Source organism: Artibeus jamaicensis, unplaced genomic scaffold (assembly GCF_021234435.1).
Source record: "Artibeus jamaicensis isolate MK-2021 breed Jamaican fruit bat unplaced genomic scaffold, CSHL_Jam_final scaffold_847, whole genome shotgun sequence".
In the NCBI taxonomy this organism is placed as follows: domain Eukaryota; kingdom Metazoa; phylum Chordata; class Mammalia; order Chiroptera; family Phyllostomidae; genus Artibeus; species Artibeus jamaicensis.
Genome location: NW_026522057.1, coordinates 11,852,641 through 11,904,242, shown reverse-complemented (window position 1 = coordinate 11,904,242; position 51,602 = coordinate 11,852,641). Strand labels below are relative to the sequence as shown.

General features: G+C 52.2%; 2 protein-coding genes and 1 non-coding gene across 4 annotated transcripts; 2 read left to right on the top strand and 1 right to left on the bottom strand.

Annotated features, from left to right (window-relative positions):
- Positions 1-16,153: 16,153 nt before the first annotated feature.
- Positions 16,154-16,284, top strand: LOC119052554 (small nucleolar RNA SNORA16B/SNORA16A family). Its single transcript, XR_005083150.2, has one exon. It is a non-coding gene; the product is annotated as a small nucleolar RNA SNORA16B/SNORA16A family (small nucleolar RNA).
- Positions 16,285-21,902: 5,618 nt separating this feature from the next.
- HCRTR1 (hypocretin receptor 1) lies at positions 21,903-31,137 on the top strand. Its single transcript, XM_053660529.1, has 8 exons — positions 21,903-22,028; positions 23,126-23,473; positions 23,664-23,842; positions 25,027-25,270; positions 25,600-25,715; positions 27,198-27,424; positions 28,543-28,664; positions 30,296-31,137. Exons 2-8 carry the CDS (start codon positions 23,269-23,271, stop codon positions 30,484-30,486), a joined length of 1,284 nt encoding a protein of 427 aa, XP_053516504.1. The 5' UTR covers positions 21,903-22,028; positions 23,126-23,268; the 3' UTR covers positions 30,487-31,137.
- Positions 31,138-33,124: 1,987 nt separating this feature from the next.
- On the bottom strand, positions 33,125-49,154 carry PEF1 (penta-EF-hand domain containing 1). Of its 2 annotated transcripts, XM_037149646.2 has the most exons (5): positions 49,054-49,153; positions 40,496-40,772; positions 36,285-36,440; positions 35,643-35,786; positions 33,125-34,137 (listed from the first exon to the last, which is right to left on the bottom strand). In XM_037149646.2, the coding sequence occupies exons 1-5, from the start codon at positions 49,075-49,077 to the stop codon at positions 33,908-33,910; spliced, it is 831 nt and encodes a 276-aa protein (XP_037005541.1). In that variant the 5' UTR covers positions 49,078-49,153; the 3' UTR covers positions 33,125-33,907. The 2 variants fall into 2 exon arrangements, with proteins under 2 accessions (XP_037005541.1, XP_053516641.1); XM_053660666.1 differs by lacking the exon at positions 35,643-35,786 and having other exon boundaries at positions 49,054-49,154.
- Positions 49,155-51,602: the final 2,448 nt, after the last annotated feature.

Below are 51,602 nucleotides of genomic sequence, written 5' to 3'. Positions count from 1 at the left end.
TTCCAGGATCACGGAGCCCCGGGCGCGCCCAGCCCTGCAGTGGAGGGGGCTCGGGTGGGACTGCGGAGGGTTTAGCGGTGCCTAGGAAGCCTCCACCAGCCACCCTTGGTTCTCTGATGTCAGTAAGGAGGTGCTGTTATAAAGAGCCACGCAAACATCAAGCCCATCCCCCCTCCCCCAAATTGCTACCCTTGAATCGGTCCAGGAGAAATCCTGGTACCCCAGCCGCTTGCAGTAGTGCGCCCTGAGGCTAGTTCCTTCCTCCCTCTGGGCCAGGGCATGGGTCATTAGACAAACCTGGGTTTGAACCCTGCACTGTCTGTCCCGCACTGGCTGTGTAAGCCCGCCCCTCAGAGCCTGTCTTCCTGTCTTCAGGGGGGTAACTGTGCGGTCCTGGACTCTCTGGGAGGGAGCTGTGTTCTGAGAAATCCATTAGGTGATTCGGTCATTGTGTGAACCTCCTGTACTTACACAAACCTACATGGTATAGCCCGCTAGGCACCTAGGCTAGCTGGGATAGCCTATTGCCCGTAGGCCACAAACCTGTACAATGTGTTGCACAAAACAACAAGAGATTAAATTGAGCAGAAGAGAAGATGGTGTGATCAGGGGACCTGGTAAAGGAGATGGAGCTGCTGCCTGCGAAACACAAACATCACACACTGACAGCAAACTTTTTTTTTCAAGATTTCATTCATTTGTTTTTAGAAAGAGAGGAAGGCAGGGAGAAAGAGAGAAATATCTATGTACAAGAGAAACATCGATTGGTTGCCTCTCGTACACCCCAACCAGGGACCTGGCCGGCAACCCAGGCATGTGCTCTGACCAGGAATTGGACCAGCGACCTTTCAGTTCGCAGGCCGGAACTCAATCCACTGAGCCACACCAACCAGGCGGCAGCAAACTTTTTTGTAAGTAGAAAGAGTACACTTTAAAATAAAGATTAAAAGTATAGTAAACACATAAAGCAGCAAATAGTTGTTTATTATCATCTTCAAGTATCATGCCGCCGTTTTTGAGCCGCTGTTGTCGACGGAAACGCCCTTAGGTAGCGCACGATCTATCGTATCCACCTCCTGGAGTTCGGAGGGTTACGTGAGGCGGTGCATGCTGAGCCTTTAGCGCCCTGCTTGGGACTTAGGGGCTCAGTAAATGGTAACAGCTGTAACATTTTAAGGGAATTAGACTGACGTAATAAGTAAAGGCTTTTCCTAATAAGCTAAACATTTATTGAGTATTTAACCACAATGCCAGCACATTGCTCTGACTGCTTTGCCTATATCGTCTCCCTTAATACTAAAAACTTAGTTTGCATATAAGGAACAGAAGCATGGAAGAGTCTAAGGTTTGTTTGAGGTAGGATTCAAACCCAGACCATCTCAATCCTTATACTAATCAGCTCTGTACAAACAGTGGTTGATTGGTAGTGATAGTTCAATGTCCCTTTCCGAGTCTTGTCCCCGTTTAGCAAACTCTCATTTATCCTTCAAAACCCAGCTCGAATGTCCCTTCTCTGGAAACCCTTTCCTGGCGTCCACCTTCTGGACCTTCAGGGATATATCCCCGGCACAGAGGGAGTATCCGTCCACAACTCCTCCTTCCATAAAGGGGCAGGCAGGAGTTTTTTTAGTCCCTTTTCCATCCACCGAATGCTCTGCTTGGGCATTCATTCTGGTCTCCCATGTGGCTCTGCAGGGCCCCAGGGCCCCTGACTCGAGTCTCCCAGGAGCTGCTACGTTGCATCACTCCGCAAGTGCTGATGCCTCAGATCTTCCTGGTATCTCGCCAACCCCCTATCCTTGCCTGGGGCCCACCAAGGGAAAGGAATTCACGCCTACCAAGCCTGCAGTGGGCCAGGTGCTGGCCTGAGCTCGTCATGCACGGGAGCTCATTTGATTCTACACACACCCCTGGGAGAAAGTGTATCGTTAGAAACCAGTGGCGCCCATCGAGGTGGCTCTCGGAATCTGAGAGAGGGTGGATTTCCAGATGGTGAGCAGGGCTAGCGGACCCAGACACAGCTGGAATCAGAGACACAAACTACGATTCTCTCTTCTGCCTTTCTTTGTACAGACTAACTCTGCCACGAGGAAGGACATGTGGCCAGTGACACGTGGTCTCCTGAGCTTCTCAGCCCACAACCATCTCTCAGTTCTGATTCAGAACAAAACCGAACGGAACTGGGAAGACTTCTGATGGGCCTGGCTCTAAGCAGGTGTCCGCCTGTGAGCCAAGGAAGCCATGACGGCTGTCGATGAATTGGTGTTTGGAGAAGAAAGAGATCTTCGCAGAAGGAGAGGGCTGCTATTCCAGGGGGAGGAGGAACACTGAGCAGATGGCAAGGACAGGCCACTGTGGCTCGACGTGGCTCCCTTTGACAGCGAGGGAGATCATGGCTTAGAGAACCTGCGGCCGGGCAGGTGGCACAGCTAGTAAGTGGTGGAGTAAAACACAGCCCACATGCCTTCCACTGAAGTTTTGCACCAAGCCAGAGAGATACCCTATGTAGGTCAAAGAGTGACGGAGTCCTGCTCTGGCTGGCGTGGCTCAGTGGTTTGAGCACTGGTCTGCAAGCTGAAAGGTTGCTGGTTTGATTCCCCATCAAGGCACACGCCTGGGTTGCGAGCCAGGTCCCCCACTGGGGGTCTGTGAGAGGCAACTGCTTGATGTTGTTATGTTTCTCTCCCCCTCTTTCTCCTTCCCTTCCCCCCTGTAAAAATAAAGAAATAAAATCTTTTAAAAATAGTGAGGATTCTTCCTCCACTCCCCCCTGATAATTCCCTTCTGAGCCCCAGGAGACAACTTTTCTAGGATGCCGGCCACTTTGTGAAAATTCTGCGGTCCATCTGCCCGAAGCACAGCAACGCTGAGTCTGAGCAAACTGCCAGGGCAGTCTCCTGCTCCCTGTCCCTGCACACAGCACGGTCCCTGCCAGAGGACACGTGAGGCGGTTAGCGGGATATGTTGTCTGTAGACCAGAGAGATGGGTGCCAAGGGAGCCATCCTGAAGACACGCACTCTAGCTAAGGGCTATCATTACCCTCGCCTCACCGGGAGGAAACTGCAGCTGGGGGTGGGGGTGAGGGAAGGCGAAGTGACTTGTTCCAGGGAAGGCAAAGTGACATTGCTAGATGGTGGTAGGGACCCTCAGCTGTCAGGCTCCGAAGCCTGGCTTTCCCTAAACCGTGTGCAGGTGCACACATATTCTCTCTTCATCTGGTACCCAGGCAGGCTCTCTGGCATCCAACTCTGTGCATGGAAGGCTGGGACTTGAAATGTGGGGCTCACAGAAGCTGGTGGTCTCGGAGGGAGGGAGAGTTATGAACACTCAGGTGGGCTTGGGCTTCAGAGAGATGTCAGAGTCTACAGAGTGAGAGCCCAAACTGCTCATCCTACACAGTCAGGTTCAAAGGCCTCCTCCTGGAGAAGCCTTCCCGACCTCTCTGTACAGCCACTGTCTCTTCTCGGAGCCCAGCCCCGCCCACTGGCTCCACCGCCCCCTTGCTGACCACAGGCTTTTTGAGAGGAGGGCTCTGTTCTCAGTATTGCCCAGGATCCTACTGGCCTGGGAGAGACACAGGAGCTGTTCCTGGGGAGGATGAAGGAACGAGTGAATGAATGGGCGCGCACATGCTGTCAATCTTGGCGGCAGGGCCCCCTGGTGGCTAAATCCTCACCTGCCCGAGCGGAGAGAAACTGGGAAGAGAAGGGACCTGGGCAGAGTCCCAGCCTGCAGTGGGTGCTGTGGACTGCAAGGTTTTTAAAACGGTGTTATTTATTTATTTATTTATTTATCTATTTATTTATTTATAGGGGAAGAGAGGAAGAAAGAAAGAGAAACATTGATCAGTTGACTCTTGCACGCCCCCTACTGGAGGCTTGGCTTGCAACCCAGGCATGTGCCCTAAGAGGGAATTGAACCGGCAACCTTTCAGTTTGCAGGCTGGCACTCAGTCCACTGAGCCACAGCAGCCAGGGTGGACCGTGTGTTCTACATACATTCCTGGCGAGTTTTCATAACTTCTCCATGAGGCCTGGACACTGGCCCAAGGGGACTCAGCAGGAAGGAGCAGACCTGGGAGTAGATCTCAGTCTGTTGAACTGAGAGCCCAGCTGGTTGCTGTGGCCCCTGACTCTGCACTTTTCTCCTAGGTGTTGTGGCCCAGCCTGGCCAGGAGAGGGTCCCAGTTTGGTCCCCCTCACGTGTGGCACAGTCCTTCACTCGTGCCTCCCTCAGGCTCTGCTCTCTGCATACAGTGTGTACGCAGCCCTGTCGGCAATCCTCCAGTGCAGAGCCAGGCAGGGCCAGGCTCACGCTCCAGCGCCACTGAACTTCCTGAGGCTCACTGGCCCCTCTGGACCTCAGTGTCCCAGTCTGTATGATGAGAACAACAATCTCTGTTACCTCTGCATGCCCCAGACTGAATGAGGACTTTCCTAAGAATGAGGAAATGAGGGAAATGAGCCAGGCCCACAGAGTTAGATGGATGAAATTGGTACCTAATGAATCAGAGCAGAGATATGCAAAGTCACCTTAAAGGCTCAGGCCAACTCTGGGTCTTGCAGAAGGTGATGGCCCCAGGTGGGAGCATTAACCCCTCTGAAGTAGTAAAGCATCTTCAGACAAAGGTGAGTCTCCGTGATCCTAAGCTGCTCAGTGTGTCCAGAGAGAGGCAGCTCTGGCCATGGGACCAGGGGCCAAGCTGAGCCTGTGTGGAGATGGACAAGGGGTGTGTCACTGGTTGGACAGAGTAGTTCCTTTCATCCTGGCAGGTTGGGGACCTGGGTGCATTGGCTGTCTTGGCCCGGGGCCATTTACCCAGGGTCTCTGCCATCTCCGCTTCAGCTGTCTTTGAGACAAAGCAGATCCAAGAGTGAGCCAGGAGTGTCAGAAGAGGAGGTGGCGGGGCCTGAGTCCAGCCTGCATGGGAGAGTGCACATGTGCCCGGAGGCGTTCAGAATCAGTGACTTTCGAAAACACAATGCCAGCCTGTATCAAACAGGATCCCAACAGGAAACAGATGCGTGCTCTACTGAGAGTTTGGGCAGAGTTTATTTTCAAAAGGACTAATACCAAGATGGGGGCAGGGGGAGGCGCAGGAGGGTCACGAGAGAGAGTGCAGCACGCTGGGGCTAGGAGCAGGGCAGCCCTCACGCCCTTGGGCCTTCCAGGCCGAGGGTGAAGGCGGGAGAGGGGACCAAAACTCTGATGGGGAGGGCCCTGCGGAGCAGAAGTGACCTCACGGTGAGGGATCTGGGGAGTAAATACTCCAACCTCCTCACGCTCATCTCCTGGTGGGCTCCCCACTTACCAGACCCACGGGAACTGTGGCCGGAGACTTTTACGTGAACAAGAAATAAGCTTCTGTCTTACTTGAACCTCTGTTTCTGAGGGTCCCGTGTAACCACAGACTAACTAACCCTTCCTGATGCACTCGCAACGGAACATCTACCCGGAAGATAGGATAATCGTGAACTCAAGTGTATCATGAAGTTGTATTTGTTTTGTGGGACGTATAAAGCAAATCTGGCAGAACTGCAGAGAGAAAGTCAGGAATCTATAAACAAAGCGGGAAGTTTTAATTAAACTTTCTTAAAACCAAGTCGCAAATCCATTACCCGAGTTACCCATTGTTTTCAAGTTCATGTAGAACATTTTTTAAAAGCACCACATATGTGGCCATTAAGGAAGATTGAAAATTTTTCACACATCAATATCATTCAGTCACATTCTCTAATCTCAAAATAATAAAATTAGAAACAGTAAAAAGTTGGCCAAAGATATTCAATATGTTTATTAACTTAGAAGCACTTTTCTAAATAATTCATGGGCTGAGGAGAACATTATCATGGAAATTATAAGGTATTTAAAACTGAATAACAATAAGCTAAAGTGGAACCTGGAGGGAAAATGATAGCTTTAAATGCACTTATTAGAAATAGAAAGAATTGGCAACAACTGAATTAAGCATCCAACTGAAGACTTGAGGAAGAGACCATCAGAAAAACCGAAGAGAGTAGAAGAATAATCAGGATAAAGCAGAAAGTAATGGTACAACAAGCAACAGAAAGTTGAATTCATTCTTCCTAAAGCCTTAATAAAATAAACAAATCACTAGCAAAAATACACACTGTTGGGAACGAAAAGAAAAATATGACTGGAGATGCAACAAATATATATTTTTAAATCACTAAATTAACACCATAGGGGTCTTTGGTTCTGGCAACATCTCAGATTAAGATACTGTGAAAAACTCAAGAAATCAATCCAGAAGAAAGAAGTAACTTTCGAAAGGAAGGGGAGAGAAAAAAAATTAGCGAAGGAAATTCAGAGAAGCCTGGACATTATTTTAAAAAATGCAAGGACAGATTTAGGTGGATAAAATAAACAAGGAAGACTAAACACTGGGAAACAATCACATTGTAGGCAGGAGGCTAGCATCCAAGTTCAGAAGCATCCCAGGCTCCTTGGTTGCTCTAGCGAAGGCTGTGGTTGAACCTGAGACTTTGTTAAATGAAGGATGTTAAAAATTTAAGGATGACTGATGACAGAACAGAAGCAGAATGTGATCTAAACCAGTAGAGAGGAAGCAAAAGGAGTAAAGACAGTGGTCAGTCTACCTGCAGGCAGAAAACGGGAAGAGAAGTGAAGGAGATCTGGGTGCTGCGGCCAGTGTCCAAGGCGGCCCCGGGGCTCTCTGCCTCTCTGCCTCTCTGCCGCCGGGGACCCACGCCACCCAGTAGCCCCTTCCCACAACGGGACTTACTTCCGTCCAACAGAATATGGTAAACTCGGTACAAGGGAGGGTGTGCCTTTTCTGTGCAGGGTCGGCTGTCTGGGAAGGCAGCCCACACTCTCCTGCACAAGGCCACCCTCAAAATGGCTCCATGTTTGTTTAATGCTCTGCTCTCAATGACTTGAAATTCTTAATAATTTTTTTTTTAGTAAGAAGCCCCGTAAACTAGGGAGCCAGCTTTGCTTCCAAGGTTAGGTTTTAAAATGAGGTTGCCAGATAAAATACTGGGAACCCAGAGAAATTTGAATTTTGAATAAGTGATGAATAATTTTTTAGTGTAAGTAGGTTCCATGCAAATATTAAATGACCTAAAATTTAGATTCGACTGGGCATCCTGTATTTTTATCAACTAAATCTGGCAAGTCAATTAGAGAAGGCCTGTGAGTTTCCTTCCTCTTTCTCTCTCAGGTCACTCGGAGGAAAACCTGTCACGAGTGGCCCAATGGAGAAGCCCATGTGTCAAGGAACTGAAACCATCTCCTCCCTCTAGCCGTGCAAGTGAACTTGGAAGCAGACCTTCAGCAGACCCTCAGATGGCTGCAGCCCTGGCCAAAGCTTGACCTCAGTCTCCCAGACAGTCTGAGCCAGAATCATCTAGTTTCGTGGCTCCCAGACTCCTGACCTGAAGAAATTGTGTGAAATAATGAATGTTGTTTTGAGCTGCTGAGTTTGGGGGTGATTTGTTACATAGCCATCTGTAATTATTGATAACACACGGGTAAGTAAAAAGCATAAAACAAGATTTATAAATGAAATTTTAAATGCTGGTAATCACCCAAGAAATGGAAATGGCTGATTTCTCCAGTTAATAGGTCATTAGCCTGCATGAAAACAAGCAATGCAGCTGTATGCTGTTCACGAGCAACACACCTAACTTCCTAAAACATGGACGTCCCGAACGTATGAAGAGATACCCTAGGTATAGCAGACACTTTCCATCGTCTGACTGGCAGCAGACCCCAAGCCTTTTGCACTTTGCTACAGAATCCTGATTGTCTTCTTTTTTTCAGGCAGTAGGCAGAACTCTGTTGGCCCCAGGAGGAGTGGCTATACCCCTGACCCAGTTTATTTCTTGTAATGTGAAAGTGCCAGCCCCAAAAGATGACTCAGGATTTGGCTCAAGCCCATCGTGGAATCTTGTTTCTCTTGGTCAGTAATTAGGGAAAAGGAGCTCATGTACCCCAGTTCTGGAGACTGAGCTGTAGCGGGAAATCAGAGATGCATTCCTTTCCTTTCTTCTGCACAGTCCCGGGACACAGTACCTGAAGCTTCTTCAGCAGCCTTTTATCATCTATTTTTTAAAGATTTTATTTATTTATTTTTAGATAGAGGGAAATGGAGGGAGAAAGTGAGGGAGAGAAATATTGATTGGTTGCATCAGTTGCCTTGTGCACATGCCTGGACCGAGGATTGAACCTGTAACCCAGGCGTGTGCCCTAACTGGGAGTTGAACGGTGACCTTGCACTTTGTGGGACAACACCCAACAAACTGAGCCACACCAGTGAGGGCAGCCTTTTGTAATCTTGACATGACATGTGAGGTGAATTCCCACAAGCTAATACTGAGAAAACAGAGCAAACCTGAGCACCCGATGGCATCACAGAGCAGCTAAAACAATACCAACAATGGCCTAACTTCAGTTACTTAAAGAAAACATACCCCAATTTGTCTCAGCCACTGCAGTTGTGTTTTCTTACTTGCAGCTAAATACATTCCTAATAGGCATATCCAGATGGACAAAACAGCCTTTAAGTCAAAAGGCATCACTACAGATAAGAGGATCATTACATAGTGATTAACAAGGAACATGTTACCAGGGGGAGATGATGCTAAACTTTGAACCTAACAGCGTGCAGCAAAGCCTCCAGATTACATAAGGCAGAATCAGTACTCATTTCCCATGAAAGGACAGGTTGCACATATGTTAGACTTTGCAAGCCATGTGGTCTCTATTGCAGCTGCTCAACTTTGCTGTTGTAGTGAGAAGGCAGCCATAGCTGATACATTAACAAGAGAACATGGCTGTGTTCCAATAGAACTGCAGTTACAAAACCAGTGGGCCATAGTTCGATGACCCCCAATAAAAGCAAAACTCGAGACAATTTCAAAGAAAGATGAGTAAATCCATAGTTTTCCTGAGGATTTTATTCTTCCTCTCTTCATAGTTACTAAGTCAAGCAGTCATAAAATTAGTAACTATGTAGAATATTTGATAACACAATTAAGAAACTTGATCAATCAGAAAACTGACATCTTTTCATGCAATAGGGAACATTTATAGAATTTGATCACATACTAAGTCATGAAGTAAGTCTGCCCACAGGATAAAGAATTTACATTATATAGGCCACCTTCAGTGACCATGATACAACAAATTGAGAAAACTATAACAAAAAGACAACCTTATGTCTGAGAACCAAAATCATACCTCTGAATATTTAATAAGACAAAGAAAAATTAGTAAATATTAGGAACTGGTTGATAATGAAAGTAATAATTAATCAATTGAGCACCCAATTTAGAAAATGAGAAAAAGACAACATAATAATACCCTCCCCCAAATAGCAGGAAATAATAAAGATAAAAGTCAATAAAACAGAAAACAGAGAAACAGTATAGATGATCAGTAGAACAAATGACTAAAAAAATACATACCTTTCAAGCAAGACAGAGACAGAAGACAGGAGGCCCCCTGCCAAGATAATTGAGAGTTAACTATAGAAAGATTTCTTTTTAACTGTAACAAATAACTTTATGGGAACCAATTTGAAAATAAAGATGTAATGGTAATTATTTATGAAATGTAACTTATACAAACTGACTTAATAAATGGAAACGAGAAATAAATTATAACATAAAGAAATAGTTTTTCAGATTGTTCTGTTTTTGTCTTTTAAATCTCCCCTGGATCTGCAGTTATCGTATTCTTTTCATTGTTTTTTTTTTTTTTTGAATCCTCATCTGAGGATACAGTGAACAGGACAATATTCCAACTGACTGAACCACCTGGACAGGGCTCTTTTTCATTCTGAATATTTATTTACCTGTGCCTTTTCTATTTTTATATAAATCAACCTGAGGGTTGTGGCTGGTTTTATTAACCTTTTCTGAGAACTAACTTTTTGCTTCATTAATTCTCTCAACTGTATCTTTGTTTTCTTTTGAAGAGCTTTTTGTTCTTATCGTCATCATTTCTTTGTCCTACATTCATTGGGTTTATTTCATTGTTCTCTCTTATTTCCTAAGTTAGCGTGAGATACTGAAGTTTTCAGTATCCCAATTAATAACCACCTCAGAGCTGACCACCATTCTGACTCTTACCACCACAGACCGATTCTGCCTGCTTTTGAATTTCATGCAAGTGAAATTAGAGTATTTACTCTTTCCTACTTCTCTCTTTCAACATTCTGTGTGTGAGTTTCTCCCATCTTGTTGCCTGTTACAATAGTTGTTTATGTGTGATTTATTTTGGTGTGTCATATCCCATTGTATGAATACATAGCTTATTTATCCACTCAACTATTGATGAATATTTGGGTTGTTTCTGGAAGTGTGTCATTAAACTTCCACACATGCACAAATTGTTTGCCATCACCAGTTCTGAATTGCTTTTTGCTCAGAGAGTCTGACGTACACGATGACTCTCGACAGTAAGACTTGCCTTATGGCCCAATACGTGGTCGGGTCAGTGTTTGTCCATGTGCCATGTATGTTTGGGAAGAGTGTGTTGGGTGTTGGCTTCTCCTTGTGTTAATGAATGAAGCTTGTTAATTGTGTTGCTCAAATGTTCCATATCTTTCTTATTTTTTAATCAGAAACATCAACTGATAATAAAGAGGTGTTTTGGACTATCTCGCTTGGAACCGTGTGGTACTGTCAATTTATTGTTATTAGTAATGAGTTGGTTTTTTGTACCATTTTACCTTCTGCTATTTATTTGTCCCACTTTTGCTCTGCTTTTTGTTGTCTTTTCTTACAAGTGGACTGACTTTCTGTACACCGATTTAGAAGTCATTGACTCCACCCCACTGGCTGTCTTCTCAGAGTGCCTGCCCCGAAGGTTTCACATTGCAGTCTCTGCAGGGCCAGACCTCAGTCTCCCAACCCCCCCTCCAAACATACAGGAACCTTGGAGCATCTAACTCCAGGGGCTGCTCCCTGTCACCATGCATTCATTTCAGTCTGTCCTTGTAGCCTGCGAATTTGCCGTTGTGATTGCTGTATTCTACCCTGTTTATTTACCTACAAGTTTATCATTTTCCTTTCTCAACAATCCTCACATCTCAGACTTGTCTTCTTCAATCATTTTTCTTTTTTCAGAAGTACAGAAGTTGTTTCATTTTAGGTCTGTTGGTGATGATTTCAATTTTTTTAAAAAAATTCAGTGATCATTGTACCTGGTAGCTGGGGAGAGCCACTGACCTGGAGCCACTGTAATAGACTTCCAGTCCCTGTTCAGTGTCAGGATCTCAGACACAGGTCCCCCAACTTGCTGCAGGCCCACCGGTGCCCCTGATCGCTGTGCCGAGTGTCTACCGCTGGATAAGCCCCCTCTCAGAATGTGCACTCCTCCTAGATCTGGGATCAGCTCACAATTTTGTTTTATTTCGATTCCTTGGAGATTTCACTTCCTGGAAAACCAGCAATAAAAATTTTAAGTTATGGCTTTTTGTTTGTTCTTGTTTTCTGCAGCATCTGGTTCCTTTGGAGTGGCAGGCCTTTCTGAGTACCTGTGCACCGTACTCCCAGAAGTGGATGTCCTTGCTATGCAGGTTTGTATAATGTTGCTCCTCTTGTGTGTATCCTTGAACAGTTAATAGTATTGCTTTGCCTGTTTTAAAACTTCATTTCATGTTATTATATGGTGCATTTCCTTCTGTCTTTTATGTTCCATATAATGTGTGAGCTTTGTGCATGTTGACACATAGTACCTCACTTGGACCTGGCCCTCTTCCATGGGTTAAGAAGTCAGTGCCCACCCTGAACCCTTCCCTCCCTTTTCTAAAGCATGGTCTGGGTCCTAGAATCCTGAATTCCCTTCACCCAAGGGCACAGAGCCTGTTTCTAAGGCCAGAGCCTCTTGGGTTCCTCTCTGGGGGACCACGAAGCCACACACACTTAATCCTAAGGTGGGGACGGGGATGCCTACTTGTGGCGGATGGGTAAGTAGACGGGATTAGGACAAATGGGCGGAAGTGCCCACAAGCCTGCCCCTAATATTTATGAGGCCCAGGGCCCCAGTAATCTGGAGCCCCAGGGCCCATCTCCTCCCATCTGGCTGCATCCCCTGAGGCGAGGGACCTCCGTGCGTGCCTGACCTTTGCTGCAGAGGGACACGCCACCTTCATCATGCTGGACAGGAAGCACATCTGCCTTCTGCTCCAGAAGAAGACACTCTATATTCTGAAGATAGTTGACATACAAACATCCTTGAAAAGACCGTAAAAAAAAAGTTCAATATAAAATGGCAGTTAGAGTCTAGGCAAGGCATACAGAAATGCAGCAGCCCCATGAAAATGTGTCTCTTAATACGAATCTTCTCAATACTTTTACTAGTTTTTCTGTAGAATCTCTTAATTTTCTAGGTAGACAATCACATGATCTACAAATATAGGGTGTTTGTTTTGTTTTTTTCCTTTTCAATGGTTTATACCATTTTTTTCCTTATTGCACAGGCTAGGGAATTTAATACATCTTTAAACAGAACCAGAGACAGTGAGCAACTTTTTAGGTTTCTTACATTAAACGAAATGCTTTTAGCTTTTACCATTAAGCGGTATGTTTACGGTAGGTTTTAGAAAGATACCCTTTATCACATATCACATTGAGAAAGTTCCCTCCTATTCCTAGTTTGCCAAGAACTTCTGTAAACTGCTTGATTTTATCAAGTGCTTTTTCTCCGTCTGTTCTTTTAAAAGATTTATTTATTTATTTTTAGAGAGAGAGAGAAACATCAGTGTGCTGATGTTTCGCACACCCCACACTGGGGACCTAGCCTGCAACCCAGGCATGTGCCCTGACTGGGACTCAAACTGGCGACCCCTTGGTTCGCAGGCTAGCTCTCAGTCCAGTGAGCCACACTGGCCAGAGTTCTCCATCTGCTTTATATGACCGTTGGATTTTTGTGTCTTTTAATCTGTTAATGTTGAGCCATGATAATTTTCTGATGTGGAAATATTCTTGCATTATGAAATGCAACTTCATAAACCCAACTTGGTCATGATGCATTTAAAAAATACATTTCTGTATTTAATTTGGTATTATTGATTTTGAGTCTACATCCACAGTTGAGAATGGACCTAAGATCTTTTGGTCTTAAACTGCCCTTGGCTAGGTTGAGTATTAAGCTTCTACTAGCCACAGAAAATGCAAGGGGTGGTTGTCCCTCTTTTTCTATTATTTGGAGCAATCTGCGCAAGACATGAACTGCCTGCTTCCTGAGTGTGTACCTGAGCCTGAGGTCAGTTGTCACAGCCACATGCTGCCACAGTGGGGGGAGGGGTCGTGACTGACTGGGAGCCACTGTGTGTGAAACAAGCCAGAGCATCTTCTCCAGCGGTCAGTGATGGCCGTAACGGAGGCTCACTTAGCAGATGCTTCAGCTCTCACCCTAAGCCAAGGCCTCCCCCTTCACCCCTTCACATCATCAACAATAAAAGTGGTATTTTGTCTTCCCCAATCAGCCTTCTACTTTATTTCCAAGCATGTCAGAATCAGGCCGAGGAGGAGCAGGGCTATTCAAAGGAGACCCCCTTAGAGGCCCGGACTGGCAGGTGCACAGAAAAAGCTCAGGCAGTTAATGAGAGGTAATTAACATGGTATTTAATTAAAGACGTACTCCCCAAAGTACGGCACGTGCGCCACTGCTGTGGATGAAATGTAGTGGTAAATAAAAAACACTCTGCTATCTTAAGAGTTGTTTATTTTAATATAGATTAGGAAGTACAACTATATAGTTGGGGACAATTGGAGATATAAATAGAACACCAAACTTGCAACTTTACAAATATAGTGTAAGGCTAGGCTAGTCAGTTTATTTATTTATTTTTTTAAAGATTTTATTTATTTATCTTTAGAGGGGAAAGGAAGGAGAGAGGGAGAGAAATATCAATGTATGGTTGCTTCTCATGAGTCCCCTGCTGGGAACCGGCCCGCAACCCAGGTGTGTGTCTTGACTGGGAATTGAACCTTGAGCATCTGGTTCGCAGGCCTGCGTTCAATCCACTGAGCTACACCAGCCAGGGCCTAGGGTAGTCAATTTAAAGAAAAATATTACCATACATAAATGTTAACAGAGGTAATAAGAAGATACGGCAAAAATTAAGACAGTGGCAGGAGAATAACCAAAGTTGGGAAAACATTCAAATAAAAGCCTATTTAGTGAAGAAGAAACCAGCATCTGCCCTCAACTTTCCCCAGCAAACACACACACCAAGAAGACATAGAAAGGGGGAGAGATTAAAAATGAGAGGGAAATACTTCCCAAAGAAATTGTGTGATCTTCCTCAAAAGGACAGGATGCCCACTCGGAGTGTTGGTGTTTGGAATAAACACCTCCTTATCCTGGCCCAGGGCAGACACGGGGGGCGGGGGAGCATCTGCTATACCTACCTGCACCCCTTTCACACGCCCGGAAGCAAAGCTTGCTGGTCCAGCCCCTCACTCGATGAGCAAGTGTGAGGGCAAATTAAAGACATTTTCAGACTGAAGAGGCAAAGACTCAAAAAGCTTTCCCTCCTGCACTCCGTTTAAAAATGCTATTTGAAGATATACTCCAGCAAAACAGGCACAAACCCCAAGGAAGAGAAAGATAACAGATTCGTGAACCAGTGGAATTAACCCAGGAGTGAAATGAATAGAAATACCAGGGGCTCATAAAAACATCAGTCAAAATTAGAACAGGAAGTCAGAGGGCTTGGAGAAGAATGTTTTTTAAGAAGAAAATGGGCTTCATTCGACAAATAATGTAATTAAGAAGCTGGAGGATTTTAATGACCTGATTTAAAAGGCATGTGTTTCTTTTCTCAAAAAGAGAAAAGCAGTGAGAAATTCCAGTGAAACAAAAAGTGTTATAAGAAAGGCATGATGCAAATATGAAGCAAATTAAAATTGAACATGAGTATGAGTATTTGAGGGACAATAGGAAAGTTCATTTGAACTTGAGGCCTGAAACATTTCCCTATAAACAGCAGCATTTAAACCCATAAGATCTAGTTCCTTCTCCATGGGTCTCAGAATGCTAGTTAGCTCTGCAGAGAATAATGTTTACATAATCATAATTTTAAAACATTTTTTGAAGATTTTAGTTCTTTTAAGAGAGAGGAGAGGGAGGAAGAAAGAGAGGGAGAAAAACATGAATGTGAGAGAGAAACATTGATTGGTTGCCTCTCACACACCCCTGGGGACCTGGCCCACAACCCAGGCACATGTCCTAACCAGGAATCGACCAGCGACCTTTCACTTCCTTTTATTTTGAAGGCCAGTGTTAAATCCACAGAGCCACACTGGCCAGGACTACATAATCATAATTTTTCAAAACACTTTATTGATTTTCAAGTTTTAAAATTCAGAGATAGACGACACACAAAACCAGGGCATTTTAATTATGTATACAAATGAGATGCAAACGAAATGATTTATTGAGAAGAGTGAGGAGGAGGAAGGGCAAGAGGAGAAAAGGTGCCCTCATCTTACACAGTAGGCAGTCAAGAGATAGTGTGTTACATTAACGGCACAAGAAAGAAGAGCAGGAAAACCTGTATCTATTCAAATTCTGGAGGGAAGATACCTTTGCTAAACTTCTCATCTTTCATAGCAGGAAATTGTGCCAGACCCTGTGAGTTCAGTAACCACCTGTTCAGCTTCCTTTCGTCACTGAACCCTTACATTTCACTGAGGCACATAGCTATGCACGCACGCACACACATGTGCGCAGAGAGAGCTCTTTCCTGGCTTCCCTTGCAGCTCAAGCACTTTTCTAAGTGCTTTGGGGACACTTACTGAGGATGTGTATCCGTTTCCTATTGCTGTTGCAATAAAGTACCACAAACTTGGTGGCTTCAAACAACACAAATTTATTCCTTCATAATTCTGGAGGTCAGAAGTCTAAAATCAGTGTGGCGGCCGGGCTGCTTATTTCTGGGGACTTGGGAGAAATCATGTCCTTGCCTTTCTGGCTCCCAGTGGCCACCTGCCTCCTCTGCTCATCATTCCTACCCCACACCCTATAATCTCTTGCTTCTGTCTTACACATCCTATCGCTACTTGACTTCCTGCTTCCTTCTTATAAGGAAGCTCGTGATTATATTGGGCCCACCTGGGAAATACGGGCTACTATCCCCATCTCAAGACTCTTCACGGCCCTTATTGAAGCCGCAGCTGCTTCCACATCGCTGCTGCGGTCAAAAAAGCCCAGAGTGACAGTTTTCCTTGACAGCCACCATTCTATTTGCTTCACTGATCTGCAACATTTCAGGAAAAACAGTTTTTTTAAAAAAAGACTTCATCACTTCTCCAAAGTCCTTTCTGCCATATAAAGTAACATTCACAGTTTCTAGGGATTAGGACATAGACATCTTTGGGGGAACATTACTCTCTCTATCAGACTGGTCCCAAATGATCCTCATTTTACAGATGATGAAACTCAAGCACGAGAAATTAAGGAGGCTGCCCAGGGTCGCACAGCTCCTAATTGGCAGACTCGTGACGAGAGCCAGCCCCTGTGCTCATAGCCCTGATACCCTTCTATCCTGGAAGAATTCAGCTCCTGACAATTGTGGAGCCGCCTTGCTAGCCTTGGATGGTCTGCAGAGGAAAAGAAACTTCCGTCTTTCTAAGCCACTGTCATCGGCAGAGTCTTTGTTACAGAAGCTGCATTCTAACACAGAAGTCGATAGCTACTCTACAAAATTAAGAATGATAATTTTACTTTATTTTATTTTGAGTGTATTGACTCTTTTACAGGGAAAACCTACTCTTAATTCATTTCAAATGTCTTTGAGTTGGAGGGCATGGCTGCCAATCCAACCACAACGCACACTTGCTCAACCTCCCGTGCACCCCCCTGCTTTCGGAATTCAGTCCAAGATCCTCAGCCTAGACTCAAGGCCAGCCCTTCACCCATCTTCCTATTTCTCATTGCTCCTCTTCATGGGGGCACCCTCAGGCCAAAATAGACTTTACTGTGGCCCCAGAGCCACCCCTAGCCTTTGCTCATGCTGCCCCCTCAGGATTCCATGCCCGGAATGCCACCCTTTCTTCCTCTCCCACTCCTGCCTAGCATGAGTCACTCAAAGCCTGTCTGCGAACTCCTATTCATCCCTCAAAACCCAGCGCAAGTTGCCTCTGGAACTTTTGTTCTGCTTATCTCGGTCTTTGTCCTATTGAAGATTTTCCTCAGATGTCTGGTGATCCAGGTCATAGTCATAAACCCACCAGCGTACACATACCCCTCCCAGGAAAATCAAGTCTCTCCTTCTTTTCTTTCCACCTGGGTGCTTCTGTTTCAAAATAATTAGACCACATCATCATTTATTAGTAATATTACTTATTATTTTACGATTTAGATCTTTACCTTATAAACTCAAAATAAAGGCAATACCAAATGACAAGATAAACATAAGGATGTCTGACAAAGTCCTGGTTCTTCCCACGATATGACCACGCTAATTTTTTTTTAACATTTTAAAAAATATTTATTTATTTATTTATGTTTAGAGAGGAAGGAGAGAGGGAGAGAAACATCAATGTATGGTTGCCTCTAGTGCACCCCCTGCTGGGAAGTGGCCTGCTTCCCAGGCATGTGCCCTGACTGGGACTCTGGTTCGCAGACCTGCGCTCAAGCCACTGAGCTATACCAGCCAGGGCGACCACTCTAATTTTGAAAGGGTATTAATGGTTTTTACGACAGCATGTGTGCGGACGTGTGAGCGTCTGCCTCGCTGGCGCCCAGCACCTGCTGCTCTGCACACCCGCCGTCTGCATGAACCCTCGCCCGACTCAGCAGGGCAGAGGCTCCTGCGGGTCCTGTCTTAGAACCAGTGAGAGGAGGCACAGAGGGGCTGCACAAGAGCCTCGTGGCTGCTGTTAACAGATTCTCACAGACCTAGTGGCTTCCAACGACACAATTTTCTTCTCTTACACTCTCGGAGGTCTGAGGTCTAAAATGAGTATTATGAGCCTAAAATCAAGGAATCAGCAGGCCTTCTGGAGGCTCTGGGGCAGAATCTGCTCTTGGTCTTTTCAGCTTCTAGAAGAGCCCACACCCCTGGGCTTGTGGCCCCTTCCAGCACTGGCATCACTGCGGCCTGCGCTTCACCCTCACGTCCCCTCTCTCGGACCCTCCTGCCTTCCTCCTGCAAGGGCCCTACGATGACAATGGGCCCACGGGGATGACCCTGGATAATCTCTGCACCTCAAGATTTTTAACTTGGTCACATCTGCACAGGCCTGTTGGCCATGCCACATATTCACAGGATGTAGATATCCTTGGGGGCCGTTCCCCAGCCCATCACAGAAGGGAAGTGACCAGTCCAAGATCATACACGGCAGGAAGCAGCAGAGCCGGGAGTCTAACCCAGGCCTTTCCGGCCCCAAAGCCTATGCCCCTGACCTCCTTTCAACACCAGATTAACAGACAGGAGCGATTGGCTTGTTTTTCCTTTGGGTTCACATGCACTATCATTGTTGGTCTCAGTCCCAACCTGCTCCCCGCCCCCTGCCCGGGCTCCACAGGCTCCCATCCTAATGCATTTCATATCCACCCCAAGCTAATTGCTTACTTGGGGTCTCCCAGCCTAACCAGCAGGGCCCCCATCTCTGCAACCCACCTGCCAGTGTTTGCTGAGTGAAGGTCTGATGGGGTGAACATACAGAAGACTGCTGTCTTCAGCCCCTTCCCTCTTGCCCCTCAGAATCCCCCTTTCCAGGCCCGTAGCCCAGGCACTGCTGGCCCTCCCTCCCCCCTCATCCCCCCAACACTGCTACCTGTTCTCCATCTCTGTTCCTCCGAAAAGCACCTCTGCCCTGCCCAGGGACTTCCCCTCCACATGCCAGGCCTGTGGCAGCATTAGCAAGTTGAAAACCCAATTACATTTCAATTACTCTAGTCCTAGCCAGACAGAGGTTACTGTAAGTCACAGTGGAATTGGGAGGAAGAGGGGATCGTACCTGGGGCCAGTGTGGGGCTGACACTCGAAGATGGATGTGACAGGGATCTGTGGCTCAGAGGCTCAGGATGAGATCAACAAGAGGTCATGTGGCCACCGGGTGACAGGCAGCTCTGGCAAACCTCCCTGGGTGGAGGAGGAGCCGGCCTGGAGATGGAGGACGTGCGGTTCCTGGATCCCTCCATGGACCCAGAGGCCGGTGCTGTTGGGCCCAAGGACCAAAACACCCCGGCTCCCAGTGGGTCTTCCATAGCATCACTGCCCCTCCCCCGCCCCAGGGCTCCAGGCTCCTCCGAGCATACACCTGGGTTCTCTCCCTCCTGCTGTCCAGGCCGAATTCCTGGCCTACCTCACCCTCAGGCCATGGCTGCAGGAGCCAGGCTCAGGACCAGAGGGACCTGGGGACACAGAGCCTGGCCCGTGTCTGATAGGGGAGGAGGAAGGATCCGCTGCCTCGGGGTAGAAGGGCTCCTTCATGATCCTTTGTCCAGGGGAACAGCCGTCTCTGGTACCAAGGGGTGAAGGAAGGGTTTGGCAACGGGGTTCCCCCTTAAGGAGAAGTAGGGTTGTTTCTGTAAAAGTGGATGTTGCAGGTGAGAGGGTGGGTTCTCAGCCATGACTCCTTCCCCACACAGACATGAGCACCCCATGCGTAAAGATTTGGGGGGACCTAGGGAGCCCCTTGCTCACTCCAGCCCAGGGTGCATAAACCGTGGAGCTCTGAACTAGGGACTGGGTTCTAAGCCCGGGCTGTGCTGGGCTCAGTTGGCGCCCTCAGCCCACGCAGACACACTTGGGCCACACCTTTTGCATCCCAGTTGCACCTCATTTGCTGCGGCTGGTCGTTAGAGTGTCCTGCACCATCCGCCTCCCATCTCCCATGCCCTGCAGCCCCTCCCCAACCCCCACATAGCAAACAGTCGAGCTGCTGTAGATGGAGGGATTAATGTGGGAGATCAGATGAGTCATCTCTGTGTGGGCAGACACATGAAGTCCATGTACGCACACTCACAGAGCCATGGACTCAGGCATGCCCGCATTCCCACCCCCACCCTCACGGGGAGCGCACTGGAGGCCAAGGTTAGTCTAAGCCACAAACACACATCCAGACACACAGAGACAGACACCTCCATGCACACATTCCCCACAGATACAAACACCAACACACCAACGCACACCGAGACCCGTCTAGACACATCCCAGCCAGGGCAACTGCTCAGTCATCAACCCAGAACCTGTCCCCTGCCCACATGTACCCTCAGAGGCACAAACACACACACAGGACTCCTCCAGGCACACACTCACAGCCCTTATTTAAACACAGTCACACACACATATGTGCAATCACGAGTGTGGGGATAGGTAGACACAAACACAACAGTCCTCTCTTGTGTCACTTCGTCCATCTCTCGACCTCTGCCAGCACCTTGGGCAGGCAGGACAGAGCTTTGCAACCAGAGGGATGCCGTGACACATTGTTCACTGTGCGGATGCCATGCCCGCCCAGACATGGCCTGAGAGTCGGCCCGAGAGTTACCTTCACTCCTCCCCGCTGCTCTGGAGCCATGAAGGTTACTGGATGTTCCCCCTGTGCTGCCCGAGCTCTCCTCCCACACACCGTGCCTAACAGCACCGCCCAGATCCTTTGAAAGGGGGCTGTGGCTGCAACAGGGAAGATGGAGGCTATATCTCAGGCATCACCTCCCAGGAGGGAAGGGTGAGTCTCCGAAGGTGAGAGAGGAGGGTGGGTCTGATGTGATAGGAAGCTCCTGACTTGAGGCAGGGGGCGGCCAAGGTGACTGCCTGAGGCCCTGGAGGTCACCCTTCACCTCCCTGTGTTTCCCGGGAAGGCCTGACCACCACGCCTTTGCACCTGCTGTGTCCTCTGCCTTGAATTCTCTCTACTGTTACCACAGTCACCTTGCAGGGCTGTGTGCTCTTTCTTCGGGTCTGTGTGAAGAGGCTCCTGCTCTAGGAAGCCTGTCCTGATGCTCTGGCTAGATCAGTCTGTCCTTCTGTGCCCCACGTCCCCCTGGGACCCCTCACAGCTCTCCTCACACCACAGAGGACTTGCCAGGCTGAGAGCTCACCTGCCTCCTGCCAGCCCAGGCACCTCTGTCTGGCAAGGAGGCTGATAGACCTGGAGAGAAGCACAGGCTTAAATCCTAGCCGTGGCTCTGCCGTGTGACCTTGGGCACGTCGCTGAAACAGGGCGGGCAGTGTTCTCATCAGTAAAATGGGTACAATAACAACTACTTCCAGACTGGTTACATGAGACCATGCATGGCCAGGACTATACAAATGGCAGCTGCGTGATTGTAGCTGATTGCCTGGCACACTGCTTAGTAAATGTTTGTTGAAGCAACCAGCCCCTCTGACTCCCAGCTTCTTGTCCCCACCTACCATCTCTGTCTTGGGAGGGGGAACGCAGGTATAAACAAAAAGGATGGGGTGGGCAGATAGAACGGGGGCTGGGAAGGGGCGCAGGGCCCCTGGCATCGCTGGCGACTGTCAGCTGCAGTCGCAGCCTACGCTTGGCCGGAGGCGGTGCGAGCGTCGTCTCTTCATCCCTGTGACCCACCTGTGCCATCCTCCTCCTCAGTTAGGTGATAGCGAGCAGGGGTGCAGCTGGGATCCCCTCTCCGAAGCTGACCCGCAGGGCCCGCCGGCACACAGTAGGTGTGTTCTGAATGCAAAGGCCGAAATGTTGAATGAATGCGAAAGGTATGAATGAACGGATGGACGCATGAATGGAAGTGGGATGGAAGCGTGAAGTGGGCGGCGAGGAGGCACCGGCATCTCCCTCCGCCCTCCGGGTCTCGGGTCTGGAAGCTGGGAGACGAGAAGAGGAGACCGGCCTCGGGGGCTCCCCTCTCCGCCCTGCCCTTCCCGCCCCGGCCGCCCCGCCCGGCAGCGCGCAGCCCAGCGGATCCCGCGCCAGCCACGGCCGCTTTGGAGCCTCAGCGCCCTCAGGAGCCCGGCCTTCGGGGCAGGGAGGCGAAGTCCCCGGTTCACTGTCCGCGGGATCAGCGACCGAGGACGCCGGCGTCCCGGAGCCAACAGGTGCAGGGCGGGGCGCGGGGGACCCCAGGCCCAGGGCGGGGGTTTCAAACGACCCTCGGCCAGAGCCACGAGCCTCGGGGGATAACCTGGGTGCCGGGAAGCTGAGTCCCGGGAGGCTCTCCTCCGGGCAGGCTCCTGCAAAACCCCTGGCGCCCCGCTCTCCCCTCCCCTCGCCCCGCAGCCCCTCACAGCTCGGGAGGTGCAGGGAGGTCCCGCTCAGGGAGTAGGTCCGCCGACGCTCCGTGGGGTCTGAAGGAGACCCCTCCGCCTCTCGCAGGGGTGTCCAGGGCCGGGCAACCCTCCTACACAAGTCCAGGGTCGTCCCTGCCCAGGCGAGGAGAAGGAGGGGTCCGAGCCAGAGCGGAGGGGCGGGGAGCGAGGCCGGATTTGTGAATGGAGGGAGCGTCCTGCGCGCCGGCCGCCAGCGACCCCTGGCGGCCGCCGGTGGGCTTCGCTGCCTCGGGGTGCACCAGGGGGCTCTAGCCCTGGGGGTGAGCGGTCCCGGCCGCGGCTGGGCCTCGGGCTCTCTCCCCACTTCCAGAGACGTGGTCAGTTCCTCCCCGCACCCTTCCCCCACCGTGTGCGTGTCCCCGCCGGGGAGGGTCTGGCAGGTCCGGTGGGCGGGCCTGCGTTTCTAAAGCCTCTCTTGACCTTTTTTTCAACCAAAAATTCAGGCTTGTGAACTGCTATTCAGGGGAGAATATTTGCAATCGGATGACTTCCCCTCTCAAATCCGTGATGTTTGGTGGATCCAGACAGACCTGGCACAGTAGCTCTGTGACCTTGAGTGAGGAATTCAACCTCTCTGAGCTTCCATCTCCTCCTCCACAAGGCAGGGGTCTCTGATCATGGGGAAGCCAGCTTCTGGGTAAAGCACTAGTCACGCCTTAGAGCCCATTACTCCCCCCTGAGGTCCTGTGAGGTAGGTGTGGTCATCACCCCATCGAATAGATGGTGAAACTGAGGCTGAACGGGGCGAGGTCTGTCCCTCTCCCCCGTAACCCACAGCGCAGAACTGTGAGAACTAAGAGGGAGTTTATATGCAAATTTCTTGGCACACTCCCTAATGTCTCCTTTTCCCTGCTCCCTTCCTTCAGGAGGAGCTTTGGGGCTGGAACCCCAAAAGACCCGGTGCAAGACTCCGGGCTCCCTGAGGGCAGTGGGCTGAGGCCCTGCCTGGCCCGGCTCCCTCCCTCCCGGGAGCCCAGGATGCCCCTAGGCCACAGCGGCTCCTGAGCTCATGGAGCCCTCGGCCACCCCAGGGACCCAGACGGGAGTCCCCACTGGCAGCTTGGACCCGTCCCCAGCGCCTCCCAACTACTACTACGAAGACGAGTTTCTCCGCTATTTGTGGCGTGATTATCTGTATCCGAAGCAATACGAGTGGGTTCTCATCGCAGCCTATGTGGCTGTGTTCCTCGTGGCCCTGGTGGGCAACACGCTGGGTAGGTCCCTGTGTCCCTGCGGTGCTGTGGGACTCCCCTGGGGACTGGAGGGAATCCTGGGCCTCGGGTCTCTCCCCAGCCCCCCAGCCTCTACCTCTACTCTCTCTACCTGGGTAGTGTGCCGTGGGGATGTGCTGGGGGGGGCGTGGCTCTGCCACTGGCTTCCCCTCATCCCCACCGCGACCCGCAGTCTGTCTTGCCGTGTGGCGGAACCACCACATGAGGACCGTCACCAACTACTTCATTGTCAACCTGTCCCTGGCGGACGTGCTGGTGACAGCCATCTGCCTGCCAGCCAGCCTGCTGGTGGACATCACCGAGTCCTGGCTGTTTGGCCACGCCCTCTGCAAGGTCATCCCTTATCTACAGGTGAGCTCCGCCCAGTGCCCCTCATCACCCCGCCGCCACATCATGTACAAAAACACTGGCCTTACATAAGTCTCAGTGACCCTCAGCCTTGCCTTTCAGACAGGACACGGTGGCTCAGTCAGCACCTGTGTGGTGTCATCCTCCAGTGTCAGCAAGGGCAGGCCATCCAGCCCTACACTGGAGGCCACAGACACGGCCTCACGTACTCATACAGAGCTCCCCCCATCACACACGCAAACAGACAGCCACGTGTGGACACATGCACAGTCACCTCTAGGTACAGGGCACACGGTGGAGGAGAGAGGCGCAAGCCCACAGTGACAGGCACAAACGCACGCTCCGCCTGCTTCCTGATCCTGAGGAAGGCAGAGCTGAGAGGCCCTGCTACAAAGTCTCCTTCCCTGCCCCCACCCCTTGCCAGGGCCTTCTCAACCCGCACTGGGAATCAGGATGTTCAGGGGGGTTGGGATGTGGGTGGAAAGAGGGTGTCCAGAGGCCTGAATGTCCCCTGCGCTGCCTCCCTTGACCCCCTCCCTCTAACCCAGAGGGCAGGGGCTCTCCTGGAGGCGGTGCTCACCGCAGGCCTCCACGCATCCCTGCCTCCCAGAATGAGGGCTCTTTCCCAACAGCCTGGGGAAGGGATGGCCTCCCAGGGCAGAGAGAAATGCCTCTTCAAGTCCCCACTGTTTTGAGGTTTTCCACTCAACTGATTAGCACTAGCAACCCCGAGAACAAAGACAGGCAGTGGAGGAAAATCACCCTGGGTGAGGTATTTAACCTTTCTGAGCCTCGGTTTCCTCATCTGTAACATGGGGTGAGAGTCCCTGCCTCATGGCGTGGTTGTCAGGGTGATGAGAATGAGCGCGTGTGGTATGCAGTGAGTTCCCCAAGTGCAGGCTGTTAGTCACGGCCGGGGACACCTACTCTGTGCCAGGCCTCGAGATGGACATTTTCTCTCTCTGGCTGCATTTATTTTTATGAGGCTCCTGCGGGTGGATGGTATCTTCCCACTCCGCAGGTGGGGCTGACGGGGTGAGTGATTTGCCCAAACCGACACAGCCAGTAAGCAGAGCCAGCGTGCGCACTGCGCCTGGCTCCTGGCATTTCTGGGCCGAGAGCCCCTCACTCACTCCGTGTCTCTGGGTGGCCCCCAGGAGGACTGACACGGTGTCTCCCCGGGGCAGGCCGTGTCTGTGTCAGTGGCAGTGCTGACTCTCAGCTTCATCGCCCTGGACCGCTGGTATGCCATCTGCCACCCACTGTTGTTCAAGAGCACTGCCCGGCGTGCCCGGGGCTCCATCCTGGGGATCTGGGCTGTGTCGCTGGCTGTCATGGTGCCCCAGGCCGCTGTCATGGAATGCAGCAGTGTGCTGCCGGAGCTGGCCAACCGCACCCGGCTCTTCTCGGTTTGCGACGAACACTGGGCAGGTAGGTAATGGCGCCAGCCTTCGGCAGGCCCTCCTGAAGTGGGCATCTCTGGGACATGTTCCCCTGGGGCAGGCATCTGTTGGGACACCCAGGGGAGTATCTCCTGAGAGGACACTTTAGAGCGGGCACCTACCCAGGATACCTTCAGGGCGGGTCACTCTAGTGGGGATCCCTCCAGGATGGACGTCCTCAGAGTGGGCAACTCGTGTCTCTCTGCCGTGGTGCCTATATGTGGCCCAGCTGCTTGCTTTGGCCCTAGCTGGGGCTGGGTGGCATTGCTAAGCAGGACAGGCGGGGGGCCCAACCTGTGCATCTCTTGGCCCCTGCAGATGACCTCTATCCCAAGATCTACCACAGTTGCTTCTTCGTTGTCACCTACCTGGCCCCGCTGGGTCTCATGGCCATGGCGTATTTCCAGATCTTCCGCAAGCTCTGGGGGCGTCAGGTAAGGCCCACACTGGTGTCAATGTCTGGGCTGGGAGGGGATAGGGTACTGGTCTAAGGGAATAGACAGCCCTCTGCCTTCAGAACACGCCATCCTGGTTGCAACCAGAGAGAGGCAGGGCCCAGGGACTTTCAAACTCAAGGCCTAACGTGCTGGAGCTGACCCTGGAACTGAATACTGTCAGTAGCTGCCATCGACTGTACCACACACTTCCAGCTTGTCTTGCATCCTCTTAGCCACCACAGATTGCTCCCAACTTGATATATGAGAAAACAGGCCCAGAGAGGCAAAGCGACTTCCCCAAACCCCTCAGCCACGGAGGGGAAGGTCAGGGACTCAGACGGAGATCAGTGGGATCCCGTGCTCAGTTCAATGCTGCAACACCACAGCGCCTCCATGTTGCTTGCCAATCACACACTTTGCTCACAGTATTTTCACAACTGTCTCACCAAAGCCGCGTTGCTACCTACTTTACAGACGCTGAGTAACGGCAACCAGCTTGCCACAGCCAGAGAGTGGCAGGGCCCTTCTGGCTCCAGGGCCTGCTTTCTTTATTACACAACGACCCACGGCAGGTTTTGTGGGATGTGTTGTGGGGGCGGGGGGCTGCGCAGAGGCCCTTGGCCACACAGCAGCAAGTCCCAGGCCAGTGCCTGTGCAGCCAGAGCATGTAGGCCAGAGCGTGGGCAGCCTCGTGCCCGCCAGCACACGCAGCCCCCGGTTAAGATGGCAGCAGTCCCTCTCCTCACCTGACAGGCAGGAAAACTGAGGCTCTCAAAAGGAAAGTGAGCTGACCAAGGTCACAGAGCTCACGAATGGCTGAGCCGGCCCCAGACCCCAAGTTTCCTGGACTCTATAGCCTCATGCCCTGTCATGGGGTGATTCAGGAGTCCAGTGGTGGGAGAGGCTTTGAGGAAATCAGTGGCTGCTCCAGGAGCCCGGAACCATCACAGGCTGATGGGACCAACCAGGGCCGGGACCTGTGCTCTGAGGCCCAGGCCCTTCCATGCCACTCACCTGCTCACTCACCCCTTGCCAAGGCTTCCCCACAGGCAGGCGTGGGCCAGGCGGAAGCACAACTCGCCCCCACCCGACCCCCGCCAGATGGAAAGGGTGATCTGGGTGCTGGGAGGATGTTGCCAAGGGTCCCCTGCCTCCCTGGGTTTCAGTTGCCTCATCTGTAACTGAGGGCCAGTGACACCTTCTCCAAAGGCACGTTGTGGGTGGTCTCACCCACATAGTGCGTGACTAGTGGGTGGTCTCTCCACTAGTGAGCTAATGGAGAATGAAGGTAGGCTGTTCACCCTCAGTCCAGAGTGTTGGTCTCTATCATGAATATTAGGTTCCTTCCTATTGCAAGGGTTTATTCCCTTCACCCACCTCCACCTGCCCCGGGGTGCAGCCTGAAGTGGGTCCCAGCGAAGGGGACTGACTTCCCAAGGCGCTCCTCCCAGCACCTCTGCCTCTGTCTGTGCTGGGCAGATCCCCGGCACCACGTCGGCCCTGGTGAGGAACTGGAAGCGGCCCTCAGACCAGTCGGAGGGGCAGGGGCAGGACCAGGGCACAGAGCCCCCGCCTCGGGCCCGGGCCTTCCTGGCCGAGGTGAAGCAGATGCGTGCTCGGAGGAAGACGGCCAAGATGCTGATGGTGGTGCTGCTGGTCTTTGCCCTCTGCTACCTGCCCATCAGCGTCCTCAATGTCCTTAAGAGGTGAGAGCCCTCGGGGAGAGGTCAGGGGTGAGGGGGTGTGCTGTCGGAGGAAGGAGCCCTCTCTGCTCCGGAGAAAGACCTGGCTCCACCCCAAGGCAGGTCGTTTGTCTTCTCTGAGCCTCAGTGCCTCCCAGGGCTGGGAACACAGACAGCGCCCAGGACAGAGTCCCCACCACAAGGAGGCCACATCCTGCGGGAGGAGGAATGAAACTACGTTAGCATACCAGGCGGTGGCAACTGTTATGAAGAAAATAAAATAGGGAAAGTAGGTAGACAGCGACAGTGACAGATGGTTTTTTAAAAAATCTTAAAAATATATAATGGGTTAAGGAATAAAAGCCTCTTGGAGGCAGTGACCTTTGGCAGAGACTGAAGGGAGGGGCCGAGCCTTGCAGGAGGAAGAGCAGACTGAGTGGAAGGGGCCGGGCGGCCTGGCCAGCCCAGGGGGGGGGGGGGGGGGGGGCGCGGGGTTCAGGGAAAGAGCAAGACAGTCCCACGTGCCTCTGTACCGGGCCACTGCCTGGCTGAGTGATCGCCGTCCTGTCCCTTACTCCTCTGAGCCTCGGTTTTCCTGTCTGAGAAAGTGGACAGTGGCGGTGACTCATCGTGTTGCCCTGAGGGTGGGTGAGAACATGGGTGGGGAAGCTCCGGGGGTCAGATGGCCGGTGACCGAGCAGATGTGCCCTGTGCCTGTCCCCAGGCCCACCCTGGTCACGCTCTGTGCTCAAGAACCCAAAACAGTGGTCAAGACCCCAGACCCAGAGGCCCGGGGTAGGTGGAAGGGGCAGTGGCTGTCACTTTACAGCCTGTGTCTTGAATTCTGTGAGCAACACCGCACAAATACACACACGCATCTGCCCCATTTCTTTTTTTTAAAAAAGATTTTTATCTCTCTATTTAAACAGAGGGGAAGGAGAGAGAGAAACATCGATGTGAGAGAGAACATCAATTGGTTGTTTCTCATAAGTGCCCCAACTGGGATCAAACCCGAAATCCAGGCATGTGGCCCAACTGGGAATCGAACCCGCAACCTTTGAGTTTGCGGGATGACCCACTATCCACTGAGCCACACTGGTCGGAGCTGCCCCTTCTCTGACTGTTCCCCCCTCCGGCCCCAGGGTGTTCGGGATGTTCCACCAGGCCAGCGACAGAGAAGCCGTCTACGCCTGCTTCACCTTCTCCCACTGGCTGGTGTACGCCAACAGCGCCGCCAACCCCATCATCTACAACTTCCTCAGCGGTGAGTGGCCGGGCAGGCGGGGTGACGGAGGGCAGCAACAGTCCCCAGGACACCCATCTCTCCATCCCCAATGCAAGATGGCAGGGGACCAGATAGGTGCTCCTTCCTGGGAATCTTGGCTTTGCTCCGGTGACTCCCACTCAGGGGGGAGGTGGAACCCCACCCCCAGGAGCCCTGATCGGAGCCCTGGTCTGAGCCCGAGGCCAGCCACACCCCTAGCTGCGGCCAAAGGAATCTGCCCAGAACCTAGGCTCCAGTTTTGCAGATTATGCAGACCAGTGAGCGGGTGGGAAGGGCAGCAGCTAGGCCAGCTCACCTCCACCCCTGCCAGGTACATGCACCACAGGGCCTCCCATCAGCCTGCCCAGTCAACATGGGCTCCCGTGGGAGCCAGGCCTGAGGGGTGACCACATAATAGAGGCATCGGGGATAAGGGAGAGTGCCCGGCAGAGGCAGCTCCGCAGAGGGAGAGGGCTTCCCCATGCCCTGCTGGACACACACCAGCAGAGGGGCCAGAATCGGGGGTCTATCTCTAGATCTGCCTCCTCCAGCACCAGTCCCACTCCTGGCCTCTCTGGAAATCCAGGCCTCCTCGCCTCTGTCCCACGGTTCCCCCACCTTCCCTCTGCCTCTGTTTCAGGGGGTCTTGCCCCCCTGCCCCTCACCCAACCCCCAGCAGCCCAGCAAAAGTATGACTCACCAGCTCTCTGACTCGGACAAGTTCCAGCTGACTCTTCAAGCCTGGACACAAATAATCTTCGAGAGATGTTGAAAGTGACCCCTCACTGAGGGGTCAATATTATAACCCTCAGTGAGACTCCAGAATCATCCAGTGAAGGCTGGCTAGGGGTTTCCAGCTTGGAGGAGAGAACAGGAGAGATGCGCTCTGCAGCAGAGGACACACTGCATTCCTCAATTTGGTCTACATTTACTGAGTGCCTACTGTGTGCATGGCCCTCTGCTGGGCACTGGACAGTTGGCAGGAATGCTGGGACATGAGGTTTCAGTTCCACATAAAATGATTCCCTGCTATCCTCTGGCTGAACAAGGTGGCTGTGGGAGCCCCACCTCCCCACTCTCTCTTGTTCTTTAAGGGCTTCAGCGTTAGAACCGGGCTGGGTTAGAACTTCTCGGTGGGTGACCTTGGGCAAGCCACTGCACAGCTGTGTGTCCCGTCTCTGAAGTTAAGATGAAGGACCCCAGCTTCTCAGGGTGCTGAGGCACCCAGCGCAGTGCTTGGTGTGAGGGCTGCTAGCATTTTCATTGCCACAGGACGGAGATGGGGAAAGCCTGGGCGAGCCTTCACTCCACCTACTCACCGAGCAGGGCAGAGATGATCTGAGGCCCCGGAGCCAGACACCACGTTTAGACCCGCCGGGCTCAGTGCCAGAGCGCAGTCAAGGAATCAGATACAAATCACATTTCTCCTGGGGAACCTGCTCCGGGGCCTCTGTCCTCTCTCCCTGGCAGTGACGAGGTGGCTCTGGGGCTCTCTCCATCCAGCTCTACCTTTCCCTCCTGGCCCCGCACAGGCAGCGTGGCTTGAGCTGCGTGGGCGGCCCAGGGCCCAAGGCTCCTTCTCACTGCGGTATTTGTCTGCTTACGGCTGTGTCTTCTGTCCCCCAACCAAGGCAAATTCCGGGAGCAGTTTAAAGCCGCCTTCTCCTGCTGCCTGCCCAGCCTGGGTCCCTGTGGCTCTCTGAAGGCCCCCAGCCCCCGCTCCCCTGCCAGGCACAAATCCTTGTCCTTGCAGAGTCGGTGTTCCGTCTCCAAAGTCTCAGAGCACGTGGTCCTGACCAGCGTCACCACAGTGCTTCCCTGAGCCAGGGCCACCCTGGCCGCTCCGAGGGGTGCAACCTGCTCCCTGCCCGGGTTGCTCCTCTGGCTCCTGGGGCCCAGCCCTGACCTGACTCCTTGCGGAGACCGCTGAATGCAGCTCCAAGCCAGGGCTCCTGTTCTGGTTTTTCACCTGTTTGATTCTGAGCAAGTAACATCCCTTCTCTGAGCTGCGTCCCCTAAACAGGACTGATGTAAGGGTTACGCATGCGCAAGAAAGCAGAAAGCTCTTTGTAAACGGTAGTGTTGTGAGCAAGATTATCACTGCACTCCTCTCACTGGGCTACACCTCACAGTGCATGGATCCCAATCGTCTGTCCAGAGCTTGGCCTTCTTCCCAAAGACCCCTCTCCTACCCAATCCCAGGCCTTCCCTGGAGCCGGCTAGAAGGGCCCAGCAGCATCTCCATCTGGCCCAGTGACTCCCCAAGGCCCAGGCTGCCCTCAGCCAGCCCTCTATGCTACCCCCGTAAGGAATCAGGACCCTGCCTTCCCCTGGAGGGAACACAGCCCCACCCCCACCAGGTGCCCAGTGTCCGCACAGCAGACTGGATCCCTTTGGCTTTGTGGTGTGATAAAACCCTCTCCCTGTGACCACTCGCTGTGGAGGCCAGCAGCCCAGAGCAATGGTAATTAAAAGCCCGGCACTGAATGTTCCTTTTCCTCGTCATTGCACAATATCTGTGCTGCTTAGGTGAGGAGTGAGGAAGGTGGGGAAGTCGGTGTGAGGGCGGCGGGGAGACAAGGCGCTGTTGTCTGCTGACTACACCCACCTCCCGACCCCCCGTGCTGGCTCCCAGACCGGCTCCTCGCCGGCCTCGGAGCACAGGAGGTGCTGCTTCCGCAGGCGGTGCCAGTTCTCCAATGCCCGGGACCTCAATCCTGGACACAGTTGTGTGCTCACGGGCCCAGGCAAGTGGGGGAAGGGGGCCAGACAGCAGAGTTAACAGACTGCCTTATTATCATCATCTTCTTCTCGGAAATCAGGGCTCACATTTACTCTCTATGAACTCACAGAATAAAGAGAGAAAGCCACAGACTTGGCTAGATGTGCTTCGTCTGCCGCTGAGATGCTTAGGGGGCTGCCAGAGGCCCTGATCCTCATTGCCAGAGCGGGAGAACAGTCTGAATCACTGCTCCACTGAGAGGGGCGAGACACCTGGCAGAGACCAGCCTGCCGCGCACACCACCAGGTCCCCTTAACCTGATTAATGAAGCTTCGGGCTCCCTGTGACCTCACCAGGCAGGAAGCGGGGCAAAGCCACGGTCCTGCCAGGGGCCCGGCTCAGGAAAGCGCAAGCACCCTTCCTCTTAGGCAACACCAAGGCAGGTGGAAGGTGTGGTCTGCCATCCCTCCCCAGAGGACTCAGCAGCCCTGCTCTCGTGGACATTTCCACAGATGTGCAAGTGTGGCCTGGCCTGCCCACTTCACACTCCTGGTTGGCCCCAGGATCCAAAGCTGTTTGTCAGGTTTGTAGCCAGGCTTGGAGGTGCGGTGTGCAGAATGAGGTGTGCGGGCGGGCCCCAAGCTCAGAACCAACCATGCCCACAAGGACCAACCCAGGTCCTGGGCCCCCCAGCCCCAGCAGACCACAAGGCTGAGATCACGACAGGTGCCGTTCTAAAGGTGGTTTCCAGAGACACTTGGCTCAGCGGGAACAAAGAAACAGTAGAAGCTTCTCCCGACGGGGCAACAGTTGAACCCCGTGCCACAGTGAGGCTCAGGCCTCCACGTGGCAGACTCAGGTGAACTGGAGAAAATCCTGGGGAGGTGACCAGCGTGACCAGGGGAGGGGTGCTCGGCGAGGAGCTGCGGGGAGCGTGGTGGCAGATCTCCGGGACCGAGGGCCGGCATGCAGAGTGGGTTGCCTGGAAGCGCACGGAGCTCTGTTATTGGAGGTTGTCGAGCAGAGGGTGGACTCGCAGTGGGGCCGAGGAGGGGACTCCAGCTCTGGGCGGTGGCTGGCCTCTGGGAACTGATCCCACGCAGTTCCACGGCCAGTCTACAGAGAATGGGACTGACCCACTGAGCCTCAGGAGCTTTGGAACAGCCAGCTTCCTTTCCCAACCATCCTCGGTTTGACAACCTCCAGGGTCTGCAGTTCTTACCGTCACCCCCAAAGTGAAAGGATTATCACATTGTTACCGGTCACAAGGCCCCCAGGTGAACCAGAATGACTGGTGTCTTTGCTTCTGACTGAAATTTTGTCAGCTCACGACACGCGGAGGGGACTGGCTACCAAGCCACTTGGAGCAGCAGCAGGCAGGCAGGCATCCGTGTGAACTGGAAGTGGGGGGTGGGGAGCTGCACAGCTCGTCTGGACGGCAGACCCAGGGCTTGAGGTGATGGAGAGGCCCGACTTCTAGGATGGCTGCTTCCAGCCCAGGACGCCATCCCTAAACTGTTACGAAACACACAATCGGGTCCTTGAGCTGAGCCCAGCCCCCCGCCTTTCAGCCTCACCCTGTAAATGACAGCAGCCTCAGGCAGGCTACGTCCCCCACAGCGGCTTCTTTCTGCAGGGCGTGGCATGCAGTACGCACTTACGTATTTGCTGAATGAAAGAATAAATGAACAACTGAATGGATGAGCATATAAACCTGTAGCTGGGAAGGCAGAGTGGAGAATGTGGAAGTTTGATCTTTTATTGAAGCTTACAGTTTCACTGAACTTTTGGCCCCCAACGGAAAAAAAAAAAGACAACAAGAAGGGCATTGGCAGTGGGAAGTGGCATCCGTGCCCTGGGCACTGCAGCCAAGTGGAGAATGGTGGGCAGTGAGGGTCCGAGCTGCGGAGCGCAGGAGCCTGGCCCACGATGCCAGAGAAGAGACCGCCCAAGCCCTCCGAGCAGGACAGCTCCCCGCAGCTAGAAGTTAACCCGCACGGACTTGTGGGCACGGGGTGTGGAATCCAAGCCACGGGTCCCTTGGGTAAATCTCTTTCATGCTTGGTCAGAGTCCACTTTGAAGAGACTGGCTTCATCTGACAGGACAGCATGGGAAAGGGGACACAGTTGTAACGGTAAGAGGCCGATGGCACTTACCGCTGGGGCTGGGGCACAGGGGAGAGAGCTGGAGCTGGAGCCCAGCCAGTTTACTTGGACACAAACTCTGTTACAATGACTGGCATCTCCTGCACCAAGGCTGTGCCACTTAAATGCTCAGGGCTGTGAGGACATTTAATTCCCAGTCCTCTCCTAGGTCAGGACCCTACCTGGGTGGCCTTGGCCCAGGACCCCACTACTTGGTGGCTATGACACAGCCCTCTTGGGGAGCAGTGCTGCATCAGGCAAGGGAGAATCTTTTTCTACAAGGGGCAGGAAAAGACGAGAGGCCCACGTGCTTCTCCCACCCTGAAGAGCCAGGGGAGGCCCCCCGGAGCAGGCCACTCTCTACAGATAAGCTGGGTCATAGCAGCCGAGAAGCTGTCATGGTAACAAAGTCCTCAAAGCTGAGCCGGATGTTGCCCTGCACGGCTGTGTCCTTCTCCCGGAAGGCCTCGGTCAGCACCTGCAGCTGCGTGCACACCTGGATGAAGCGGTCTAGCTGCATGGCGGGACTGGCGGAGCGCGGGCAGTAGCGGGAGACCAGGAGCTGGGTGAACTGCGGGCTCAGGTTGTAGCCCATCTGGGACAGAGCTGGAGAGGAAGCACACAGAGAAGACACAAACCTGTCATGAGCACGGCCACCGGCCAGCCCTTCAGGGGACTTCGGGGGAGTAACACCAAAGCAGAAAGGGGACAGAAGTCCCGAGGGCCTGTCCAGGGTAGCACAGTGCAACAGGGCTCTGTCCGGATGCTCCCCTGAGCTGGAGGGCCTCATCTTTCCCCAAATCTCCCTCACTACCTGTTCAGGCAGGGCCCCAGAATGACACTGGGCCACCCACGCACTTCTCTGACCCGCCTGCATTACGGAGGGAAGCCTGAGCCCCACTGACCACCCTGACCGGAGTGGACAGCAGAGGCAGCACAGCCCAGGGGTCTCTCGGCCTGCTCTGGAGGCAAAACAGCCCCCCCACACCAGTGAGCCCCTGCAGTGAGCTGCAGCTCACTCATCCTCTGACTTATCAGGTCTAAGTGGGAACCTTCAGGTTTCAGTAAGGATGAAAGCTCACGCACGGCCCTTGGCACAGTGCCCGGCACATAACAGGCACTCAGCGAGTGTCGCTACAGTAAGTGAAATCATGCTCACCTCCCAGGCGGGGCTGCTGGGCAGTTCCAAGGTCACAGCCTACGTGCCACTGCCGATGTCCCACCCGAGAGGCTTCCTTCCTCCCTCCCGAACAACCTACCAGCCTGGCCTCGTCTCACTTCCCCTGCTGCTGGGTGGCCCAAGAGCATGTTATGTAGCCCAAGCCTCAGCTTTCTCATCCATAAAAGGACAATCCCAAGGAACCCTTCATCTAAGTGGGGGCTTGGGGGGTGAATAATAAACAGTATCTATCACGTGGGGAGAATGAATGATGTGACATGTTATATAAGTCTTACTACAGTGCCTGGCACAAGGCCAGCATTCATTCCATAAATATTAGTTTTGTTGTGATAATATCCCCCAATCCATGGCCTGGACAAGGGGCTGGGTTTGCTGGGGAACGCTTCTCCCTCCCAGGTGGCAAAGCTCTGCGTTGGGTTCTCATGACCCCGCTCACCACCCACCCTTCACAGTCAGAACTGGAAGCAGACCTAGGACCGTGGCCTCAGGGCACCCTCCCCACCTGCAATACTTAGAGTGGTTTGGGTCCCAGCGTCGGGAAGGTAACTGCCTTCTGGCAGAGCCAGTAACAGAGGCCATCTTTCTGGGCCCCTATATGGGGCTCTTTCCATTCTGCATGCCAGAAACCAGAGCAAAAAGAGTCCCACAGTACCCTGGGCTACTCCGCTTCCATCCCCAAGGCTCCCCGAGGGCTCAGCCTGTCTCACCCAGCACTACAGGGCTCCCAGCACCTGGAGCCCCGCCCTAATCCTGGACCCAGGCGCTCCCTTGCCCTGGGTCTTGGCTCAAAGCCCCAGCCAGGGCCCAGAAGGGGCAGGCAGTGTTTTGCAGTGCAGCTGGCATTTGGTGGTCAGAGGCAGGAGAAGAGCCCTTGCTCTCCCTTAGGGAATAAAGAGACGCTCTGTGTGCACATCCCTGCCACGGCCTTCACCTTGCTGCAGCTCTGTGTAGCTAATGGAGCCTGAGTGGTCCCGGTCGTACTGCTGGAAGAGGTTCTTCCACTGCTGGATGAACTTCCACAGGGCTGAGAAACCATAGACATCGATGCGGCCCGACTTGGTCTTGTCAAACATGTCTTGGGGAGAAGGGAAAGGAAGGCAGGCTTCAAGACTGCGGGCCAAGGGTCCTCAGGTAGCCCTTCTCCATGGAGGCAGCCCTTCTCCCCAGGCTGGATGGAGCAGAAGCTCCACAGGCCCATACCCAAGACATACCCTCATCAAGTACCATACCAGCCCTGCCTCCTTGCCACTCTTTCCAGAACTGCATCTTCTCTGGTGGCTTGGCAGGTGACCCTCTCCCCCGCCCCCCCTCCACTGTCTCCTACCAGAGCATGCAGTCCCATCCTGCAGAATGGGACATGGAGTCAGCCTGCGACTTCGCAGGAACTAGAACTTGGGAAAAGATCTAGGGGGAAGAACTCTCAGTCTAGATCTCACCTTGAACCCAGGCCCCTGTCTGCTGAAGTCCTGCCTGGCCAAAAGATGTTCACCCAGAATGGTCGCCCGCCCACCTGCTGTCAGCCCTCAGGGGGCTCCGCCCCCAGCCCAGGCCTGCAGGGAAGGGCAGCACTCACTTATCATCATGAGGCACGTCTCGTCGTTGAAGGAGGACCAGTTGGAGTTGACCAGGGCCTGCTTCAGCTCCTTGATGGAGATGTAGCCACTGTGATCGGAGTCCACTGACTGGAACCAGGAATAAGCCTCGGGATCCACATTGGGTGGGGCGCCACCTGCAGGAAGGGCCGGTCCAAGCACCACCCTGACTACGGGTTCGCCCCGCACAGTCTCCCACCACCCAACACCCTGACTCTGATGGACGAGGGTCTTCAGGGCACCCTCCCAGGTGTTCGGTCGCCCTCCACTCTTGAGTCCACCAGCTCTCCCTGCACAGCTCTAGTCCCCTCTCTCCTCAGTTTGCAGTTTCCAAGGAATGAGGACCTGTTCAGCTGATTAAGAATTCTCTGGGCAGAGGGGTTATCTCTTCTGCACAGACTGGAGACCCAAAAATGTCTGCTGGGCACCCAACACGCACAGCCCGGACCCAAGTTATTTAAGAGTCCCAGCAGCAGGGAGCCTGGGGGTGGGAACCAGGCCTGCCGGCCCTGGCGCCCGGGAGGGCGGACAGTCTGCCAGGAGCTGCCAGAGTGCAGGCGGCCACAGAGCTCCACCTCTCTTCCTTCCCCATCACCTCCGATGTGCGACGCGCACGTCCCCATCTGCCCCTGGAGACATCTCCTCGTCCCACACATCCAGAGAGCTGCCCGATTCTGTCAGTTCGCACATGGGTACCTCCTCCCCTCTGTTCCTCCTGCACCTGCCCTGGTTCACGCACCCGTCACCTGCACTGCTGTAACAAACCAAAAGGCCTGGCCACACCGTCCGTACAGCTACTCTTACCACCCTTCACCTGCTGCGAGTGATCTTCGTAAAATGCAACTCTGTCCCCACCAATTTCCCCCACCTCAACTCAAAACTCTTCAAAGGCTCCCACTGCCTACAAAATCAAGTCCAGCATCCTTCAAATGGTGCTCCAGGAGCCCCCAGATGGGGTGTACTCCTGTCGACCTCTCCCACTCCGTCCCCACTGTCCTCCTCCCTCCTCTGGTCCAGCCCAGATGAAGCATCGCACTTGCTCTCACTCGTGCCTTCCCACCACAGGGCCTTTGCTTACTCTGTTCTCTCCACCTCCACCCCTCTCCCTCAGCTCTCTGCATGCACCTCCTTGCACCCTCCAAGACCCAAATGAAAGGCTGCTCCTTCCATCCTATTCCCGTCCCTGGAAAGGCCTTCTTCCCCCCTCCTCCCACCCTTTCTTTTATGGCCCTGCTCACTCCATGTTTTTAAACCACCTCCAGGTTAGACTTGGAGCCGCCTGTGGGCAGGAGCCTAACTCATCTCGGAATCCCCAGGGGCGGGCACAGGGCCAGACACAGAAAGAGAAGGTGCTGGACTCGTGGCAGAGCGGCCTCGGTTCGAGTCCCAGCCCCTGCCCCGTGTTACAGCCCTGGTTAAGTTATTTAAATCCTCTGTGTATCAGTTCTCTTATCTATAAAACGAGGACACAACGGCATCTACTTCATCAATTGTGAAGATGTACAAAAACCCTTAAATCAGCCCCTGCCGCAATCTAAGCACTCCGTAACTGCGGCTGCGGTTCAAACAGCTCTGTGTGTACGTCAGGAGTAGGTGCACAGCTCTGTGCACAGCTCAGTGGACAGAGGAAAGGATCATCACTGGGAAGGACGTGCAGAGTGAGCTGGAGCGCAGGGAAAGGCTGACAGGGGAGTGTGGGGAAGCGCTATCTTAGGAAAAAGCCAGGGTTACGCAGCATCGCTCAGCCTACTCAACTGGCCACAGAAAGGGCTCCTTCGCACGGGCGGTATCGGGACAGCCACGGACGGCTGTGGAGCCAGACACCGCCGCCCCACCCTGCCCCAATGGCGAGGCCAGAGGCTTTGCTGACTGAGGGACCATCTGACCACCTTGACTGGGGGACCAGGCAGACGCCACTGTCCTTCCTGAAACAACAGCTTCCCTATGGCAGAGTGAGGCCTGGAAGCAAAGAGCTCTGACCCTTACTAGCCTGTCTGACTTTAGACAAATTGTTTCATTTTCTGAATGCTAATCCCCCCATTTCCAAAATGGACCTACTTCCCAGGACAGATGTGATGAGTAAATGAAGTAACAGCGAAAGGGGGCTTTAGCGAAGGGCCTAGAACCTGTGCGGTCCCGTTTCTGCAGAGGAAGGAACGTTTACACCAGGTCTGTGAGGACGACACAGTGGTGACACAGAGCAGAAAAGGCACGTGGCAGGGGCACAGAGTGTGTTCAGAGTGCTCCGAGGGGTCCCGGGCTGCCAGGGGGAAAAGCAATTCAGATGAGGAGGCTGCGAAGGCCCTTTGGGTTTGGGGTGCCCTTAGGGTATTTCCTGAGGGCGGCAGGCGCCTTTATGAGTCAGACCTGTCTTACAGAGAAGTGGTGCTCCAACCGTAGATCCTGGATTCGGTGGGGCTGGTGTGGGGCTTCAGAGGCCAATGTAGGTGACATATGGCTCATGCTTTAAGAAGTGCTGCTCTAGGAGGCCACCAGCTGCCCTGGAGAGGAGGCCGAGGTGCCCGGTGAGAGAAAGCTACAGAGGGTGAGCAGCTAAGAGCCTAAGGCACAGCTTTCCTTTCCTCTGCAGCCCCAGAGATTACCTCTGGCCTCAGGCCCTGGTGGGATAAGCCTCACAGCCAGGGGCTCCTCTCCTTGAAAAGACCTCCTGTAGGCTCAGAGACAAGATTTTAAAAGGATGAGGAAATCCACCAAGAAGCTGCTGAGCTGAAAGCAAACAGCCAGAAGCTCCAGGCTCTGACAAGATAAATGGCACCACTGGTGGTGTTTGGAACCCCCGAGATTTGCACATCTCCCTCCGAGCCTCCCGCCTGGGTATCCATGCTAAGATGCTGCAGCTTCCCAGCAGTGCCATTCCCTGGAGGCCCATCAGGTGCACCAGAGTGGTTCCAGGCTGCTCTCCTGCTGGATCGGTCCCCCGGGAACAGCACACCGTCTAAGAGGCTGCCTGGCTGAGTCTGGGAGGAAGCAGGGGCCTGCGCACTCACCCTCCCTGACCCCTGTCTGGGACACTCAGAAATCTTCACTGAGCCCTCACCCAGGGGTCTCTGCCTGCACTGAATCACCAAGCCCCACCCCCAACCTCCCCCATCTGGTCCAGTACCTCACCTTAAAAATCTCTGCTGTTTACCCTGCCCCTAGCTCATCCCACCATTCTGCCTGCCTCAGCATCTTTCACAGCATCTGCCGTCATAATAAATGCCCAATACCTCTTTGCTGGGAATGCCCCAGTACCAGTTCTCTCACAGAATATTGTTCATTAAGCTCTCCCTCTTGTGGCAGGCACTATTCTCACGTTTACCTGCATGTTCTCATTTTTATTTCATCCTGACTAAACAGTTTAGGAGAGACAGTCACCATTTTTACAGATGTAAACACTAAGATTTAAAGAGGTAAAATAATTTGGTCTGTTCAGTAAGTAGTCTGATCTCAAAAGCCCCAGCTTTTAACAACTACACTATCTCGCTTTTCTACACATAGTAATTGGTCTCCCTCACACAGAAATGGGGCTCCCTGCCATGACGGACTGCAACATTATCTGCCACTACTCACTGATCTATGGCTGCACCTCCACCGCCTTCCCCGTGAGGGCACTGTACCTCCCGTCCCCTGCCTGATGGCCTGCAGGGGACTCTGCAGGAGAGGAGCATCCATTCCCATCCTATTGGTTATGAGGCTGGACCAGGGGATGTGGTTTGGCCAATAGCATGGGAGTGGAAGAGATACAAGGTAATTGAAAGTAGAAGCTTTAAGAGGCATCATGCATTCCTTCCTGCTGGGTCTCCAGCCTTTTTTTTTTCCCTGCCACAAGAACACACTTATCTCAAATAGGGGCTATTCCTCCAGCCTGGATCCTGGCAAGAAAAGACATGTGGAGCAGAACCTCAGCAGCCAAAACCATAGCTGTAGGCATGTCAGCAAGACTAAATAACTGTGAGCAAGCAACAGAAATAAATGCTTGTGGTCGTGAGCCAAAGAGACCGTGGGGCTGTTGTTACCACCGCAAAGCTAATGAGCAGACTTCCATTCCACCAATGTAAGCTGAAGGTAGAGGCGAGATGCTAAGGTGTCAGAGACCGGGCTGCCCACACATCCATAGGAAGGGCAAGAATGGGCCCTGGGTAACTCAGAACAAGATCAGAGGCACCTGCAGCCCCAAATCCCTACTTACCTGGAGGAGGTCCCTGTCCATAAGGCCCAGGATGTTGGGCACCATAGGAATTTGGAGGCAGCTGACCATAGGGGCCCCCTGGGGCCATACCACCATATGGTCCTCCTGGAGCTCCAGAGGGGAGCCCTCCAGGGTTAGGGTGTCCATAAGGCCCTCCAGGGGCAGGACCTCCTCCATAACCGCCACCAGGGGGTACCCCGCTGCCATACTGCCCTCCACCAGGGTAGTAGCTACCCGGAGGAGCTCCGGGTGCTTGTCCTCCAGCTCCTGGGCAGCCCTGCAAGAAGAGCAAAATATCCGTCAGAATGGTAAGGCCAGAAACTGGTCATAGTATGACACTTGACAGCTATAAGCATGGCCACCACCATTCTTTCAGCTGCTCCTACAGGCAAGGCTGGAACCATGGCCCCGTTACTCAGATGGGGAGCCCAAGGCTTCTAGAGATACAACCTACCCAATGTCATAACACCGATGACCCACAACCAATGCTGGAACCCTATCCTCCCAGCTCCCCTTTCCTGCACCCCAAGGGGGCTCCCCAAGGGCTGGGATCATGTCTGGTTTGCCACTTTATCCCAGCCCCCAGTGAGAAATGGTTGCTCAGTAAACACTTATTGTGTGAATGAGTAGGCCAATGAATCAAACAGAACTCCAAATCCTCACCCTGTGGTACTCTATCCCTATCTGCAAATTCACAGTACAGAAGTGACCTTCTGTCACAAACAAGGTGTCCACTGCATGGAGTCATCCTTAGCGTGCCCCTTACCCTACTCCAGCTTGTGATGTAAAAACACTTTCCCATCCCACTCATGGATCTGTGTGACAGGCAGGCCAGACCCTATTCCTAAGGCAGCAAAGTACAGTGGTTAGGAGACAAAAGGATCAGTTCAAGTTCAGGTTCTGCCACTTACTAACTGGTCTAAGGACTTACCCTCTCTCTGCCTGCCTACCTCCCAGGCTGGCGTGTGCATGAAATGAGACCGGTCACACAAAGCACTTTGACACAGATCTTGACACAGAGCAAGCACTCGATATACATGAACTATTAACAATAGCACCCTTTTATGGAGCAGGAAATTCAAGTCTAGGAAAACCACACATAGACAGTGGAGGCGCTAGGGCCAGAACCCAGTCTCCTGGCTGCTAAGCCCAGGCCATTTGTACATTAGAGCATATGGGGGGGGGGGGACGACATTCCCGCTCTTGTCCGTGTTCTCACACTTCTAGCCAGGGATCCCTGAGGCTCAGAGCGTTCAGCTCCAAGTCCTTAAATGGTCAGCAAAGGGCCTGGTAGAGCACAGCCCCAACCCACCTGCAGACAGGCTGAGCTCGAGGGCATGGAGAGCAGCTGGGCCCGGCCCTGAGGACCGTGAGGGGGTAACGCCTAGCCCCATTCTATATCAGCCTGCAAGGCACACCAATGGCCTAGCCACTGAGAGCCTGGACTTTCTCTTTTTATTGTGTCTGATAGTTTCTGGGACAGTTGTCCTCAGGGCTGAAGACAAAGTCACACCTTGTCTAATGGGGGTCTGCTTGCTTAAGGACGGGAGGCTTCTGGAGGAAGGATGGAGCAGACCCCCGCGCAGCTTCGTGGGAGCTCTTCCACCCTGGAATCGGCCATAGCTAGGACTGTAGCAAGATTCCTTGACGGGCAATGAAGCCACAGGCAAATCTCAATCTCTGCTTTCACCAGCTGGGTTCGGGACCATGGGCCAATGGCTTAATTTCTCTGAGCTTGTTCTTTCGCAAGTAAAATATAACAATCCCTTCCTCAATGAGTTGCAGATTATAACATATATGTGCAGCAGAATTTTGTTGGTTTACTTTTGAGCTGAAGAATCTTTTGATGAAGCAAGATTTTAAAAACTGATACAAGAAAGTTGCTCTGGGCTGAAGCAAGGTGGGGGTTCCGGAGCCCTGACTGCGAGGGACCCCTTCCTTGCCAGGCTGTGAGGATGCTCTGCAGGATGGTCACTGACCCAGAAGACAGTTTGAAAACCATTAACATGAGAAAAAAAGTTCTTACAACAGTGTCCAGCATAAAGGAAATGATCGATAAATCACGGCAGCCACTGTTATTACTGTATTATTATTATCAGAAAAGTCCTGGGCCAGGAAACTTCAGGGCGGGGACGGAGGGGGCACTTCAGGAGAGTGAAACGTTCTGAAGGAGCTCACAGTTAATCAGAGAGGTACGCAGCTGCGAACACCCAACAAAACAGCGCAAGGAAACAGGTGTTTACAATGGACGCCCAAGCCACGTGCCGCGGGGTCACAAAGGAGATGGCGTGATATCAGGGAGGGTTCCCACAAGAAAGCAGCATTTGGACTGAGACTCGAATGAAAAAGATAACCAAGGGAGCTGGAGAGGCGTAATGGGAGAAGTGCCCAGCACACCAGTCACCTGCCTGAACCCCTTCAGCTTACAGATGGGGAAATCAAGGCCAAGAAAGGGGAAGGAACTTGCCCCGTCGCACTGTGAGTTGGGCGCAGAGGCAGAGCTGGACGACTCCGCACCCACAGCCCAGTCCAGTGAGCCCCACTGCCACCTGCTCCGGGTTCTTCCCTTAAGCGGTAGGAAACAGGATTCTGGTGATGCGGGGCAGAAAAGGGGGTGGGGACCCTGCAGAGGAGTGTCTGGGCACAAAGAACAGACTGAACACCAAGCCAGGAAGCAGCTGCCCCACAATGAGCCCTGTGAACAAAGCCATAAAGTGCATCCGGCATAGGGCACCCTGGGAAATGCCCTAGGCCAACAAGGAAGGTGCCCAGCCCAACCTTCCCTATCACCGCCTAGGGGCCTCGTGCAGCTTGGCAGCAACCAACCCTTCCCTTTCCGTCCAACATTAAAGCCTTCCCATGTATAGTTTACAGAGCACTTCCACACACACGAACACTATTGGCAGCATCCTGCCAACGATCCTCTGCGGAAGAAAGCAGTAGGCCCATTTTCACATGAAGAAACTGAGGTACACTCCTGTTAAGACTTCATTTGGCAAGCCTTATGGAGCAACGGTCTTGTGTTGGGCTCTGTGCTGGGCTCCGGGGCACAAAACTAAGCAGGGTCTGTCCTCGAGGAGCCCACAGATAATTACAGTACAGTCTGATCAGAGCCACCAGAGGAATCCACTTAAATGCTATCAAGGAGGCACGGGCAGAGGAATTTGTTCTGCTTATGGAATGATAAATAAGCAGTAACATGAATAAATGTATGAAGTGGGTCAAGGAAGGCTTCCTGGAGGAGGCAGGGGTGATACTGGAGTTGGCAGTGAAGGATGCAAGTGTCTTCTATAAAAGGAAGGGAGAAGAGAGACAAAGGCACAGACCTATGAGCAAGCATGGAGCGGTCAATGAATAAAGTGAAAGGCAGGGGGCAGGGGCAAGAACCCAGAAAGGCAGACTCTTTACACCCTCCTTGTCCAAGCACCTCTGCTGCTGCATTTCAGTTGGCTGGTGAGTCACTGGTGTCTTAGAACAGTGTCTGTCCACGGTCTCCTCTGCACAGCAGTGAGCTCCCCAGGGGCAGACACTGGGCTCATTCATCACGGTACCCCAGGGTCCTGCGCAGTGCCTGGCACCTGCAAGCCTCCATAAATATCTGAACAAATGCATACCACTCTAAAGAGTTTGGACTCAATGCTGGAGGAAACAGAGCGCCATAGAAGGGTTTCCAATAGGGGAGGAATATGACCGGCAGCAGCGCGGAGGATGAGCTAGCCGAGGAGGCAGCAGGCTAGGTGCCGGGCAAGCAGGGCCCGAGCCAGACAGCAGACTTGGAGCTGGAGGAAACAGGATGAATTCTGAAGCTATTTCAGAGACAGGCTAGACATGACTTGGCAAGTAATTAGGTTAGGGAAGAGCTGGAGGGAGGAGGAGTGAGGAAAGGGAAATGTTTGGAATGACGCAGGTTTCTAGCTGCACCAGACTATGAAGAGAGTGGGGCCGCCCGGCGGGTCGAGTGCAGGCTGGGCAAGATGGTTCCCGGGGTCGCGAAGTTGTCAGTAAAAGTCTGGAACAGAAATGAAAACCCGAGTCCCTGGGGCCAGGTTCTTTATACCACTCCATGCGGCCGACCTTTTTGAGAGCTTATCCAAGAGAATTTTATACTGATAAACACAAGATGATAAAAAAAAAAAAAAAAAAGAGTTCGGTAACCCTGGTTTCCAAAGCATTACAGAAACACTGGGGTGGGGGAGGGGCAACTCAACTAAATGCTTCCGGTTCAATCGGCTCTCACTGATCCTCTGACCTGTAATGTGTCATCTCATTTTACAGATGACAAAATGAAGGTGCAGAGTTTAACACTGTGCCTGTGGTGATGCAGCTGGAAGAGGTGAGGTGGGATTCAAATCAGGGTCTGCATGGCTCCACTATAGTACTCCCTTCTGTGGATTCACCCCGTAAATGAGTGGGCGGCTACCTTGTGGGGTACCAGGGACTGTCCTAAATGTATCTGTCAAGTATGATGGATTTCTACAGCAGAGGGGGGCGAAGGGGAAGGGTTGGATTAGTGCTCTTTCTGAGGCTCCAGGCCCAGTCACCAGGGAGATTCAGAAGGATCTTATCCTTTCCTCACCCCAGCTCCTAGAGCCCAGTCTGAAAGCCGCAGTATTGTAAGAGACCCCCAGGCCCTACAGCCTAACCTCTCAGTCAGTTTGGAGTCTCTATCTGTATTCCTGCAAGTGGTGGGGAGCCTCACCCCATCCCAAATAATCTGCTCAGAAAGTTCTATATTTTCTTATGGCTCTGAGGACTCATTCTTCTACCTCCAAAACCCTTGAGAGGCGTGGAGGGGTCAAAGGTTGGTCCACGCTGAGCCCTGGTGGGGAAGAGAGCAGACTGCACTGCCGAGACAGCCTGTGCTCTAGACCTACTCCTCAAGTGCCTGCTGGGGGGTGGGGGGTGGGGTGGGGCTAGCACCTATTCCAAGGGGTTAAACAATCACAAGACAGAGGAGTGGCTGGGACGTTCACCAGCAGAGCCTCCTAAAATATTAAAGGCCAGAAACTGGCAGCAAATAACAAGTGAGCCAAGAACTGTCCTGAGATTTCAATGACCACGTCTGTGCTGACACTCCAGAGGCGCCATCCTTCCCTCCGGCTTCACCTCACCTGGGCTGCAGACCCACGCATCCAGCCACCTCCTGGGCCTCCCTCCCAAGTCTATGCCTCTCTGCGTTCCCATCTCAGTGAATGGGAACCCTGGTGCCCTCCTGGGAACCTCCCCTTCCCTCCCCTCCAACAGACTGCGCAACGAGGCAGCAAGTGTTCTCACCTCTGCCTCCCCAGTGCTTCTCAAACCACTTTCACCCGGTCACCATCCTCTCTACCTAGAGTAGCTCGGCAGCTCTGCAACTGCTCTCCCTGCCTCCAGTCTCCCCTGCTTCCACCCGTGGTGATAGCTCCAGAGCACAAGTGGGAGAAACCTCATCAGCAGTTCCCTCACTGCCCTTAGGATATAGTCCACGCTCTTCAGAAAAGCATCTGATCCTGGCTTAGCTACCTCGCCTCATTTCTTCCCCCTTTCCTCCTCCTCTTCATGGCATGTAGACTGATCTCCTTCAGTTCCTCCAAAACACCAGCTCTCTCGCTTGCTTCCTGGCTTTTGTGCATACTGTTCCCTCTCCTGGAATAAATACCTCGCCTTTCTCCACCCAGCTAAATCCTATTGAAGATTCAATTTTGGGGTTAAATGTCACCTCCCTCAGGAAACTTCCTCCCCCAGAGACTGAGTCAGGTATCCCTCCTGTGCTGTGCTCGTACCTTCCACTTACTCCCATTTACTGTTCCCCACGCTGACCCTGCACTGTACACACGTCTGTATCACTCTGCCACTTGGATACTTACTATACGCCAAAACATCATACCAAGCACTTTACATGGACCGTCTCATTTAAAGTTTACAGTAACTCTTTAGTTAGGTACCCTTATAACTCCATGTTACAGAAGGGGAAACTGAGCCTCAGACTTCCTAAGAAATTTCTGGAAGGAAATGGCAGAGCAGGAATTTGAAGCCAAATCTCTCTGGCCTCAGAGACCAAGCTCTTAAGCACTAAAACACGTCAGGCTGGCTCCCCCACAGGATCAAGGGAACCTGAATTTTATTACTGCCACACCCAGCACGTGCTTGAAAGCCCTGGGGCTAGAGGCAGTAGAAAATTAACAATTTGGACTCCTAACAATAAGCTGGAATCCTCCAGGGCTCCGTAATAGGTGTAGGGAGGTCCACTAAGCCTTTGGATGCTTTAAAACAATGTATTTCCTTTCTTGGGGCACCATGGACCAGGAGGAGCTGAACAAGACAAGGGTATGATGGGAGAACAAAAGCATTTCTACTATTCCAGACACATTTCTCTCTGTGCCCCTTTGCAACATCTCACTGAGCAGAAGCCCAGGCAGCACTGCATGATAACAGCGATCACAGCAGCAAGAGCTAGGCCACCACGCACTGGCACATACCATGTACTAGCATCATGCCAGGCTCCCTACAGGTTTTATCGTATTCCATCCTCATGTAAACCCTATGAAGTATCAGTCCTTTCTTTTGACAAGCAGGAAACTGAGGCTCCCAGCCCTTCGATAATCTGTCCAAGGACATATACCTAAGTAGCAGAATTAGGATTCTAGCCTCGTTCTGTCTAATCCAGAAGTTCAGGCTCTTGATTTCTATGTCACTTCTTCTAGGATGCATACAAATTGCCTCCAGAAGCTCATTAAAATGCACAACCCTTCTTGGGTGCAGAACAGGTCTAAGGTGGAACCCCAACATGTGCCTGTTTAACAAGCTCTGAGGTGATTCTGATGCAGACCATCCACTGAGAAACGATGCACTATGGCAATGTTTACTGAAACTTTGTTTCTCAGGAATATTAGTGTTACCAAAAAAAAAAAAAGACTAGAGTAAAAAAAAAAGGGGGGTGTGGTGGGAGGGAGGTCCCATAGTTAAGTAAGTTTAAGAAATACTGCACAATCTATCCCTCTCTGGCATTATTTACAATGTATATTAACAAATTAAGAATTCCGAGATGCCCCGTGATGAATTTATTCAGCTGTTTAACAAGAGTATTCTCCAAACTTATTTAACAGCAGGATCCTCCTCCATGAGCAATACCTACTGATATTTCACAAGACTCAGAGAATGGAACGGAGTTTGAGCAACACTACTAGGTTAGGCTTCCTCTTAACCCCAGCCCATGCTGGCCTCTCCCTTTCCTATCTCTAAGTATGCAATGGAAGGCGTTTAAATTCTAGCCCTGGCCTCATCGTCTTCTTTGCTATGTATGACTTTGGGCAAGCCACTTAACTTCTTTGGGCTGGTTCCTCAGCCTTAAATTGGGGGTAATACTCCCCGATGGCATGTCTACTGAAATAATGGAGGTCCAAATACTGCGCCCCAAAACTGTACAGGGCTGCACTCCCTCAGAGGGTTCTTATCCGTCTTTTGGCATGTTAACTACATTCCACGAAGCACTGTGTAACATCCCGTATGATCATGTTCAACAAATTTTTCCAGCGCCGGTTTTATCTCCTGAACTAGTGTGTGATCTTGAGTAACTGGGAGCTCTCTCTGGGCTCAGTTTCCTCCAGTTAAAATGAAGGGCCTATTTGGAGGGCTCTCCCAACTCTGACCTTCTAGGAGTCTAATGAAAATCAAAATAATCCAAGGTTACACTGTTACACTCTGAGTAGTACCAAATGGCTTACAAGTATCACTTCGATGCTCTTCAGAACAGCTCTATCAGGCGGTCCCTATTATTTGGCTCTGTTTTACAGAAGAGGAAACTTCGGTTCAGAAAGACAAAATACCTCGCTCAAAGGTTCAAAACTATTTAGGTGATGGAGCCAAGGTGTGAACCTTCCTCTGACTCCAAACTACTTGATCACTCAACCATTCCGCCATCCAACAAAGGAGTGTGGCCACAGAACCACCTTGCGGTGGTGGTCTTGGCTGAATCAGAATGGGTCGGCAAGTGGAGAAGCGGCATTTGCTGACATCTCTGGGGTCTGCTGCCTAACTGCCTGGTGATTTCAAGTCCTGTGTCTTCTCTGGGTTTCTCTTTTCCTACGTATGAGATGGAAATGTTGGACTACGCAGTCAAAGTCGCTTGTAGGACCAGCTAAAATCGAAGATTCTCTTGATTATTTGGATGCAGTACATCATGAGTCTGTTTTTAATCGACGCCCCCAGTGATACCGACGGACCTGACCGGGGCTGTAAACCTTATGTTGGCGTTGATGACCTCACCCCTGGGTCCTGCGGGAGCCTTAGAAATGCATGGGGCTCAGGCCAAACCCAGCCTGAGTCTGTGGGGTCAGAGATCCCCAAAACCTTGCGTGTGCAACGTCAAAGGGGGCGCGACGCGACCTCCCAGACGTTCAGTCCTGGGTGACGTGAGACGGGCGCGACCATCCCTTTTCCCTCTCACTCGCCCGAGACCTCGCGGAAGCCACCCTCAGCGCCGGAGGGGTACAGAGAACGCGGAGAGAAAGCAAAGCCAAGATTCTGGACCTGGCTTGACGAGGCCCCTACCTGGATTCACCCGTCCCTCACACACTCACCTGCCCATAGGGATAGCTGGCCATGGCGACTCTGACGTCAGCCAGCGGAGGAGGGCCGGGCTTCCTGGTTTCAAACCCACCCCCTCCTGGGTTTGGGGACAGCCCGCTTTTGATTGAATACCTTGTCTGTCAATCCTAGACACTGGGGTTGATGGAAGTGACGTTAGGACAGTGGCCGGTGCCTCCCGGAAACGTGGGAGGAGCTAAGGAGCGGATGGGGGTTTCCGGAAGTTTTGTTCGCTCCTCCCTTTCCTTAGAGTGGGCCCCAGAGTGGTCAGGCCCGGGGATTTAGTGAGACGTTTGGGTGGGCTGTTGTGTCGGTGGCCATGTTTTAACCTGGCAAATAGGACACGTGACAGTAGCCTAGTTGCTGTCTTCGCTCCAAGTTTCCGCCGGGAGGTGTGCCCAGGCGGTTACGAAGACAACTGGGAACTGACGGATGCTGCCTGGAAAGGACGAAGGCAGTGGCTGAAGTACTTCGCTCTGATGTCAAGGCACCTTGTTCCAATTAGTAGCTTTGGAGTGGGATCTGTGGTCTTCGGAGGGGAAAATCCAAAACTGGCATAGTGGGAGAGGAATACTAGATTATACTGAGCCTCTTTTTTCCTAAGTGGGGAACTTGAGTTCTAAAAAGGCAGTGATTTACCCTACTTCAACACGAGAGTGAGGCAGTGTGTGGCCTACAACTGGGGTTAGTATGTCAACCAGTGGTAATTGGCACCAATGCAGTGCCATCAAGAATTCCCAATTTGGGGTCCAGGGGAGAAGGCCATTTTATTCATGGCTGTGAGAACTGTGGAGCTGCAGAACAGCTCTGGGGCCAAGCCCTTCTCCGGCTGGACAGCTCTGCTGCGCTCCTGGATGGTGTGCTGTGCACTATACTGGTCTGCTTTGCTCTGTGCCAGTTTGCCTCACGCTGCTCGCCCAGGACGTAGTGTTTGGTGTTTCATTTCAACTAAGGGGGACATAACTCTCATTCTGAGGTGGAAAGGGAAGGTGCTCTTCCAGAGTCAGAGAAGAGCTGGCTTATACAGACAGAGGTGTCCACCAGCTCCCTGGTCCCTGATAGGTCCGTCCTCATGCAAATGAGGACTCCGAATTCTTGCAGTTTGATTGGCCCAAAAGGCAGTGTCCTGATTCGTCAGAGTAGAGTTCCTCTGGTCAGAGCTGCACAGTTTTGATTGGATGGGGAAATCCTCAGTCTTATTGGTTGAAGTGAGATTCTAGGAAACGTTTATGAGGGCTGGCTTGGAGGGCAGAAATAGGTAGTTCAGTGCAGGTTTCTCTGGCAAGTGCAGTTTGCATGAGGTAACCTTGTGCAGAAAGGGCTACTAGCTTCTGCCTCTTTTATTTTTTTATTGGTTTGAGAGGGGGAGGGAGGGGGTAGGGAGAGAGAAAAACATTAGTTTCTCTGTATTTTTTAACCGTACAGTTAAACAATACAGTTTAACTGTATTGTTCCACTTATTTATGCATTCATAGGTTGATTCTTGTATACGCCCTGACTGGGGATTGAACCCACAACCTTGGCGTATTGAGACAATGCTCTAACAAACTGAGTGACCCAGCCAGGGCCTAATCTCTGTTTTTTCATTTGATCCCAGTTAGCCACCAGGAGCCCTTCTTAGTGTCTTTTTTTTTTCCTCAGTGTTCACAAATGGGTGTCCAGTTCTCAGCAGGGAAGTCTTGATTGGTCCCCAAAGTAGGTCAGATCCTGGTTACTTCATAGTCATGTACTAAATTGCCACTTGATGGTTCAGGCTCTACACTTATTGGCACACTTATCTGATTAGTTTGTTAAATTCTTCCATATGGACACAGATTGTGTCTGGGTTTGCTTGTCATTATATCCCCCATACCTAACACAGTGCCTGACACTGTATTTTAAAAAAAATAAATCAAGTGAATAGTGTTATGAGGTGTTACCCGTTCCAGCCCATTTGTCTGGCCAGGCACTTTCCAAAATCACAGTGCTGATCATGCTACTTGCCGACTGGACAGCCTCCTCTCTCACTACATAAGCCCATCCTCTTGGTTCTGGCACCCCAAGCCCTTCACAGTTTGGCCCGACCTCACCTCTCCTACCTCACATCTTATAGACCCTGTCTCTCTTCCACTCTTGTATTCCTATGTTCAATCTCTCACCATGTAGCACTCTTGCTTTGGAGTGGAATATTGATTTTACCACTTTCTAACTGTATGACCTTGGGCAAGTTATTTAACCTCTCTGATCCTCAGTTGCTCCAGCTGTTAGAAACCAATATGTGGAGATTTGAAAAATGACCAGACTCATGCTCAAACCACCCCTTTCACCAGACCAGCATCCCTCCCATTGCCCGCACTTCATAGCTCAGTTCCGATCCCATTGTCCGCCCTCTCACGTTCCCCCCAGCTCCAGAGTCAGCTGCTCTCTTGCCTGCCTCCCTTTGTACTTGGCACTGTTACTGCTATATTCCAGCTGGCCTTGTATGAGTTCTCTTGGGTATTTTCCCCCAAATCCGTTCCTCTCCTTCATCTGAGAAAATCCGCCCAGTCTCTCAGGCCGAAAC

Coding starts and splice junctions, on each gene's coding strand:
- HCRTR1 (XM_053660529.1), top strand. CDS start 23,269: ATGGAGCCCTCGGCCACCCCAGGGACCCAGACGGGAGTCCCCACTGGC. Junction 23,474..23,663: donor CCTGGTGGGCAACACGCTGG/GTAGGTCCCTGT, acceptor CGCGACCCGCAG/TCTGTCTTGCCGTGTGGCGG. Junction 25,716..27,197: donor GCAAGCTCTGGGGGCGTCAG/GTAAGGCCCACA, acceptor TGTGCTGGGCAG/ATCCCCGGCACCACGTCGGC.
- PEF1 (XM_037149646.2), bottom strand. CDS start 49,077: ATGGCCAGCTATCCCTATGGGCAG. Junction 36,441..40,495: donor TGGACAGGGACCTCCTCCAG/GTAAGTAGGGAT, acceptor CCCTTCCTGCAG/GTGGCGCCCCACCCAATGTG. Junction 35,787..36,284: donor GACGTGCCTCATGATGATAA/GTGAGTGCTGCC, acceptor CTTCTCCCCAAG/ACATGTTTGACAAGACCAAG.